Raw genomic sequence first — 50,464 nt, forward strand, 5'->3', positions numbered from 1 at the left:
TATCCATGTAGTTGTTCATATATGAGACCAGGCGACGTGCAGAAGTGTAATAGCACAATAATAACAAATATGGCAGGCCTAATAATAAACCAATTCGATATTTCACACTGTGGTTGACCTTCAACTGACATTCCATTTAACACTGGTTCTGCACAGTTACCTGATGATGGCATTACAGTCAAAAGGTGCAGAACAGTTATGCCCCTCATATAACTTGTTATGACACATTAATTCCCCAAGTGAAAAGGGAATTCTTCAAGAACCAGTCAAAGGCACCTCTAATGTCTGTCTCTCATTCATATTCTATCTCATTCATTGAACGTATTTATGTCTGCATCACAGGTACGTCTAATAGGAAACTACAAGTTTTCATTCTTACTCGTGAGTATGGGGCTCATTCGAGAGGGAATTTTTCTCATAAAAGCCCGGTCTATGAGTTTCCCTAGTTGTGTCGAGATAACTCAACGTGGAAATCCCCCATTCTTTGTCTCCTCCCCGCTAGAATATTTAAGCCACTGGCGCCTCCCTTCAACACGCACTCCATTCCAGACTTGAGAGGGAACAGAGTAGTGAGTGGACTTGTCAGTCAGTCAGTCAGTCTATTCAATATGGATGTTTATAGAGTTTCAAACGACAACCAAATGGATTATAACGTCGATGAACGGGTATCGAAACTTGGCAAAATGATACCTAGCCAAGAAGACCGTTTTGATAGCGGTCTGGATTCGCTAAAAGATGATGAATATGGTAACCTTGTGAAGGAGCTGGAGGACTTGAGAGTGGCCCCCGTCGAAGTCAAGTCAAACTCCTGCAGTAATGAACCCTGGAGGAAAACAGTGACCGAGGACAGAGACACGTAAGTTCACTTTTATCTTTGGGTAATGTTGCATCGGTATGTTTTATGAATGCATATGATTTTGCATAAAGTGCTGTATTATTTTGGATTATAATTATACTATTTCAATGAGCTTATCTTCATTTGCATTGTAGGCCTAAATCACTTTTAAAACGCACAGATATGCGCCTGTTATCAAGTTGTGTCAAATTAATCAGCTGACAGTCTGCATTTGCAAGTAAACAAAAGGACTTTTGGACTCCGCTGTCCGCTGAGTGTGTACTTTGGCTCAGAGCTACCCCTGGGCGGCGCTAAAATCAGCTATGCGCAGTTAGGAAAGTCCCTGGCGAGTTGCCAGGAACTGATAATGTATCAGATGTGTCAAGCCGCAACTGGTGGAAATAACCCCCCAAAAAATCCATTCTTGCGCAATGCTCCAGTGCTCGCGCTTTGTTCTTTTTTTTTCAACCACTTCCTCTCAGACGTGCGTATTTGAAGCAAAGCCGTTTTTAACTCTTTCTTTTACCCCTCCTCCACATAGGTTTCTCCACCTGGCCATTATTCATGAAGCCACAGAACATGCTGAGCAGATGATCAAACTGTCACACAATGATGATCTATTCCTGGATGCACAGAACAATCAGAGACAGGTAATTAAAGATAACCAATTCATTTTTGTATAATTGACTAATTGAAGATGACAAAAATAGAACAATTAAAACACCAACTTAACAGGTTAATTAAAACAAAATGAATTGGTTGATAAAACACAGTCTTATTGAAACAGGTGTGTAAAACATCACTACACTTACATAGTTATAAACAAGCCATCTAAATGGTTGTATTTACACCTGAAATCAATAGCTTACCACCTTTGTATTCTTCTTTCAGACGGCGCTCCACCTGGCAGTGATCACAGAACAGCCCCATCTGGTAGAGAGGCTACTAAAGGCTGGGTGTGACCCGCGGATAGCAGACGACAGTGGGAACACCGCTCTCCACATCGCCTGTAAGAAGGGCTCTCTCATCTCCTTCAGTGTGATCACCCAGAACTGCCCCCGCCACCTCCGCTCCATCCTCACCTTCCCCAACTACAGCGGACACAACTGCCTCCACCTCGCCTCCATTAACGGATACCTCTCCATGGTGGAGAGTCTGGTTCAGCTTGGTGCCGACATCAATGCACAGGTAAGGTTTCATCACACAGGTGCTCTTATGCCAAGAATCAATAATCCCCATTGATGAATTTAAACCTAAATGTATTCACAGACCAAAGGAACTAATGTTTGGTGTATTGTTGTTTCCCCCAGGAACATTGTAGCGGTCGTACAGCGCTTCACCTGGCTGTGGACCTCCAGAACCCATCCCTGGTCCATCGGCTCCTCTCCATGGGGGCAGACGTCAACAGTGTGACGTACGGGGGCTACACGCCTTTCCACCTGACCTACGGGCGTCAGAACGCTGAGATCCGCCACCAGCTGTACGAGAAGACGGCCCAGGAACTCAGAGAGCTGCCTGAGAGCGAATCAGAGGAGAGTGAGGAGGAGTGCCTGTCTGGTGATGAACAGGTGAGATACTAAAAGTCACACTGGTCTCTCTTGTAAAAGAGATTTGATCTTTGTATAAATAAAGGTTAAATAAAAAAAAGCTGCATTACTAGGGGGATTGGGAAACGGCTCTATCTGGACTAATGGATTGGCTATAGTACTAAAGGAATATTGTCTTCTATTTAAATTACAGTTGCGATTACAGATTCCTAATGTTGTTACTTTCGTTCTCCACAGATGTACGATGACATTACATTTGGGCAGAATTGAAGCAGTCGCATCACGTGGTGGTGTGAAGTCAAGTCGATGAAGCTGCTACTGGCCTGTCCAGTCCAATCAAAGCACAGTGGGAACTCCAGGTCCCAGAAGCCTTTAGGGGGAGAGCCACATAGAGCTGGCCTAAAGACAAGACATCAGAGAGACAAGGCTGAAGATGGCATTTGTTTGGGGTGGAAGCCTTGTGGTCGGTGAAAATAAAACGCACCGGAAAGCATAATATGAGCCCTGACCTCTGAGAGAATTATCCTATTTTCATGTATATATCAGACATCATATATTGTAAATACAGAGATATAATTTTTTATACTTGTGAATGTTTTTATTAAATGTGAGTGAAACACTATTGAAAAGAATCATTAAAATATGCATCTATAATATAAAATGGATTTTGACTGTTGTTTTCTACTCTTACGCCCTCTGGTTGTAGTTAATTTTCTGTCACACTAGTAATTCTTCATGGCCATTTTTACACAGCAATATACAGACTTGAACCCTTAAGTTAACTGGCTCACTTAGCCAACGCTACTCACTCATTGACATGGAAATCCCACACAAGAGTCATGTTCATTTTTCATAGACTTGCAAGACAACTGAAGTCCCCTTCCCCCACTCAACACAAAGGGAAGATCTCAATTGCATACTCTCTCTCAAAACCCATTGGATGAGAAAGCCTGGAGTATGCAATTGAGATCTTCCCTTATGCCGCGTCCATGTGCTAGTCGGAACTAGGAAACTCTGAAATTTCCAACATGCTAACTGGTTGTAGTTATATACAGGCCTCGTTAAACAAATCAGCAGGTTGGAAATTTCTGAGTATCCGAGTTCCGACGAGCATGTGAATGCGGCATCAGTACAGTCTGGGGTTTCCTGGTTGGGGCGAGGTCACTATCTGTGAGTCACATTGTTAAAAGTCCCCTCGAATTGGATGTGTAAGAGGAACTACTGTTCCGTATAAAACATTCCACCTTGGAAGTGCTGCTGAATAAGTGTGTGTGGGAATGGGAATTGATGACTCCTGTAGAAGAACATACTGTTCACCAATATAAGAATTCTTTAAATGTACTGCACTACCCATGCCTATTATTAGTATTACCAGTCATAAGGAGAGTTAGACAGCACAACATGACACAACTTACCTTCAGCTGAATGGATTTACCCAAGTTGTCAGAGGGAAATTGCAAAAGCTTTTATTGCTCAAACTAAACAATTTATCTTCCTGGACAGACTGACTCATGTATCTTCTACAACCCTTTCTCCCATTAGCACACTATTATAATCAGTGATAGAGAAAGATATGGTCCTTGGCTACTGTTATAATGGGAGTGTAAAATGGACCCTCTAATTGCAGCCTATTTGCTGTGAGCCAAATGTCAGTTGGCCTATTAACCTCTGGATTCTCAGGGGATTTCCTAAGGAATCTAACTCAGCCTCACCCAGACACAACAGTTCCAATATCTTTGCATGTGATCTATTCATATCCTCTGGACATAGAACTAACACGATGGGCCAGTAAAACAAATGCTGAGACTTCAGATTAAGCTTTTAGCCTCTATTATATAAACCCAATTTGATGTGATATTTCTCAATTCCCTCATCACATAGAAATATTGCACACTTCTCTCAAGTCAGTTTGCCTTTTGATTGTCACCAGAGGTGCATTTTATTTCTGACTCGAAGGAAATGGAAAATGCAAAAAAAAAAATCATGATACAAGGAGGCAAACAGGTCACAACCAGTTTTGACTGATTGTAGTAAAGAACCTTCACCACAGCTCTTCAATAGTATGTCATGTGATTAAATGAGCAGAACCACAACAGGAAGTCAATGTTTTACTCTGCAGCAATGTTCAAAAAGTCTCAGTCAGGTTACCCAATTTAGGTACAAACATTTTCAAGTTTGTACTAGGTCATATAACCAAGGGCATGGTGCACATAATTCAGTCAAATCTATGATCACACATTGAGAATACATTTTTTTTTGTATTACAAAAATGAAAATGGCATAAGCCTACATTAGAAAAGGGTTTAAACTTCAAAAATACAAGGTGGAATAATACACACAGAAAATATTGTGCAGTCTGTTAACCTAGTGCCGGAGTGAAAACCCGTCCTGGCATTGAGCGATCAACCTGAAAACAAATTAATCAAAACTGGATATTTTACTTGAAAATGTTGAAAAATGTTTTTAATGGAAGAGGGGGCAAATATACAGTAAACAAGGATTAACACCATTCTTCAACTTGGGGACTACAAATCCCACAATTATCTGACTGGGCCTTAAACTACAGAGGCCCAGAGAGATGTGTTTCTGGGCTCAATCTCTTTCCGCTAGGGACACCAGGTGGGTGTCCACCTCAGACTCTGTCAGAATCCTGCAAGCAGAAAATACAGATTAATAGAACAGAATATACCTTTGTCCATCCAGGATCAACAGTTTTCTTAGGCATTACCTTACAGAAAGGATTACTAAAATTCTACATTTCTCACTAGTTTTGTGTTGTTGCAACAGTATTCTGGTGGTCCATTAGTGGGAGAGCCCAATATAGCACCACCACATCTAAACTAACTTTTGTACACACTTTCTAAACAACAAAGGTCTTCCTGTATTTTATATGGGGACTAATGATCTGTTCAGAGCAGAGATTCACCTGAATTTAGGGTCTTCTGTTGCGATGACTCCTATCTCCAGCTCAGAGGGTTTGAAATCAATGGACAGGACTGTAGACAGACAGGTGATGGCGGTCTGAAAAAAGAAAGAGACAACACAATCTCATCCACTGTTTTTGCAGAGGAGAGACTATTTTATACATTGTAGAATAACAGTGAAGACAAAACTATGAAATAACACATTTGGAATCATGTAGTAACCAAAAAAAGTGTTAATCAAAATATATTTTAGATTCTTCAAGGTAGCCACCCCTTGCCTTGATGAGAGCTTTGCACACTCTTGGCATCACTAAACCTTGTACTGTATGTACTGTTAGCGGAGTAGAAGGGTATATCTACCTCGACAGTTTCTTTAAAGGTCAGGTCAAGTTTTTTTTTAACCTTCTTCTCCAGGAAGCTGGTTGCCTCTGTCTGTTTGACCCCTGCAGCGGTGGCCTTGAAGCCACAGTAGTATCCAGCAGGATCACACTTATACACCTGGGGACCACACTCATCATCCACACCTATCACTATCATGCCTGAGGAGAGACATGCTATTAGTCAAACAGGAAGTACAGTACGCACAGAATTATTTGACAGTTGTAAATCATATTGGGAAAGAGATGCATTGTCTTCTATAATGTCTGAAGGAAAATTAAGAGTACAACACGGATCATCACTTTTGCGTTTCTTTGACCATAGAACTTATATCCAGTGATGGTGAACATGAATAAACATGCACTTACAGCATCCCAGTGGCCTCATCTCAGCATTTTGTGTGTACACCTGAGAGATGTCAGCGATCCTCTTACATAGCATGTCCACTGGGATCTCATAACCATACTTGTAATTCCAGTTTGCTGCCTCGTAGCGTGCTCTCTGGACCTGGGACTTGCCGTCCGCTGGGGGTGGGAGAAGACAAGAGACAAGCAGTTAGAAACAGCATTGGGACTTGTTCAGGACAAGGTAAAAGGTCATGCATATGCTAGTATGTGTTTTGAGATACACATGGAGTTGAGTTGTTGTGAGTAACAACCAGAGTAGTCTGTCTGCTATGAAGCCTGGATGGTCCATCACTCTGCTGAAGACTGTTGTGCTGGGTATTGTAGCCTACCTGTCATCCCTGACATCACACAGCCAATGTTCTCCGTTATCCTGAACAGGTGAGTGACTGTGGAGGAATCCAGTAGCTTGTCCTTGTGGAGACAAAACGAGGTGATGTAACTTCTAAGAAATACAATTGATGTACTAAATTAGTCCTCCACTGGTGAGAAGCCTAGAATAATGAGGTAAACAGCAATGAGTTTTACAGCTGAACTTACTGGTACTTTCTTCTGTGTGACGACTACTGCACAGTCTTTACCTCTGACTGCTACTGACGTGAGACCACCTTGGTTTATGGCCTTGAAAGCATACTCTGTCAAAAACAACACATAAAACAGGGTTATTCAGGACATCACATAATTTTTATGCATACAATTTTTAAAAAATCACTTCAACAGATAAAAGCAGTCCCACTATATGAGACTGTCAGAGAAAAAACGGTATACCATGATGATAAACTGCGAGACTAGCTTGCTAACAACATAATTTCTTAGTTAGCTATCCTCACAACATGTTTTCAATAGCTATCTTGTAAAAAATTACAACCAACTTCATGTTGACTAGTTAGCTAACGTTGTGTTCATTGTGTTTCTTGAGTTTACATGTACCGGGTGTTAGCCTAGCTAGCATTCTGTTTAAATATGTGGATATTGAACTGGTGTAGCTTGCTAGAATATTAGCTAATTCAAAATACCTTTCAAATGAAAAGTAGGCTTATTGCTAACTTGCAGCTTGTAGTTAGTTACAGCAAAGATAGGTTTCCCCTTTGTCTGTGGTTACAGTTAGCGCTAACTTAGCTAGGAACCATGACTGAGCATTTAGCTAGCCGGCATACGAATGAAAATACACTGTACTAACCAACTTGGTAGAGTCTACCCTCTGGAGAGAAGATGGTGATGTGACGATCGAAACCTGCACTTGAGCCCCGCGACATTTTGGTTTGAATTTAGTTAGCTAAAAAGCTAGCTAGTCCCAAATATTTAGCATGCACAAATCTCACGTCATGCAAACAAAAAAATTATGTTCACCCGGAAGAAGTAACAAATAAATTGTAACTACATCCGAGGTCAAATAAGCAGTGATCCAGGGTTGTCATGGTAACGTACACTTTGTAAAATTTTATTATTGTGAATTCAAAATAAACAACATAGAAAAAAACTAAGAGTATACAACGGATTATGCAAACATTACAAAAGTCAGGGGAATACAGACCTTGTAAAAAGCGCCAACATAACTTTTCCTTTATTTTCTTCACCTCAACATTGGCCACTTGCTCATTCATAGCCCCTATTGTTCATAATTTTTATATTGAGGAATATTATATAATATAATAGAGTATTATAAAATAGAAGTTAAAGTTATTTCATTTCCTATTCTATACACAATTCTATTTATTTATTTAACCTTTATTTAACTAGGCAAGTCAATTAAGAACACATTTGTATTTCTTATTCGAGGCATTAATGCCCAAATCTGGTCATTAATTGGACACAATAAATGTCACCTTTTCCAACAGGTAAAGGTGAGACCACATTTTTCTGCGATGATGAGCAGCCCATTTTCTCTGTATTGATAGGCCTACTCACACTCTTCGTCATTCATCAGGTATTTACGGTATCTGGCCCTACTGACAGACTACTATTCAGAGGGGAGTGTCATCATGATCCTCCATGTGCTTGTCTCTTGCCACGTTCACAACAACTGGGAACTCAGAAATCTCCTACTTCTGACTTCAGTGCGTTGAAGACAACTGGAAAATCTAAATAAAACAAGCTCCGACTGGGAAAAATCATTTTGAACGGTCATCTAACTCGGAAGTCGGGAACTCGGGCCTCTTTCTAGAGTTCCCACTTTCCAACCTGAAGATCATTTACGTCATGATATGACCTCTTATTTTTTCTGACTTCCCAGTTGCCTTGAAAGCACTATTCCTTCTTTGGCCTCTGTGTGCTCCTCTAGAGAGAAAAGGGAGTTCCTGCCAGGAATTTTATCAGGCAAAGAATAAGGAAACAGCTTTGTCTTAAATGAGATAGCACATCGATTCAGCCTGCATCGATCGGTTTAGAGAGCAGTGAAGCCATGATGTAAGACAATGATAAACAGTTTATTTGAAGGAAGCAAAGCACTCGATAGCTGAAGGGAAACATTTTTCAAATGAGATGTTTATGCGTAATCATCAATAAACAAGTTTACTCCCTGTGCCAGAACATGCAGTACTTTCCTTTTCCCTGTTCCTGGTCGGCTTGACTGAGTGTTTTAGAACAGGGATTATAATGGGTTAATAATTTGACTATTTGCAGATGTAGGATCTTCATTTTATCACTCTTTTGTTTCAGAGAATGTACCTGCACAGCAGGAAATGTAAACTTGAGTGTATTCAAGGTTGAAAAAGGCTTCTAAAGATTGTAATTTCCATTTAAAATGTCAGACTTGATTTGCCCTAATGGAAAATCTATCAACCCCTACAAAAATATCAATTCATTATAATCCACATCATAATTCACATGTTCTGTTGCTGCAGGATTATTATTATCTGTAGCCAGATCCTACATCTGTACTGTACTTGGCATGCAGGTTATTTCCCTTTTGTCCCACTTAACTGTTAGGCTCTTGGCTGGATTGAATTGCTTCCTTATCATGTATTACTAGTCTGGTACATTCAGATCAAATGACTCAGGTGACTAGCTACAGTATAGTTTGACAACCAGTAAAACTATTAGGATTAAATATTTTGGATGCTTTTGATATGTTCTCAATGAATCAAATCCGTAAATCAATGACTAAAAGGAAATATATATATATATATATATATATAAAAAGAAGAGTCATTTTATTGAGATGTGTGTCGACATCACGTGCCACTTGCTCACTCTTTCGCACGCACGCACGCACGCACGCACGCACGCACGCACGCACACACACACACACACACACACACACACACACACACACACACACACACCACAGCCTTATCTTCTTCCGATAATACACAGTAGCAAAAAATCCCAAAGTGTCTTCCATTTGGTGTTGTAAGGCTGGTAATACACCATTCAATAGCTCGCACGCAAAGCTCACCACATAGGCCTATAGCCATAGTCACACCTTGTAACTAAATGGTGCCTTGGGTTGAATAATGTTGAGAGATAGGGCTTTATAGGGAAATACTGAAATGCCCAAAAAGGATTTCACAACTCCAGACTCCTTATTGTGATTAATATCAGAGCATACAGTAGGTATAAACTTGTCAGACACAACTTTTCAGAAACAACAAAGAGGGTATGATGGCAATAGGTCCTGTTAAAAAAAAAATATTTGGAAAATACAAAATGACTGTTGAAAAGCACCACCTGCCACCTTATTTTAATATTTCACAGTGTATACAGACAGTTCCCCCCACCCCCCACCAAACAGACCTGGTATCTCTCATTTAGTCTTCCCCTCTTCCTGTATTCTGTCCTTCTCACTTCTGTTCTTTCAGTATCAAAGGAAGCAGTATTTTCATTCATTGGAGGATATAGTCTACCTACCCTTTTTGAGAGGAAAGAACCCCACCCCCATTTCTCATGTAGTGATGTGTGGGACAGAAAGTCACCGAGATATCCATGGGTTGCTGGGGGATCTCCACTTGCAGTGAGTATATACAGTATGTTTATACAGAACCACCATACAGTAGTTTGCCTCATATTTCCCACTAAAGGCGAAGCAACAAGTAACATACATTGTGAGAGATTCTTAATGACAGGGCCTTCCTTTGAAATCAGTGGGATCTGAGTCCATTAATGTAAAATGTATGCATTTGACACATTACTATACCAGACATGTGTGAATTTATCTTTACACATAAGGATTACATTTTTTTTAAATCTATAGAATACAGAGTTCTAGGAAACTCATAATTCTGTGTAGTGACATGACATTTAAAATAATAATTTAGAAAAAGTGTTTGACTTTATACCATCAAATGTGAATAGTTCTCCATAAATTCCTCTTGTTCATTACAGTGTGAGCAGAAATTAAGATTATTGAAGAAATCTCAAAATACTGAAATGATTTCTTGAGATAAGAATCTAATCTTGTCTGTTTGTGCAGTACACTTACCACACATTTTCTTAGAAACTGATCGCTGAACGAGTTTCTGAGAATGTCTTGAACAGAGATTCAAAATAAATATATAAGATTGTAATTTCAACTCACTTATTAACCAATGTAGTTTTTATTTTGATTAACGGGGACTTCATTTTTTTCCTTCGGCCTGCATCGCAGGGCGTCACTACAGATCCGGGTTTGAGCCCGGATTGTGTGCCGCACGAGGCGGCACACAATTGGCCCAGCATCATCCGAGTTACGGGACGGTTTTGGCCCAGCTTCCTCCGGGTTAGGGGAGGGTTTGGTCCAGCGTCATCCGGGTTAGTGGAGGGTTTGGCCGGCCAGGATGTCCTCGTCCCATCATGCTCTAGCAACTCCTGTGGCGGGCTGGGCGTATGCACGTTGACACGGTTGCCAGTTGGACGCGGTTTCCTCCGACACATTTGTGCGGCTGGCTTCCGGCTTAAGCGAGCAGTGTGCCAAGAAGCAGTGTGGCTTGGCAGGGTCGTGTTTCGGAGGACACATGGCTCTCGATCTTCACCTCTCCCGAGTCCATACGGCAATTGCAGCAATGGAACAAGACTAACTACCAATTGGATATCACGAAAATTGGGTAGATATAAAACACACACAAAATAAAAAAAATACTTCAAAATGTACGTCCATCCCTTCACAACAGCAGCTGGTGGTTTGTTATGAGCAAGTTGTAATGAACACGATGGGAGATAGAGCTGGTTTCAAGCACAGGGCGCAGCAAGTGTTTATTGTAATGGACCACAGGAGGAGGCAGGTAGCTGGGTCCAGGGGCAGGCAGAAGTTCAAACACAGGGGGTCCAAAAAGGCAACAGTACTGGCAGGGAAAAGGATAGTAACGACGTCCGGGAGATCAGGCAATAGGTTGATAACAGGAAATCCAATAGGCTAAAGTACAGGCAGGGAATAGGCAAAAGGCGTCGTTAGTGAGGCAGGCAAAAACTATCATACACGGGAATAGTAAATTACAGGGAACCCCAAGCGCTCCAAATTAAAGTGTGTCACAAAACAAACAATACCTCACAATGATGCAGTGCAAAGAAATTAACTAAATAGTGTGTGATAGTGACATACAGGTGTGTGAACAGGTGATCAGAATTCAGGTGATTGGGATCTGGAAAGTGAGCTGCGTTCAGGGGATCTGGAAAGTGAGCTGCGTTCAGGGGATCTACGTGTTTGAGAGTGTGAGTTGGAAGCAGACGTTACACAAGTCACATCTTTATACAACAGATTGACACTCAATACAAGCATTTATTCAGAAAATAAACTTTCTGAGAGGTATTTGATTGGTGGGGCATGGAGGAATGGTTGCAAAATACTAAAACAGGTCCTTTTCATCAAAATTTCATCCTCACAAAAAGGTGTGAGAAAAGGTTGGCGTTTTGATGGCTTACCTCAGTCATTCTCAACCAGGTGGCCTTTTTTTAAAAGCGTTTCAGTGGGCCTATGAACTGAAAGCATTGATAACCCCTGGTTCACCCTGATTGAAACCCCTTGTTTGCCGGCCTCTGCCACAGAGTGTTGCGTTGTGGGCGTCTGAAGACAAAGCACCTATCCAGTGGTGGAAAAAGTACCCCAATTGTCATACTTGAGTAAAAGTAAAGATACCTTATTAGAAAATGACTCTAGTAAAAGTGAAAGTCACATAGGAAAATACAACTTGAGTAAAAGTCTAAAAGTATTTGGTTTTAAATGTACTTAAGTATCAAAAGTAAATGTAGTTGCTAAAATATACTTAATATAAAAAGTATAAGTAAAAGTAGGAATAATTTAAAATGTCTAAAATTAAGCAAACAAGACTGCACAATTTTCTTGTTTTTTAAATTTAGCTAGGGTCACACTCCAACACATAATTTACAAACAAAGCATTTTTGTTTAGTGTGTCTGCCAGATCAGAGGCAGTAGGGATGACCAGGGATGTTCTCTTGATAAGTGTGTGAATTGGACCATTTTCTGTCCTGCTAAGCATTCAAAATGTAACAAGTAGTTTTGGGTGTCAGGGAAAATGTATGCAGTAAAAATGGCATAATTTAATTTAGGAATGCAGTAAAGTAAAAGTAAAAGTAAAAAATATATAAATAGTAAAGTACAGATAACTCAAAAAACTTAAGTACTTACTTAAGTACTTTACACCACTGCACCTATCTCTGTGGGATGGTGTGGTGTGGTGCGGCTGTTGGGGCTGTGAATTCACCCGGCAGGGACTTCACAATGCCTGCTGCTAAGAATAATGTGTACAGCCACCTGCATGTATTCAGGCATACAAATATTTGTTAGGTCTTCACTTTATAATGCATTCATTTTGATATCCAATATTAACTTATCCAAGATACTTGTAAACAAACAGAGGCTGGCATATTTGTCGACAGTCCAGCCAGAGTCAGGTAAACAGTACATTGTGACCTGGAGGATCTGTAGTGCAGTAAATCTCAGGGTTTTGTCTGTACTGTACTTGGTAAACCCAGCAAGGGTTTTGGCCTCCTTGACCTGGGCTAGTGCCAGCTGGGTCAGTGTACTCTGTTACGTCCATCCCATCCTCTAGTGTTTCAAGGGAGTTTCGCTTCTGTATTCACAGAAAATATTTAGAAGATTCTCACACAGGTGTCTGGTATCTTTCCTGTTAGGGCTGAATTTCAGCAGAAATAAGGAATGTGCTTGGGCTGGTACAGTCAATAGCCTCTTGGCAAATGTGAGATGCTGTATCAACAAAGACAGAAGATCATTTATGCTTAGGAACACAAATTGACAAAGGGCAAGTCCTATCTGGGGTTTTAGGCAGTTTGCTCATGTGGCCCCATTATCAAAAAAGGACATGGCATTGAGCTGAACTTTTGGCATTCTGTAAAATCTATCTATTACTCCCTCCCACCTCATCTTTGCTTTTTCCAATAGAAAACTGATCTAAAATACAGTAGGTTTCTCTGAGAAATTAGTGTGTAAACCATGAATCATCTCTGAGCAGGGTTTCTGTTTGCATGCGAGTTAAAGATGCACCATTTACCATGCATGAATGAATGAGCAAATGTTGTGTATCATCTACCAGGTGTTGGCAGTAACAATAGTCCAGACATAGACAGGGATATATGTGGTTTACCCCACATATCCTACCATGAATGTCACAGTAAAACCTCTAAATAACTCCCATGAAAACCCCTCAGAAAGACATTGACACAACCCTTCAGGGAAGCTATCTACTGTATATCCACTATGGACTGATGGGCTCAGCATCATTGTAAGGTCCCAATTAAGAGAGCCTGTAATAAAATATCCAACACAAATGAGCAAAGCTACAGGAACACTAGACCTCAGTGTGGTGGGCGAGTTTAGTAGGCCATAGGGCCTGATCCAAATGGCACTATATTCCCTATGTAGTGCACTACTTTTGACCAGGGCCCATAGGGTGCACTATGTATGGAATAGTGCGCCATTTGGGATGCAGATATATTGCCTGCCAATGCATTTCACTGTGTTAAATAATTGCAGGCCTGTACAGTGGGTTATACTGTATATATATATATATATATATACACACACACACACTAAAACGTTTTAGAACACCTACTCATTCAAGGGTTTTTCTTTATTTTTACTATTTTCTACACAGAAAGTGTCACCAGCAAAGCACCCCCACACCATAACACCTCCTCCTCCATGCTTTACGGTGGGAAATACACATGCAGAGATTATCCGTTCACCCACCACGAGTCTCACAAAGACACAGAGGTTGGAACCAAAAATCTCAAATTTGGACTCCAGACCAAAGTACACATTTATATTGTCCATTGCTCGTATTTCTTGGCCCAAGCAACTCTTCTTCTTAATGGTGTCCTTTAGTAGTAGTTTATTTGCAGCAATTCGACCATGAAGGACTGATTCACACAACTGTTGAACGGTTGATGTTGAGATGTATATGTTACTTGAACTCTGTGAAGCATTTATTTGGGCTGCAATTTCTGAGGCTGGTAATTCTAATGAACTTATCCTCTGCAGCAGAGGTAACTCTGGTCTTCCTTTCCTGTGATGGTCCTCATGAGAGCCAGTTTTATCATAGAGCTTGATGGTTTTTGCGACTGCACTTGAAGAAACTTTCAAAGTTCTTGAAATTTTCCATATTGACTGACCTTCATGTCTTAAAGTAATGATGGACTGTCGTTTCTCTTTGCTTATTTGAGCTGTTCTTGCCATACTGTGGACTTGGTATTTTACCAAATAGGGCTATCTTCTGTATACCAATCCCACCTTGTCACAACACAATTGATTGGCTCAAACGCATTAATTCACTTTTAACAAGGCACACCTGTTAATTGAAATGCATTCCAGGTGACTACCTCATGAAGCTGGTTGAGAGAATGCCAAGAGTGTGTAAAGCTGTCAGCAAGGCAAAGGGTGGCTATTTGAAGAATTTCAAATACATTTAGATTTGTTTAACACTTTTCTGGTTACTACACGATTCCATATGTGTTATTTCATAGTTTTGATGTCTTCACTGTTATTGTACAATGTAGAAAATTGTAAAAATAAAGAAAAACCCTTGAATGAGTAGGTGTTCTAAAACTTTTGACCGGTGGTGTGTATATATATATATATACTGATATATATATACTATTATATATATATATATATATATATACTATTATACAGTGTGTATATGTGTGTGTAATATATGATAGAACTAATTATTTTCAAAATGTCAACAAAATGCCTCTCTCACTGACAGATTTACATCAAGTGTCAAACTGCTTGAGGAAGTAAACAACACTGGCGCTGCTGTGCCAAAGGGCAGCAGGAAACCTAAAACCCTCTCCTCCTTCCACCCTCTCTCTCTCTCTCTCTCTCTCTCTCTCTCTCTCTCTCTCTCATGCTCTCCACCCCTCCTCTCACTTGTTTTTTTGCAGGATGAGAAACAACTTGTCAGAGTAGCAACAGAGCCTCTGATCCCCAGAGGGAGCATTGGATCTCAGGCGTATTCAGACAGGCCATAGTCCTGACAATCAGGCTCCACAGGTACCTTTACTGTACCTCCTCTCCCGCCCTTCTGCTCACTGTGCTGCATTAAATGTATCATATCCCTCATAATTTGATAGCCGTCTGTAACACATTAAGTCACCATCCTACAGCAGATGCTGCAAGTATAAGTCACCCTCTCTCTCTCTCTGACTGTTAGATGACTTCACTACCTGAGGGCGGTGTGATCACAATGAGCCCAGCCGTCCTCCCATTCTTCCTTCCACCAGCTTCTACTGCTTGAGGGTCTCTGATACTGAAGTCATTGCATTGCTCATCCAGTCCTGTGCTGAAACCAGAGAACAAAACCACATCAAACAATCCCATAGGGGAAGAGTAATACTCATGTTCAGTGTGTTAATCTAATACATTTTGAGACTAATCATAGGTCCCAAATGGCACCCTATTCCCTATATAGTGCACTGGTCAAAAGTAGCTCTGGTCAAAATTAGTGCACTATATAGGGAACAGGGTACCATTTGGCATTTGGGACTAACCATTCTCAGCGTCTTGCGCGCCATTTTGTATTGAATCTAATAAGTTAGTGAATCTGACCTCTCTGGAATGAAAATGGATGGCCCTCCTTATAACCAAAATAATAATTAAAACATTAAGTGGATAGCAGACAAGCCTACCGTGTACCCTCCCTTCTCGGACAGATCAGAGCCTTTTAGAATCCGTTCTTCATCCTGTAAGCATTACATGGCAACGCAGGAATTTTGATTCATACAGGGCTGTGGGCCAGAAGGTTGTGGGTTCACAGAACACTGTGGACAAGAGTAGGGGTGGAATTATCTCCTTTATAGTAAAAGCATTGCATGAATGTATTTGCAGGACCGAGAAAAAATTGCCTGTCATAAACATTTCATGCAATTTAATGTTATTTTACATATTACATATTTTAAAGAATGGACAGAGATAGGTCTATGTGTTCATCTGATCATATTTCTCCAATGCCAAATCAGTGTGTCTTGTTTGCAACGAAACTGTCCCTGTTTGAAAATAATTAAATCTGACTTGTCATTAGGAATGTGAGTATGGTACTTTCAAAAGTTAGGCCTACCTTTCCACTCCAGTCAGAGTAGGCCTACTGAAGCAGAAAAATGTCCAATTTAACTGCTGGCCACTTCTTCCGTGGTTTAACCTAACAAGAGAAGGTCACAAGTGTTTCTCTAAAAGCTGTCTGGGTTTAAACATCTTCTATTGTACAGAAAGTGAATAGCTTAATCAATTGGTAGTGACAGAATTAGTTTACTTCCCAAGCAAAGACATTTTTTGTCCCCTTGGCTAAAGAAGGTTGTAGCTCAGCATGTCAAAGAAATGTCAAAGAAAGTAAACAATGATATCCCCATATGGATTGAAGTCAAGTCTTTCCCAGGTATTTCAAAGGTTGTTTTCTAGCGTAAAGCATTGCAGTCCAAAGTGCTGTTATAGATCACTTTATATAATCAAAACAGTTTTATTTTCTTCAAAATCATAAGCTAGCAAGGGGTAGGCCTGTGTTTTTTTTCTTCCATTTTCTTTAATAAAAGGTAGGCCTATGGCATACCCTCTCATACCCCCTCAATTTGAGTTCTGGTTTTAACTGAACATCCCTTTACTGGTAGGCTATATAAAGAGTGCATGGTGGGTGGTGGAATTGCCTGACAAATCTATGGAAATAGCAGCCTATAACCTAATTTTGTCTGTCAAACAGGTAGTCCGACCTCTTATTTCTTAAATATGAATAAATGAGCTCCAACGCAAAGCCATCTTGTTGTTAGTTAAGTCTAATTAACTGAAATGAATTATGCCTACTTGAATTTGCCTACGAGCTGTCTATTTCCGAGGTCAATAACTCTGATAACTACATCATAGACATACTTATATATATACTGTATATAATATGTCTGTCACGACTTCCACCGAAGGTGGCTCCTCTCCCTGTTCGGGCGGTGCTCGGCGGTCGTCGTCGCCGGCCTACTAGAAGGTGGCTCCTCTCCCTGTTCGGGCGGTGCTCGGCGGCCTACTAGAAGGTGGCTCCTCTCCCTGTTCGGGCGGTGCTCGGCGGTCGTTGTCGCCGGCCTACTAGCTGCCACCGATCCATTTTTCCTTTTCGTTTGTGTCTGTTTTGTTTACACCTGTGTCCATTTAGTTGATTTCGGTGGGCTTATTAGCCTCCACTGTCTGCTAGTCTTTGTGCGGGATTGTTTGCTGTGGTTACTTTGTTAGGGGTGCGTGTCTGCACCACTGGGTTTTCTTTCTCACGGTAGTTGTACCGTTTTGGTATGTGTTTAGGAGTAGAGGTTTCTCCTCCGTGTGTAGTGTTTATTTCCCTGTGTGTGGCGACCTCGTTTGGGCGTGCCCCCCCCCATGTTGTTGTTTAGTTTTATATATATATATATATATAACAGTTATAGTAGTAGAAGCTATCAAATTTGACCTCTGGTCCTCCTTATTTTCATGTTCTCCTCAAACTGAAAAGAACATAGGCTACAGGCTTGTCCGTGTTCAACTATGCCTCATAATAAAACATCAAGAAGAAGCCTGTGAAAGGATCGAAGCAGGAGATGAGAAGCAGGTACAGGGAGTGAAGGTTTAAAAACTGATGGACATGAAACAGAACAGGAACACATAACAACAATTAACGCGGACACAGGGAGCAGAAAGATATACAGGGGTAATCAACCATGAGAAGGAGTCCAGGTGAGTCCAATGAGCACTGCTGCATGTAATGATGGTGACAGGTGCAAGTAGAGACAGGTAGCCTGGCAAGAGCAGAGCAGGCCTAGGTAAATGCAGCCTAGTTGTATTTACACCCTCCCAGCAGTTATCTAAGAAATATAACTTTGCTCTCCGAGTATGCACTTCATTGACTATAAACTATGTATAATTTGATCGAGACCACACTAAATAGCCTACAGGCACACTTGCTATTGCGTGCCCAGCGGAGAATCAGAGATGAGGGGCGGCATCGGGCACACATCAATATATAGCCTAATAAGCAACTCATTCTAAAACTCAGAAATATAGACATTTCATCAATTACAAATTACATGACACTCCCCTGGATTAGATTTAAGAAAAATACTAAATCCTTCCCATGACTGAAATTGAAAAAACTATAAGAGCCCAGTAGCAGTGGCTGGTGGCTGCAGTAATAATATAATGAAAGGAGATAAAATAGCCCAGAGGCTCCTGTGGGATTCATTTAGGGGGAACCTTACCCTACTGCGTCAATGTGTCACGCACTGATCTGTTTCACCTGTCCTTATGATTGTCTCCACCCCCTCCATGTGTCGCTTATTTCCCTGTATTTATCCCTGTGTTTCCTGTCTCTCTGTGCCAGTTCGTCTGTGCCAGCGTGTATTTCCGTGTGCCTGCCTTTTCTATTCTCTCTTTTGCTAGTCCTCCTGGTTTTGACCCTTGCCTGTCCTGACTCTGAACCTGCCTAACTGACCATACTGCCTGCCCTGACCTTCAGCCTGCCTGCCACTCTGTACCTCCCGGACTCTGAACTTGTTATGATCTTTTTGCCTGTCCACGACCATTTTCTTGCCTGCCCCTTGGATACTAATAAATATCAGAGACTCAAACCATCTGCCTCCCGTGTCTGCATCTGGGTCTCGCCCTGTGCCCTTGTACAATGCTCTGTGGTAATACAATCCAATAGTTCCCAAACCGTTTCTGTCTGCCGTGCTCATGACCCACCTAAACAAAAACTTGTCTTATGACCGAACAGTGTTTCTGGCCCACCTAAATCCTCAGGCAAAATTTGCATTTTGGCTAAACAACATTTCTCTACCCACAAATGAATCTCACATCACAGGTAGCCCAAGGAGGATCAAGTCATGAGCCTTCCCACTGGACACACACTGGATTAATCAACATGGTTTCCAACGTAGAATAGACGTTGCATTGACATCTGTGCACAGTGAGTTTAGTCTAGTTTGTAGATACAAAATACCCACCATTTGAGGAACATTGGTGTTATGCCTAGGGTTACAAAGGGAGGATATATTACTTGCAAACTTTCAAAGTTTACCAGTAAACCACCAGAATTGTGGAATATTTCAAGGATTTTATGTAATCTATCACAAGATATCGAGTGTCCCTTTGAGGTACTATAGATTATCACAGGTGTCTGTCATTATCTCTGGCCCTCTCTCTGGCTTTCTCACATGCAAAGTATGAGCCATTGGTTGGCAGTTTGTGGGTGCAGAAGGCTGGGATGCAGAGGCACAGTGAGAGAGTAAGAAGGAAACACAGTGGGAAACATGATGAGTCACATATCGGCACACAGTGGAGAACATGATGAGTCACATATCGGCACACAGTGGAGAACATGATGAGTCACATATCGGTGAAGAACATGATGAGTCACATATCGTGGAGAACATGATGAGTCACATATCGGTACACAGTGGAGAACGTGAGTCGTGTGCATACTGAACTTTACACTCCCCAAATCCCCCCTAGCATACAGTAACGTTTTCATTTAATTCAATAATTAAACCGGCAACAGTATGAAAGGAAAGTTTCCCTCAAGCACCACATTTGGGTATGCACTGAGATAATCTTCCAGGAATAGAATCCGATGTACACTTGGCAGCAGTGGGCAGTGGGTTGCTTTAGCCTGGTTAAGGTCATGACTACTACATGGGAATACAAGGGGAATTTGGAGGGAGAGATCCTCCCGTCCACTCCCACAGTAAGGACAACAGAGTGTGTTGGTGATGACGAAGACCGCACTTCATGTGCCAGTAGTCAAACTGTGCCAGTCATCTCTTCTAGTCATTGTTGCTAGACTAGGCCTATAAATTAACTATAAATAGGTATTTGGAGTGTAATCCAGTCGATTAATAGAGTTTTGATGACAAAGTAAACATTGAATTCTTTATAGATTAGCATAATGGTGCAAACAGTTTTTTGGGAGGATAAAACTAGAACCAACTGAAGGTTTTCTTTATCTTAATCCTCACGATGAACTCATCCTCCTTCTCCTTCTCTTCTTCTACCTACACCACAGTGCAAAAGTTTGGAGTCACTTAGAAATGTCCTTGTTTAAAAAAAAAATAATCTGATAATGGGACTCTGTATGTCTCTGTAGATATTCCATTAAAAATCAGCTGTATCCAGCTACAATAGTGATTTACAACATCAACAATGTCTACACTGTATTTCTGATCAATTTTATGTTATTTTAATGGACAAAAAAATGTGTTTTTCTTTCAAAAACAAGGACATTTCTAAGTGACCCCAAACTTTTGAATGGTAGTGTATATATTTTCTTTGCTTTTCCTGCTCCCACACTTTCCTACTAAAGGGAAGGAGCTGTAGACATTGGCATCTATGTAAATAACATATTTAAACAGGGAAAATTTACAGTTTCTTGTCTGGATCTTCCAAAAACTTATCCTTAACTGCACATTCAACGTTCTTTTTGGATGATGTTTTAAAAAACACAGGCATGAGCACGGTCTCGCAAAGAGGAGCTCCGGAATTTCGTCGGGGAATTTCCCACAGTGTTCACGGGTATGGCACATCTCCTTCTTGGAATTAATCGGGAGGGAAAGATGTTTATCTGGTAAACACTGTTTCTGAGAAAGAGGAACTTCTGTGGAGGTGCTCAGGTGTTCTTACTGTATAATGACCAAAAGCAAAGCAGATGTTCTTTCTATGGTCACATGGCTAACAACTACTAGTTAGGTAATGCCGTTGCACAATGCCGACACATATAGTTGTATGTATCATAAAAGCTTTGCCAGAATTCCTCTTTCCCACAGAATTATAGCAGTCTCTGGCTGCGTTTACACAATTCCTAACTTTTTCCACTAATTGGTCTTTTGGCCAATCAGATCAGCTCTTTCGCCAATAATTGGCCAAAATATCAGAATTGGGCTGCATGTGTAAACGCAGGCTGTTCTGACGCAGCAAAAGTGGATGCGCTGAACGCATAAGCCACCTCGCGTTTTGTCCCCATTGACCAAATGTTCCTGTGGTTGTTCAGCACATTGGTAGCCAACGTTTTGAGCGTCAAACAGATCAAGGATAAATTAGTTAAATGTAACTGAACTACCTGCATCAGACGTGTTTTTGCAGAAGAAATATCAGCAAGAGTCAGCATTGCAGATTTCTACTGACTGATAAATATACAGGTGACAACATGTCTGTTATCTAGGCTCTGAACGATAGATGTCACTACTAGATATAAATGTGTCGGCTCCAAAAGAATACAGCATTTTATTCTTATCTCCACTTAATACCTCCTTGTTGGCTACCTCACTTTTATGTACATTTGGACTGGATCCTATTGGACTATCTATTTAAAAAAAATGGATTTACAGTCACCTTTCTTCTAATCTCAGCACCCAGAACCTGTCACAAGAGACTATATTCTGTCTATGAGGGACTGCACAGGAATTCAGAGTTAAGAAGCATAGGCCTACACGAATAGTTCCACTAACTACTCACTAGCTACTTCATACTTGAGTAAAAGTAAAGATACCCTAATAGAAAGTGAAAGTCACCCTGTAAAATACTTGAGTAAAATACTATAAGTATTTGGTTTTAAATATACTTAAGTATAAAAAGTAAATGGAATTGATCAAATGTACATAAGTATCAAAAGTAAAAGTAAAATCTTTTCAACTTCCTTATATTAAGCAAACCAGACTGGCTTTTAATTTTATGTACGGAGAACCAGGGGCACACTCCAACACCTAGACAATTTACAAACAAAGCATATGTGTTTAGTGAATCCGCCAGATCAGAGGCAGTAGGGATGATAAGTGAATTAGACCATTTTCCTGTTAAAATATAATGAGTACATTTGGGTGTCAGGGAGTAAAAAGTACATTATTTTCTTTAGGAATGTAGTGAAGTAAAAGTAGCCATAAATAGTAAATGACAGATACCCCCCAAAACAACTTAAGTAGTACTTTACATCAGTGGTTAGGCCTACATGAATAGTCCCACTAGCTAGGCCTACACAGCTAAACTAAATAGTACAGAGTGTCTGTAAATTGTGTTATACACACACACACACACACACACACACACACACACACACACACACACACACACACACACACACACACACACACACACACACACACACACACACACTATAAGGGCACAAGGCGAGACCCAGATGCATACACGGGAGGCAGATGGTTTGAGTCTTGATATTTATTAAACAATCCAAAATGGGAAGGCAAGAGAATGGTCGTGGACAGGCAAAAGGTCAAAAACCAGTTCAGAGTCTAGGAGGTACAGAGCTGCAGGCAGGCTCGAGGTCAGGGCAGGCAGAATGGTCAAGCAGGCGGGTACAGAGTCCAGAAAACAGGCAAGGGTCAAAAACCAGGAGGACTAGCCAAAGAATAGAAGCAGGCGTACTGGAAAACCGCTGGTTGACTTGAAAAGCATACAAGAAAAACTGGCATAGAGAGACAGGAAACACAGGGATATATACACCAGGGATAATAAGTGACACCTGGAGGGGGTGGAGACAATCACAAGACAGGTGAAACAGATCAGGGTGTGACACACACACACACACACACTGTTACGGATACAGGTATCCTGTGTCTGTGTGTATCCTGTGTGTGTTTCTTTTCTCTCCTTCTCCCCTCACAGGTGAAAATCATTACTCCCCAATCAGTCAACAATCAACCCATCAATCAGAAGACACACCTCCTCCTGTTTCCTACCCTATCACAGTTCCTTCCCCATGGTTTAAAAACCCCATCATTTGTTTGTTCAGTAGCTCAATCTTTGTAATGCCATGTTGGTAGATAGCTGTTCTTTGTAGATTTCAGGAGAGCTCAATCTCTTTGTAATGCCATGTTGGTAGATAGCTGTTCTATATAGATTTCAGTAGCTCAATCTTTGTAAATGCCATGTTTGTAGACCTCTGTTTTGCACGCGCTCTCTGTGTATTAATTAACCTCTCTTTTGTTTGAGCACCTCCATAGCACTTTGTCATCACCTGTGAGTATTGTTTTGGTTATGGTGTTTGTTTGTTGCTGGTGGGAAAAGGGGGAAACCAAGACAAGTCGCCCATGGGCATACACTACCCGTAGGTAAACTTTGTTAAAAACACTAGTTAGAACTGGGCGGACCACCCACTGTATTTTGGTTAGTTAGTTAGCTGTTGTTGAAATAGGCTAGTCTAGCTTAGGGGTGTTTTTGCATATTTGTTTCTTTCCTTGGGTCCAGCTCAGCCCCTTTTCCTGCTCCCCCCCATTACCGTGTGTTTTACAATAAACCCTGAGTTTGACGGTATTATTTCAGTTGTCCTGGTTATTTCGTTCACACGTACTTTGTCACAATTATAATTTACATGAGTTATGTTACGCGTCTCATTACCATCCCCCCCTAGACTGTCGGGCCAAAAAGGGATTCGTAACACACACACTGTATACACACACTGTATAACACATACATTGCATTCAGAAATTATTCAGACCCCTTGTTTTTTTCCACATTTTCTTATGTTACAGCCTAATTCTAAAATTTATTAAATTGTTTCCCCCCCCCTCATCAATCAACACACTCATAATGAAAAAGCAACAACAGTTTTTATAATTTTTGCAAATGTATAAAAAAAACTGCAATATCACATTTACATACAGTACCAGTCAAAAGTTTTGACACGTATTGAAGACATCAAAACTATGAAATAACACATATGGTTCATGTAGTAACCAGGAAAGTGTTAAACAAATCAAAATATATTTGATATTTTCAAGTAGCCACCCTATGGCTTGATAACAGCTTTGCACAGGGCAGGGGTCTGAATACTTTCCAAATGCACTGTAGACAAAAATCTAACATTGGGCATATGATTCTGACCCCTGTTAATTTCTACTGTGTTAAATTACCTAAGTTTCCACTTGGGACAAATCAAGGATCTCAATAATTACGTTGGCTTTTACTCGAAAAACAAAATTGCCCATGTGTTTTCTTTTGTTTTAAAGGGAGGGCGTTTGTTCCTTTGTGAACAACTTATGTAATTGCTACAGTAAAACGGTAGTAAAACATCCTCTTGATCGTTCATGGGTGTGGTTGCGATAGTAGAGTAGAGGCCTAGGCCATAGTGTGTGTGTGTGTGTGTGTGTGTGTGCGTGTGTGTGAGTGCTGTGTTTTCTAAATACCCCAAAATAACCCAGTGTTGTTTCCTCCCTCCCTGACCTCACCCATAAGGCCATGTAGTGTGGGACATATAGTGCCTTCAGAAAGTATTCATATCCCTTGACTTATTCTACATTTTGTTGTGTTACAACATGAATTCAAAATGGAATAAAATGTTTTCTCTCTCTCACCCATCTACACACAATACCCCATAATGAGAAAGTGAAAACATGTTTTTAGAAATGTTTGCAAATTTAGTGAAAATTAAATACGGAAATATCTCATTTACATACAGTACCAGTCAAAAGTTTGGACACACCTACTCATTCAAGGGTTTTTCTTTATTTTTTAAAATTATTTTCTACATTGTAAAATAATAGTGAATACATCAAAACTATGAAATAACACATATGGAATCATGTATTAACCAAAAAAGTGTTAAACTTAAAATATATTTTATATTTGAGATTCTTCAAAGTATCCACCCTTTGCCTTGACGACTGCATTGCACACTCTTGGCATTCTGTGAATCAGCTTCACCTGTAATGCTTTTCCAGCAGTCTTAAAATAGTTCCCACATATGCTGAGCACTTGTTGGCTGCTTTTTCTTCACTCTGCGGTCCAACTCATTCCAAACCATCTGAATTAGGCTGAGGTCGGGTGATTGTGGAGGCCAGGTCATCTGAAGCAGCACTCCATCACTCTCCCTCTTGGTAAAATAGCCCTTACACAGCCTGAAGGTGTGTTAGGTCATTGTCGTGTTGAAAATCAAATGATAGTCCCACTAAGGGCAAACCAGATGGGATGGCGTATCACTGCAGAATGCTGTGGTAGCCATGCTGGTTAAGTGTGCCTTGAATTCTAAATAAATAACCGACAGTGTCACCAGCAAAGCACCCCCACACCATCACACCTCCTCCATGCTTCATGGTGGGAACCACACATGCAGAGATCACCTACTTGGCGTCTCAACAAAGACACGGCGGTTGGAACCAAAAATCGCAAATTTTACTAATCAGACCAAAGAACAGATTTCTACCGGTCTAATGTCCATTGCTCATGTTTCTTTGCCCAAGCAAGTCTCTTATTCTTATTGGTGTCTTTCAGTAGTGGTTTCTTTGCAGCTATTTGACCATGAAGACCTGATTCACGCAGTCTCCTCTGAACAGTTGATGTTGAGATGTGTCTGTTACTTGAACTCTGTGAAGCATTTATTTGGGCTGACATTTCTGAGGCTGTTAACTCTAATGAACTTATCCTCTTCAGCAGAGGTAACTCTGTGTCTTCCTTTCTTGTGGCGGTCCTCATGAGAGCCAATTTCATCATAGTGCTTGATTATTTTTGTGACTGCACTTGAAGAAACTTTCAAAGTACTTGAAAGATTCCAGATTGACTGACCTTCATGTCTTAAAGTAATGATGGACTGTTGTTTCTCTTTGCTTTCCATAATATGGACTTGCTCTTTTACCAAATAGGGCTATCTTCTGTATACCACCCCTACCTTGTCACAAAATAATCGAATGGCTCAAAAGCATTAAGAAGGAAAGAAATTCCACTAATTAACAAGGCACACCTGTTAATTTAAATGCATTCCAGGTGACTACCTCATGAAGGTGGTTGAGAGAATGCCAAGAGTATGCAAAGCTGTCATCAAGGCAAAGGGTGGCTATTTGAAGAATCTCAAATATAAAATATATTTTGATTTGTTTAACACTTTTCTGGTTACTACATGATTCCATATGTGTTATTTCATAGTGTTGATGTCTTCACTATTATTCTACGATGTAGAAAATAGTAAAAAAATAAAGAAAAACCCTTGAATTAGTAGGTGTGTCCAAACCTTTGACTGGTACTGTAAGTATTCACATGTCGAGTCGATACATGTTAGAATCACCTTTGGCAGCGATTACAGCTGTGAGTCTTTCTGGATAGGTTTCTAACATTGGGGCGGCAGGTAGCCTAGTGGTTAGAGTGTTGGACTAGTAACTGAAAGGTTGCAAGATTAAATCCCTGAGCTGACAAGGTAAAAATCTGTCATTCTGTTCCTGAACAAGGCAATTAACCCACTGTTCCTAGGCAGTCATTAAAAATAAGAATTTGTTCTTAACTGACTTGCCTAGTTAAATAAAGGTCAAATGAGAATGTTGTAGATTTGGCCTTTTGTTTTAGGTTATTTTCCTGCTGAAAGGTGAATTCATCTCCCAGTGTCTGGTTGAAAGCAGACTGAACTAGGTTTTCCTTTCGAATCTTTCCTGTGCTAAGCTCCATTCTGTTTATTATTTGTATCCTGAAAAACTCCCCAGTCCTTAACAATTACAAGCATACACATAACATGATGCAGCCACCACTATACATATACTTGGAAAGTGGTACTCAGTAATGTGTTGTATTGGATTTGCCTCAAACATAAGACGTTGTATTCAGGACAAAAAGTTAATTGCTTAGATTTTCTATTTTTTTTATTACTTTACTGCCTCATTGCAAACAGGATGCATGTTTTGGAATACTTTTATTCTGCACAGGCTTTCTTCTTTTCACTATGTCAGTTAGGTTAGTATTGTGGGGTTACTGCAATGTTGTTAATCCATCCTCAGTTTTCTCCTATCACAGCCATCATTCATTCCCCTCCTCTCCCCTGTAACTATTCCTCAGGTCGTTGCTGCAAATGAGAACGTGTTCTCAGTCAACTTACCTTGTAAAATAATGGATAAATAAAAAATAAACCTATGTAACTGTTTAAAATTCACCATTGGTCTCATGGTGAAATCTCTGAGTGATTTCCTTCCTCTCTGGCAACTGAGTTAGGAAGAACGCCTGTGTGTTTGTAGTCTCCATGCTCAAAGGCATATTCAATGTCTGCTTTTTTATTTTTTTTACCTGTCTACCAATAGGTGACCTTCTTTGCGAGGCATTTGAAAAGCTCCCTGGTCTTTGTGTTTTAATCTGTGTTTGAAATTCACTGCTCAACTGAGGAACCTTACAGATGTGTGGGGAACAGATGAGGTAGTCATTAAAAACAATGTTAAACACTATTATAGCATACAGAGGGAGTCCATGCAACTTATTATGTGACTTGTTAAGCAAAATCTTTACTCCTTAACTCATGTAGGTTGCCATAACAAAGGGATTTAATACTTATTGACTCATGATATTTCAGCTTTTCATTTTTTATAAAATTTTTGATAAACAGAATTCCACTTTGACATTATGGGGTATTGTGTGTAAGAAGTGACCCCAACACATATAAATTTAATACATTTTTATTCAGAATGTTACTCAACAAAATGTGGAAAAAGTCAAGGTGTGTGAGTACTTTCTGAAGGCACTGTAGCTCTCCCTCCCACCCACAACTCCCTGACCTCACCCATATGACCATGGGGTGGCAGGTAGCCTAGTAGTTAGAGCATTGGGCCAGTAACCGAAAGGTTGCTAGAGCAAATCCCCAAGCTGACAAAATCTGTTGTTCCGCCCCTGAACAAGGCAGGTAGCCCACTGTTCATAGGCCGTCATTGTAAATAATAATTTGTTCTTAACTGACTTTCCTAGTAAAATAAAAAAAAAATGTAGTGAGGGACATACTGTAGCTCTCCCTCCCACCCACAACCACGGCTTGGAGTACTTCCTGGTCCAACATTTTCACAACACCCAAATCTCACCATTCCCTAGCCGCAATCCAAACCACGTGTCTTCACCATGACGGTAGACCTACACTACTATGGTATCACCATGAGCCTGGCAAGGAAGGCTTCATTCACCCTAACTATTTACCTTCAATTTCTTAATTATCTTAGTTTCTTAAGTCTGGTGGCCAGGGTTTTTTCCTCAGTTGATTGGAATTATTGCGGAGATCAACAGAACACAAGACCAACAGATATAGATATAGATATAGAAGAATGTGAGGAGAGGAACACTTTTCTTTGTAGAGCCAGACCGTGTCATTGAAGTGCATTTGAGAGTTGGACAATCGGAACATCTTGTCCAGGGCAAAAGGATGGTGAAAAGGACTACAAACCTCCTGAGTGGGACAGGAGGAAATTCCCTGCTTTTGTTGTGCTTTACAACAACCCACGCAACATGGGGCGGTAAAACCATACATATTTTTAGCGCAGGTGGGTATAATTACCTGCGAGCCACACTCATTAAAGTCTAAACTGTTATTCACATTTTTTGTACTGGATTTTCATGGCGAGTTAAGGCTTTGAGTGGCTGTGTTTGTAGCTGCATGCAGCGAGGCTCTGCGGTGAGATTATTTTCATTCTTCCCTAACCAGAGTGAGGAGAGGACACGTGGTGAGGTGTAAGACCTTAGGGTATTGCACTTTATACTTCTGAGCTGAAGACAGAGCTTGTCTCTCCCTCAGATGCAGTATATTTACCTTGACTGGTGCTTTTATATCTGGCTCTTTCAACCTCCCAACACAAAGGCATTGGTCCCGCGCCTCCGTCTGTCCATCTGTCTCACTGTCTGTCTGTGAGGAAGTGAGGATAGATGCATAGAATTGGGGGAAGGATGGGGAGATGAATGATTAACGGAGGAAAGCGAGCACCTCCCTTTGTTCTGACTTCTTCAGGGAATCATTATACTAAACAACGTGTGGCGGCACAGAGAGGAATTCCCCCTGTTCAACTTCAAACTATCACAGATGTGCATCTGGTCTATTTGTACTACATACAGCTGGCCCAGAACTACCCAGAACCCCCATCCTTCTCCATGGTATAGTAGTGCTATTGGCCTCCGCTCTGCCCTGCTCTGAATCTGGAAAATCACTTTAGCTGGACATAAACAGAGCCAGTACCAGCCCTAGGCCAATCCTACTACACACAGACAGAGGCAGAGCTAGCACCAGCTCAAGCCCTACTTCTAGCCAGGCCACCAATTGCAGACTCAGAGCAATTGGCAGATGCATGGGAGTCAGTCTCAGTCTCAGTCTGTGAAGCACATTATCTGCTGCGAGCTGGTATAAAGGATGAAAGGTGGTGGAGGGAAAGTCTGGGGGATTTCAGAGAGATCTATGGTGGCCAAATCAGGAAGTAAAAGTCCTACTAGAGGTCAATGGTCATTTGGCACCTCGCTCTGTGAATTAGTGAAGTAGTGTTTTTCATTACACACTGCAGAGTGTGCATCCCAAATGGTACCCTATTCATGACACCCATAGGGCTCTGGTCAAAAGTAGTGCACTATATAGGGAATAGGGCACACACTTAGAATTTCTCTGCCATGTCTGATGAGAAACAGTGTTAGCCAGGGCTTTATAATTGGTTTCTGGTTTAATGGACATTTGGCCCATGAATATGTCAGCAGCTGCAGGTCAGTATAGTTTGTGAATGCATGGTTGCATATTATGTGTCAGCTATGGTGGCACCTACTGTATGTTAGCAGCCTTGCTGCTGTGTGTAGGCTGTGCAGAAAGGAGGCCGTGCAGATCAGTGGTGTCTGGGACTTTCCAGACCAGGGTTGTGTGTGTGAAGTGCACTAGTACAGATTGTGCCATTAACGCTACTGAAGAACGCACTTAGCAAGTCTGACCAGACAAGCAACATTGACCTGTTACAAAACAGCCTGCTCACACGACAACAAAAAAACAGCCTATATGGTACTCATTAAGGATCTAAAATTATCCCCATTTCATTTAGCCTTTGATGCCATTAAAAATAGTTTGAAGTTATAAGAACTATTAAAGAAATACCACCATGCTGTTTAGGTTGCTACTTTATGCTGTTTTATGGCATGTGCCTCATGTTACTAAAAGACCAATCTTCTCCTAGCAGTATGCAAAGTATACAATTCAAAGCAATAAACTTCAGATTATGACTAGAATGTAACATGCAAAGTTGAGAAGTTAGACACAATAACACTTTGCATGAAACTGCGCAATACCAACTAACATGCATGCTGTCCCTTTCCTCCATTTGGTCTGTAGGAATGTGTTAAAATGTTCTTGAAGGGTGTTCCTCAGCTCCAAGACTTCCATGCCATGCATTCCAGGTTTGTAGTATTCTTATTCTATGTTGTTTTGCCCCAGGAGAGACAGGGAAGAAGAGGAGACCACAATTTTAGTCAGGCTGTTAGTAACCTTATAAGGAAGCATTCACACACATACACACACACAGACAGACAGACAGACATGCACACACACACACACACACACACACGACTGAGTGGTGTGGAAATCCCCTTCTCCTCTGACTGACAGTAGGGCCTAAATAAGAGGCTTGGCTGACCGCAGCAGAGCCCCACTGTGGAGGAGGCAGAGAGGGGGATGGCTGCTGCTATTCTCATCTCTCAACTCAGTGGGCGTCTGGCTGGGCTGGTTGGCTAAGCAGGTAGCTGTTCAACTCTGCTATGCCCTCCTATTAAAGAGTCTGCTCTAGTGATTACTGTGCCATCTGGAACTAGAGGATGTAGTTATATCAGCTATGAGAGCTAGAACCTGGACGACTGTGTGTTTCCGCTTTAGCAAAGTCGTCAGGCCTTGTCTGACAGACTTAACCAGCCAGGTACCATTCGTCTGGTCCTATACTACTCTATGTGCTGCAGCCAACTCCTTTATACTGGAGTTGTCATGCCATACAGTGGGACCAGGCTAAGGTACAATGGCTGGATGAGGGAAATGAGGAAGATGCACGTGTTGTTCCCAGACTGAGATATATGTAAATATTTGAGATATAAAGTATAAGCAAATATTTGACGCATGCATGCAAACACACACGTACACACACAAGAAATGGTATTGTGGCGTTAATCTGGATTTTCCCTCCTTAATCACACACATTATCACACACACTGTCCCAGATGACTGCGGTGTTTATCAATGTCTGCCAAGCTCAGGCCAGGGAATAAGAGGATCTTCTCTTCTCACACAACTGACAAACCAAACAGACTTCCAACTGCCAAAAGACTTCCAACAGGCTTAGAATATTTTATACGTATTGTTCTATGAGATAATCTTCCTCAGCTATCACTTTTTGTCAATTGTGAAGTATTTGTGTAATCAAAACAAGCACATAAAGGCTTCATAATTCATAGAGGTCATGTTAACTGACTGATATTATCCTAAACCCGTGTGAACCTCAGACCTTAATTCTTGGCATTTATCCCAAAACCCCATTAATTTCCCCCATAGCAATGGCTGAACGAACCAGAGGTAACTCATTTCTGTTTTTTACAACTACAAGATGGAGAGCTGTATTCTTTGTCTCACAGTAACCCCTCAGCCTCCTTTATAATTATACAATACCACCCTCTAGTGGAATATTTGTGTATTGCTAGTCTTTGGTCACTAGATTAGAATTTCTAGAATCTATTGGAATGACAGTGTAGCGTCTCGAGTTGGTCACCCAATAGTTACAGAGCTGTTACTCTAACATATCATCTAAACCCAAAAATACATCATGATCCACTGCCAGTCTCAGTCTGGTGTATGAGTGCCACTCTGTCTGTCTATAGCTTCTTTTGTTGCCGTAGTGAACTGTCGGTGAGTGTCACTGTGTCCGGCCGTGCTGACTGGACAGTGGGATGACTGAGGGTTTGTTTGCAGTATAAGGCTGTCCTTGTGTAGTTTGGCTGGATGCTTTCATGGCTCAGACCCCCATACGCTATGCAACGCTGAGTAACGATGAACTGTCTGTCTCACCATGGTACAACCACCCAGAACTACAGTGCCATAAAGTATGAATAAGCTTAGCCTAAAACGGGTGAATTGCCAATATGGTGTATAAATTAAATATACAGTTACTTTTGGCTATTATGATCCATAGAGAAATCACTCCTATATTCTCCTATGAGACACTATATGTGAATGGAGATCGGCAGGTCACGGTGTATGGGTTTCTAGCTATCTCTTAATGTTGACAGAGAGGTCATAGCTGTAGGTCATTCTGGACTAAAGAGAGAAGCCCACACACTGACCTGACCTGGGATTGGCTGCATTGGGAGGTTAGCCAACAGAATGTCACCACAAGCAGTTCCAGAAAAGGACACAGAAGTCTTTGTTAACCAATAAAGACAATCACGTGTCACTCACTGACACAGTACCACCACATGAGCCAGAGATAATCCACCACAGATCCTAGCTGACTGGCCAACATGACAGACAGATGAGCAAATACTGTAGTTAAAGCATAGTTAAGTATATTTATTAACAGTTTATCAAGGTGTTGTTACATAAAGTACGTTGTAAAAAAGTGCTCAGAAAATACAAAAATAATAATAAATATGTGAATATCAAAATAAAAGTTTAACATAAAGTTCCTTTACAACAAGGGCAACTGTGCATTAGGCCAATGGACTAGTAAAAACAAATATGACAGATTATACTGCCTTTACAAAATCTCAGCTACACCAACAGCCTGAAAAGACGTTCCAAATTACAAGTCACCAAGTGACCACAAGCCAGTAATGCTACACAGGGGAACAACAACACACCATGTTTAGGTCAGTGCTCAACAAAGTATTTCAACAAATGTTGTCTAAATTAAAACAAAGTGAGTGGCATGCTAGTAGTAGTGTATAAAGGAGGAAGGCTTCCTGTGTTCGAGTGCATTAAGGTTTAGGCTACTACTTGGCTCTGTGGTTTAGGTTAAAAAAACACAGCCCTTCAGAGGCACCAGATAGATAGACACGAGGTTGGAATGTTAGGACCAGCCTCCAGTTGGGGGTAAGGCCACTGGAGACACATAGTTAAACAACACAGTACTACTACTGTACCACACTGTGCCTGTACTATAGGACTACAGAAAGGACAGTGGCACTGCCCACTGAAGGCTAGCCCTGGTAGTCGGATCACTGAAGGCTAGCCCTGGTAGTCGGATCACTGAAGGCTAGGCCTGGTAGTCGGATCACTGAAGGCTAGGCCTGGTAGTCGGATCACTGAAGGCTAGGCCTGGTAGTCGGATCACTGAAGGCTAGCCCTGGTAGTCGGATCACTGAAGGCTAGCCCTGGTAGTCGGATCAGCTTCTGCTTCAACCGACTCTAACTTCTTTGTCGCTACTCTGTCATCGTCCTTCACGGTTTGTTGTCATAGTTCTTTGTAGTCTGGTATTAAAGACATGACAGAGACGTGGGCTAAAGCAGTAGCAGGTCTGACTCCCAAGTTTATAGATGGCTCCTTCATATCCACAACCAAATGGGAGCTCAGAGAGTAGTGCTGAGCGATTAGTGTTTTTTGAGGTCGGTTCTGTTTTGGTTCGATCATTAAAAAATAATTATGGTTTTCAATTTCGGTTTCAATAATTTTTGCAAACATTAAATGCAATATGCATTATGTGGGTTGAATGCTGTACCACAGAATACAACTATTAATACAAGTCCCATGATGGTAGTGACGGCCCATCACTTATTAACCATCATTTATGCACATGACTTTAATCAAATATTTCAGTTGTGTATATTACATTTGTTTTATTTGATTCATTTATATTCAATTCCAAGTCATATCTATAGAGCTGCTGCTTGACAAAATCACTATTTAATAATGTAGTTCTTAAAATGTAAATAAGGCATACTTTTGACGGCTGAATACCTAGTGATTCCTACCAATATCAATCACTTAGATCATGTATTTTCAGGTAGATACCCCGGAAAGCAACAGCTGCTCTCTAGATCACCTCACAATCTTGCATTCTTCTCTCTTCCATAGAAGCAGTAAAAGAAACAGACTGGACAAGTAGATGCGCAATGGATTATGGGTATTATAGTTAATTACCACATTTTACACGCTAAACTATGTAGAATATTGGCCTGTTGGAAACTACAACGCCGTACTACATCGCACAGTTCAGTCAGGATCTGATTTATCTCTAGAGAAACTGTGCAATGTGCACACAAAATTTCAGTTAATCGTTCAGCACTATCAGAGAGACAGACCCCAGAGCGCCTCCACCTCCTTGACAAATTAAAACAAAACAAACATGGAAAAAACAATCATCTCTCCAGAAGTTAGTTAGGTTGTTGTCGTGACAATGGCTGGGACCCTGATGGCAGTAGGCGTGGCCTTGGCCTCTTTCTCAACCTGATAGGTGTCCGTGGAATGGGGGGTGGTAGCGGTTCCCTCTGGCTGATCCGTCATTGGTCCATGGATCTCCTCATCCCGATTCTCAACAAAGTATTGCTCCGCCTCCTCTGATAACCGGTTGTCCTCATCTTCCTCCTCCTTCTGCGAAGAAAAGACAAGAAGTTGTTAATGGAACGCACATAAACACAAACATGTGAACCATCAATGCCCTTTAGGCATCCATTTCAAGTGAATGTGGCTCCGTCTTAGTGATCTCATAACCGAAACCCCAGACAGATGTGGTGTGATCAACGTGAGACTAGTAATTTCATACTGATTTAAACAACTGTATAGAGGCCTACCTCTTACCTCATCCTGTAATACTCGCAGAGCAGTGGTATTCAAACTTTTTCAGCGGGGACCCCATTTCTTTTCAAAGGAATTGTCTGTAGAGCACCGAGACAATTGTGTCGAGGAACAGATCTGGGGAAGGTTACCAAAACATGTCTGCAGCATTGAAGGTCCCCAACAACACAGTGGCCTCCTGCATTCTTAAATGGAAGAAGTTTATAACCACCAAGACTCTTCCTATAGCTGGCCACCCGGCCAAACTGAGCAATCGGGGGAGAAGGGCCTTGGTCAGGGAGGTGACCAAGAACCCGATGGTCACTCTGACAGAGCTCCAGAGTTTCTCTGTCGAGATGGGAGAACCTTCCAGAAGGACAACCATATCTGTAGCACTCCACCAATCAGGCCTTTATGGTAGAGTGGCCAGACGGAAGCCACTCCTCAGTAACAGGCACATGACAGCCCGCTTGGAGGTTGCCAAAAGGCACGTAAAGGACTCTCAGACCATGATTCTCTTGTCTGATGAAACCAAGATTGAACTCTTTGGCCTCAATGCCAAGAGGAAATCTGGCACCATCCCTACGGTGAAGCATGGTGGTGGCAGCATCATCATGCAGTGGGGATGTTTTTCAGCAGCAGGTACTGGGAGACTAGTCAGGATCGAGGGAAAGATGAACAGAGCAAATTACAGAAATCCTCGATGAAAACCTGCTCCAGAGCACTCAGGACCTCAGACTGGGGTGAAGGTTCACGACCCTAAGCACCCAGCCAAGACAATGCAGGATTGGCTTTGGGACAAGTCCTTGAATGTCCTTGAGTGGCCCAGCCAGAGCCCGGACTTGAACCCGAGAGAACATCTCCGGTGAGATAGCTGTCAGCGATGCACCACATTCAACGTGATAGAGCTTGAGAGGATCTGCAGAGAAGAATGGGAGAAACTCTCCAAATACAGGTGTGCCAAGCTTGTAGCGTCATACTCAAGAAGACTTGATGTTGTAATCACTGCCAAAGGTGCTTCAACAAAGTACTGAGTAAAGGGGCTGAATACTTACGAAAATTGTATATTTCTGTTTTTTTTTGTCAATATGGGGTATTGTGTGTAGTTTGATAAGGTAAAAAAAACAATTAAATACATGATAGAATAAGGCTATGACCAAATACTTATTTTCCACCATAATTTGCAAATAAATTCATTAAAAATCCTACAATGTGATTTTCTGGATTTTTTTCCCCTCATTTTGTCTGTCATAGTTGAAGTGTACCTATGATGAAAATTACAGGCCTCATCTTTTTAAGTGGGAGAACTTGCACAATTGGTGGCTGACTAAATACTTTTTTGCCCCACTGTATATATATATATTTTTTTAACCCATTGCAATTCCCCCGGGTGGCAACACCAATTTTGAATACCACTGTCGTAGTATACTGGAGTGTTTTTGACCTGACCAAGATCTGTTTCAGTTTGAAACATAGTCAATAAAGCAGTGAATTGGGAGCTTTAACAGTGTGAGGGCCTTCTTGTTCTATACTAGTGTTCTTTATTAGCCCAGCACCTATGTTTTTAAGGATGTGCGTATGACCACAAACTTTTCAATAGAAGTTACTGTAGTGCTCATATAAATAATGAGACTACTGTAATCGCGCCCACCATCTGGCCCTCTCTGTCGAAACGTCTGATTTCCAAGTGCCTTGGAATGGGACTTGACTGGAAGTCTATGGCAGGATTGGAAGACACAACCGCTGGTTTTAATTGACTGAGCTCGCAGTCTATCACCATCCAGCATTACCCTTAAAAACACGCCTCTGGATTTCCAAGTGCAAGCAGTGCAAGTGATTTAGGCTAAACAAGGAAGGGAGTTTGGGAAATAGTATGCATTTTAGAAATAATTTACACATAAACTTTATATGCCTGAACTCAATCAATTTGGCTTCCCAAAAATAATGTGGTCGCTGTGATAACATTTCTTTTCATTGACATTTTTTTCTGCATTTTTCAAAGTTCCATCTAAGCAGGCTCTCTCTCCCACCCTTTCAATTCCCACTTGTTGCACAGTGTTTCCAGGCTCTATATGCAGTAGCAATTGAGCCTGGGGATTAGGTTACTGTTACTACAACACTCTTATGCAAAGCATCTATGCCCTTCTATAATTATACACACTTTAGGCATCCCTTCCAAGACGTAAGCCCTCTTAGTGATGGCCCTCATCTGCTTGTTGTGTACATACCTCTTTCCTCATCCTGTAATACTCGTCGATGGCGTACTGGTATTTGGCCGATGTGATTCCAAAGAGCGAGGCCATCCTCTCCCCGAGGTAGTCACAAGCTGAAATACACATTCTGGAGTTTTACCAACAGCATAGTATTCAAGGCAGTATCAAGGTAGTGTACAGCAGGAGAAGGCCATCAACCATAGAGGTTTATAATACATATTGTCTCATATCAGGCACCCACCTGAAACAGTGGAGGTAGCTGCTCTCCACATATGGAACCAGAAGTACGGGCCCCAGGTCAGCTTGTTCTGACACACAAACGTGGGTTATTACCAGGTTTTAGAACACATATTATAGGAAGTACAGACGTTAATCGCACATTTCAGTAAAATACACAAACTAAAAACACGGCACACTTCTATTTAACACACCCTCACCGCATCGACAGGGGGGGACAGTAGGTCCTTCTTCTCTGGTTCCTTGTCCTCCCCCTCCTCCTCGTCTGTACTGTATTCTTCCATGGTTTCTCCGCTAGAGAAATGGATGATCCTTCTTGGGGCTTTCTCTTCTTTCTGATCCCCCTTCTCCAGGTCCTCCAGCTCGACACTCTCAAAGTCCTTCCCTGTGCTGGGGATCTGGGACACGGACACACACACACACACACACACACACACACACACACACACACACAGCTTGTTGATGACAGGCTGCTGCTTACACACAATTAGATAATCAACCATTTCTATGTTTATCAATGTCCGAATTTTACATAGGCCTACCCGTAGTATGGCCTACGTTTTAAGCGTCAGCATGAGACGATGACAGGCACGAAAACATAGATGCACTGAATTGTAGTAACGTTAACTAGCTAACGCTAGCCAGCTGGTCTGAAAACACCGAAATATAAAGGACCGATAATAAACACTTTTCATAATCTTGACCTGCCGAGCCTACCTTCTCTACGTCCATCGTTTGGCCCAAAGACACATTCACGTTGGTGAGATACAGAGATATTTCGGCCATGATGCCTCTTTCTTTGTATTCTCGGATGTTTAGTCTGCCCTACACACCCATGCTTGTGGGCATTTAAGCCCTGAACGATGCCCGACAGGCAGCCCTGTCTCCTACGCTGCGTGCCGCCCCCAAGAACACAGCAAATCGCATGCAAGTGACACTGTAGCTAACTCAGCTAGTCTTGTAAGCAAACGAGCTAACTAGTTAGCTATGTAGTCTTGTTAGCAAACTAGCTTGTTATCTGTACTGGTTGTTAGCTTGCATAACTGATTTGTGTATAATAATTAAAGACAGTTCAGATGTTGTGGATTACATTTACAGAGTAAGTTAGCTCCATTCCTGATCAGATTCAATTTCAGCCTTAGAAATTGATCAGATTCAATAGCAGCTTCAGAGGCTGATAAGTCAGGATTCTGCCTAGATACCATAGACAGCAAGACCACCTAGTTAACTAGCTAGCTCACAAGATTAGCCAAGTTAGCTGCTATGTTCCTTGAATGCGATTGGCTGTGGTCTTGGGGGCGACGCGCAGCCTGGGAGACAGAGCTGCCTGTCAGGCATTGTTCAGGGCTTAAATGCGCCATCACCTTCTTCTTCAACAATATATTGCTGTTCGCACAATTGAGTGTGCATGTCGCCACCTACTGGCTAGGAACATAACAATGGCAGTGCATTTCTTGCCATCTGTAATCTTGACTTCAATTTGTTAGGTAGCTGTGTGGTCTTAGAGACCACCAGTAAGGTCCTTCTAGTGTTTTGATACTGTGTTAATTTGCAGGTTAAATGTAAGGGTTTGCTAAATGTATATTCATGCTTTGTAGTATTGTGTACACTTTGCTTGTGACTCTTTTTATACTAGTTAATTGTGCTTTCACCTGTGTGCTGTGCCATTGAGATCCATTGAGAATTAAAACTGCTTGTGAAGACTGATTGTACTAGCCTCTTAGTGAAGAGCCATGACAAGACCTGTGGATCTTTGTGGAATCCTGTCAGCCCTGTAACCCGTTTCAACAGGTTAGGCTGTTGATGCAGGGTGATCCTGTAAGAGCATGGACATCTCCAAATGGGATATTTTTGTTGAAACAGAAGTATCCTGGTCAGGGACAGAGGTTGTTTCTCTGTTGAAGCTGAGAAGTGACCATGGGAGGATATGACAGGGCTACGAGTTATGTGATCCCAGGGCACAATCCTGAGATAGAAAAAAATAGATATTCCTGCAGGTAAAAAAAATGATTTTTTTAAAAAGAAAATGTATTAATCAGTGTACTGGTAAGATTTGGAAACCAGCTATAAATGTAAACCTACATGGGACATTTTCATAACTTCCATGTGGGTATAAAATGTAAAATGACATAGAATAATAAAAAATTAAAAAATGATCTCATTTATAGCGTCAAATCACGTTATATCTACAGTAGCTTTGATTGGACTGTAAAATCATTTTTAATCCTTGTCATATGAAGAGAATTAATGATGAGAAATGATAGATAAAATGTATCGGTGCTCATCAGCCATTGGACAATAACATTACACAACAAGTTGGAAATCGCTAATTCAACAATGAGTGGTTTGGAAAGAATCAGTGACAGTGGCTAACTGCAAGCATTGCAAAGCAATCACTAGCCTGCTATTCAGTGGAGTGGCTGTATGGTCCCAAATCTGGGATTGTGTCTCTTTTCCAAGTTTAAAATAATAAACGTTCAACATTGGCCATGCTGTCAATGAAGCATGATATGTGCTTGACTTCAGTGAGTTCAAGACAACTGGGAATTCCGGAAAAAATGAACTCCATCTGGGAAATGTGTGTTGAACAGTCATCCAATTCGGAATTGTAAGTTGGGAACTTGGGCCTCTTGTTAGAACTATGACTTGAAGATCAATGACGTCATCATGATTCAACCATGTTTTTTTTTTTTGAGTTTCCAGTTCTCTTGGAAACACCATAAATCCAGAGATTGCCAGACTTTGATGACAAAATTTGCCCATGAAGGACCGCCTTTTTACTTTCCTGTTCAAGTGAGCACAGCACCACAAGGTCCAAAAAATTCCAAAAATTTATTGTATGCTGCTGAAATGATGTAATATGCCAGGGAGATATACAGTGCCATGCGAAAGTATTCGGCCCCCTTGAACTTTGCTACCTTTTGCCACATTTCAGGCTTCAAAAATAAAGATATAAAACTGTATTTTTTTGTGAAGAATCAACAACAAGTGGGACACAATCATGAAGTGGAACGACATTTATTGGATATTTCAAACTTTTTTAACAAATCAAAAACTGAAAAATTGGGCGTGCAAAATTATTCAGCCCCCTTAAGTTAATACTTTGTAGCGTCACCTTTTGCTGCGATTACAGCTGTAAGTCGCTTGGGGTATGTCTCTATCAGTTTTGCACATCGAGAGACTGACATTTTTTCCCATTCCTCCTTGCAAAACAGCTCGAGCTCAGTGAGGTTGGATGGAGAGCATTTGTGAACAGCAGTTTTCAGTTCTTTCCACAGATTCTCGATTGGATTCAGGTCTGGACTTTGACTTGGCCATTCTAACACCTGGATATGTTTATTTTTGAACCATTCAATTGTAGATTTTGCTTTATGTTTTGGATCATTGTCTTGTTGGAAGACAAATCTCCGTCCCAGTCTCAGGTCTTTTGCAGACTCCATCAGGTTTTCTTCCAGAATGGTCCTGTATTTGGCTCCATCCATCTTCCCATCAATTTTAACCATCTTCCCTGTCCCTGCTGAAGAAAAGCAGGCCCAAACCATGATGCTGCCACCACCATGTTTGACAGTGGGGATGGTGTGTTCAGGGTGATGAGCTGTGTTGCTTTTACGCCAAACATAACGTTTTGCATTGTTGCCAAAAAGTTCCATTTTGGTTTCATCTGACCAGAGCACCTTCTTCCACATGTTTGGTGTGTCTCCCAGGTGGCTTGTGGCAAACTTTAAACGACACTTTTTATGGATATCTTTAAGAAATGGCTTTCTTCTTGCCACTCTTCCATAAAGGCCAGATTTGTGCAATATACAACTGACTGTTGTCCTATGGACAGAGTCTCCCACCTCAGCTGTAGATCTCTGCAGTTCATCCAGAGTGATCATGGGCCTCTTGGCTGCATCTCTGATCAGTCTTCTCCTTGTATGAGCTGAAAGTTTAGAGGGACGGCCAGGTCTTGGTAGATTTGCAGTGGTCTGATACTCCTTCCATTTCAATATTATCGCTTGCACAGTGCTCCTTGGGATGTTTAAAGCTTGGGAAATCTTTTTGAATCCAAATCCGGCTTTAAACTTCTTCACAACAGTATCTCGGACCTACCTGGTGTGTTCCTTGTTCTTCATGATGCTCTCTGCGCTTTTAACGGACCTCTGAGACTATCACATTGCAGGTGCATTTATACGGAGACTTGATTACACACAGGTGGATTGTATGTATCATTAGTCATTTAGGTCAACATTGGATCATTCAGAGATCCTCACTGAACTTCTGGAGAGAGTTTGCTGCACTGAAAGTAAAGGGGCTGAATAATTTTGCACGCCCAATTTTTCAGTTTTTGATTTGTTAAAAAGTTTGAAATATCCAATAAATGTCGTTCCACTTCATGATTGTGTCCCACTTGTTGTTGATTCTTCACAAAAAAATACAGTTTTATATCTTTATGTTTGAAGCCTGAAATGTGGCAAAAGGTCGCAAAGTTCAAGGGGGCCGAATACTTTCGCATGGCACTGTATATACTGTAGCTAAGAAAGTAATACTGTGTATGTTGTGTAGTAAGCTGTTAGTAGCCTATTTGCCTCACCCTAATAATTTGGTCTATTTACCCCTCTTAATTTCGCTTACTGTTGACTTGGTGGTGCACATGTAGCCAATAACCTGTTTTAGAGAAATGTAATCATCAAATTTTGTAAAGCTTTCATTGTCTGCTTATATGCCTCATTTATTTATCCTACGGTTCTGACTTGGTGTTCAGGAAGAACACTGTAAGAACAGCCCATGTTCTGAATTCTGTCACTGTACATTTCAAAGGTGCATAACAAATAGTTACATAGACTACTTCTGTCCTAGCTCGCTCATTGATGTCTTACTTGAAATTACGGATTGCCTCTTATCCTCTTGTTGTCCCATTATGCCATCATTTGTACATCGCAATTGGAAACCACATTTGTTTAAGCAAGTCAGCCATATCAGCTATGTTTTTTGAAAAGGCAGTAAATGAGGCTGAATTAACTGTTTCGCTGCCAGACAAGGCTCCGCCAGATATAGCAGTGGTAAGATGTTGGGACTGCTGTTAGGACAGCTTTATGTAGGCCCTAACAGTTTGTGGGCACCTGTTAAAGTGCAATTCATGTATTGTTTAGTGTTGTGTTGTGCAGTTCTGCTGGCATGCATCACAATTATTATTATTTATTTTCCTTGCCCCACCAAGATTTACATGCTAAAATCTCCACTGGTACCACTCTGGCACAAGGTAGCAGATTCTCCATTTTAAGGCATTGAGTGAAATGTTATTAGCAGAATCTAGAAATAAGTTAGAGAAGGCAAGACATGTCAAATAGAATGGGGTAAGTGTAGAAAGTGGGAAAGGGAAGCCGAAAGACAGCCAGACAGGAAAGTTAAAGGAATATTGGTCAAAGAAAGTAAGAAAAAGAAACAGACGGAGGAAGATAAGAAAAGGAGAAACAGAGGTAATGATGATAATGACTTTCCACCCCCCGATTATACCCTTGTATCCACTGCACCAGCACCAGACTTGGTTGTCCGACAGCAACTTGCTCAGCCTTCTCCCCACCCGCAGCACTACCCCCAACAAGACCTGATACAACTGGGGTACCAGCAGACCCCTAGGAGGCGGCCCATGAGCAGTGGAAATCTGTTCCGTACACCGCCCACATTGACTCTGTTTTTTAAAATCATTGATGGGGCCAGCAGTGGCAGGCTCAGGGAGCTACTCCAAATGATGGACAGAGGGGAAGAGGAAGGGGTAGAGAAGGGGAGGGGGAGCCAGTGCTGACGGATGGGCTGGACGACAACCACTACAGGGTAGGAACTTTGCTTGTTACAATGGCGGAAAGGAGGGATGTTTCGCATGAACATGTCGAAATGAATCTACCAAACAGAGGGCCGCGGGGTGAGTTAGGAAAACCAGACCTCCTCTGAAAACAACTCTCTACAACCCACATATGGACTGACGTGAGGAAGAGACAGTTGACACTCTTGGACAGCAATTAAATATTTTTTTAAACCCCCATGAGGAGCTGATGGTTTGTCTCTTTGTCAATGGGGAGTCAATCGATTTTCTAGTAGAAACTGGCGCTGCAATGTCTGTCATAAATTCTAAATCTATGTCCAAACCTTCCATGTCAAATGAATCAGTCACCGCTGTGGGAGCCTCGGGAGTGACTAAGAAAGAGTTGCTCACGATGCCCCTACCTGTTAAAGTTGATAACACATGCATAAAACGTCAAATTATTTCTTCTGCATGTTGTCCTGTAAATTGGTCAGGAAGAGATCTTCTCTGTAAATTGGGGATTACATGTGATTGGTACTATGCATAGGACGTACAGGATATTGATGGGTCACATTATGACCCTATAGACACATTTTCTCAACTGCTCGCAGTTACAGACTGGCTTACATTGCACCGCAAATGTCTCACCATTGACAAGAGATGTATAATATGAACAGAATTGGCTGACAGGGACCATATCCCAAGAGAGCTTACTGTGCAGTGACACCCCAAAGAGCTTACTGTGCAGCTCCCATGTATAGTGGGCCTCAATTTTGTGCTCTGAGTGTGAAATTGACTAAAGAACAGGCTTTGTTGTATTTATTTAGTTGAGGGTGCCACGTGTTTCGGTAGCTAAGACAGATATAGAAAGAGAAGCTATTGTGCCTTGTCCAGACTCTCGTTTTGTTAAAGATCTCAGACCTGTTAACGATGCAGTTTATGCAAGGACTGCTGTTGTGCCGAACCCCATTACGATTCTATGTGCTGTGCCGACATCAGCTAAATGATTTTCAGTTGTTGATTTGGCTAATGTTCTTTAGCATTCCGCTGGCATTTATGATTCTATGTGCTGTGCCGACATCAGCTAAATGATTTTCAGTTGTTGATTTGGCTAATGTTCTTTAGCATTCCGTTGGCATTTATGATTCTATGTGCTGTGCCGACATCAGCTAAATGATTTTCAGTTGTTGATTTGGCTAATGTTCTTTAGCATTCCGCTGGCATTTTTGGTTCTATGTGCTGTGCCGACATCAGCTAAATGATTTTCAGTTGTTGATTTGGCTAATGTTCTTTAGCATTCCGCTGGCATTTATGATTCTATGTGCTGTGCCGACATCAGCTAAATGATTTTCAGTTGTTGATTTGGCTAATGTTCTTTAGCATTCCGCTGGCATTTATGGTCTGCCAAAATCCATCTCGTTCCATCTTCTCCCACTACCCGCCAGTGGGCTTCCACTCACTACATTCTGCAAATGTTCTCACCAATTTAAGATTTGATTTGAGTTTTCTGTTCCCAAAACTAGAATCAGTGATAAATAGAGTGGATAAAGTTTTGTAGACTTTCCCCTTTGGAAAAGTTAAAAAAAATAGTGACTTTTCAAATAAATTACAGTACGTTATACATTACAATTTGTACTGACAATTTGTTAGTTAAGCTATCCCTATGAACCATTTAGTATATCATTACAGCAGTATGTACTGGTAATATATGTTAGCTAGCTATCTAACGTTAGTTGGCTACTAATACATTGAACTTGCCAGTATATTAACTATATGCTATCTAACTACCCAACGGTTATTGACTTGATTATTCACATCATTCTTAGCTTAGCTAAATGGTATAGTCGTTGTGCATTCTCAATGGACATTGTTAAATCGACTGCTTTGTAAATTCGCAGAATAACTGATGAATTTAGGAACGCTCAACACCCGTTGAATATGGCCGGTATGTATGGGTATTCCAACACAGCGTGGGTATGTGAGTATGTTGATAAAATGTGTAGGTATGCTTTGATGGCAGGTTTGAAACCTGTTATCAAAATGGGTATTGTCCCTGACCTTAGAGATCCTTTTTATGTCTCTATTTTGGTTTGGTCAGGGTGTGAGTTGGGGTGGGCATTCTATGTTTTGTGTTCTATTTTTTTATATTTCTGTGTGTTTGGCCCGGGTGTGGTTCTCAATCGTTGTCTCTGATTGAGAACCATACTTAGGTAGCCTTTTCCCACGTGTCTTTTGTGGGTAGTTGTTTTCTGTTTTTGTGTCTGCACCAGACAGAACTGTTTCGGTTTCGTTCGTTCTCTTTGTTATTTTTGTTATTTCAGTGTTCAGTTTAAATAAAATCATGAACAGGTACCACGCTGCATCTTGGTCCTCTCCTTCGAACAGCCGTTACAGAACCACCCACCACCAAAGGACCAAGCAGCGTGGAAGAGAAGACTGGATATGGGAGGACATCCTGGACGGCAAGGGATCCTACACATGGGAGGAGATCCTGGCTGGAAGAAATCGCCTCCCATGGGAACAGGTGAAGGCAGCCAGGAGAGCGGAGGCAGCAGGAAAAGGGAACCAGCGTTTTGAGGGAACACGGCTGGCAAGGAAGCCAGAGAGGCAGCCCACGGGGAGTGTGTCAGAGTCAGGTTGGAGACCTGAGCCAACTCCCCGTGCTTACCGTGGTGGGCGTCGTACTGGTCAGGCACCGTGTTATGTGGTGGAGCGCACGGTGTCTCCAGTACGCATTCTTAGCCCGGTGTGCTACATCCCAGCACCCCGCATCTACCGGGCTAGGGTGAGGATCCAGCCAGGATGGATTGTGCCAGCCCTGCTCTCCAGACCTCCAGTGTGTCTCCTCGGGCCAGGATATCCTGCGCCGGCTCTAAGCACGGTTTCCCCAGTTCGCCAGGAGAACCCAGTGCGGCCTGTTCCAGCTCCCCGCACGTGCCGGGCTAGACTGGGCATTCAGCCTGGAAGAGTGGTGCCAAGGCTACGCACCAGATCTCCAGTACTCCCCCACAGCCCGGTCTATCCCGTTTCTCCTCCACGGACCAGGCCTCCAGCAGGTCTCCCCAGCCTGGTGAGTCATGTGCCTGCTCCCAGAGCCAGGTTTCCTGTGTGTCTCCCCAGCCTGGTGAGTCCTGTGCCCCCGGCCTGTCCGGAGCTGCCAGAGTCGCCCTCCTGTCCGGAGCTGCCAGAGTCGCCCTCCTGTCCGGGGCCCGCTGCGAGGGTCCCCAGTCCGGGGTCGGCGGTGAGGGTCCCCGCTTCAGAGGAGCCACCTAAGTGGGCCAAGCCTAAGGTGGAGCGGGGTCCACGTTTCGCACCAGAGCCGCCACCGCAGATAGATGCCCACCCAGACCCTCCCCTATAGGTTTAGGTTTTGCGGCCGGAGTCCGCACCTTTGGGGGGGGGCGTACTGTCACGCCCTGACCTTAGATATCCTTTTTATGTCTCTATTTTGGTTTGGTCAGGGCGTGAGTTGGGGTGGGCATTCTATGTTTTGTATTTCTGTGTGTTTGGCCGGGTGTGGTTCTCAATCAGAGGCAGCTGTCTATCGTTGTCTCTGATTGAGAACCATACTTAGGTAGCCTTTTCCCACCTGTGTTTGTGAGTAGTTGTTTTCTGTTTTTGTGTCTGCACCAGACAGAACTGTTTCGTTTGTTCTCTTTGTTATTTTTGTTATTTCAGTGTTCGGTTTAAATAAAATCATCAACATGTACCACGCTGCATCTTTGTCCTCTCCTTCCAACAGCCGTTACAGTTATTGCGGGGGTAGTGGACCAACATTTTTCAATGGGATGAAATTGTAAAGGAGGTTTTGAGAGTGGAATCCAATTCCACTGCCTTTGCAGCCGTGCGTGTGATTAATACGGTCACAGTGAAAGCCACCCTGTTTTAGGTGTGGGGCCGTTGGTCATTGGTCATTGGAAAAGTGAGTGTAGGGGTAATAGAGCTCGAAATTGGCTAAATGTATTACTCAGTTCCATAGTTTGGGTAGCACCAGGGATTTAAGTAAGAAGGTAATGTCATCAAAAACAATAATCTGTTTCCATTACGTGGAACTGTGTAAAGAATTGAAGTAGATCCAAGTAAATTTTTTCGGTACCGAATATTGAACTGATAAGCCAGCACCAATTTTTTGATGGTCCTAGCAGATTTGTTCAACAATCGGTTTAATATTTTGACTAGTTTACGTCCCAGGAACAGTTTGATTACAAGAGGGGCTCTGGGATTGTTTACTTTAGAAGGTGCCTATTCAGCTTGATGGGACTGTTTCATCTTATGTGTCTGAAGTATATTTCTATATAGGACTGATGGAATGTCCTCTAACACATTTTTTTTAAACATGTTTAACAATGATTCTGGATCTCACTCTTTGAAATGTTTCATGAGACTGTTGTCTTAGTGAAATTCTGCAGTTTTATAAAGTATAAAAGTATCCAGATTCTGCCGTAAAGGGAGCTCCCAAATAAGTAAGGCCTGGCCATTGTTTTTTTTGTTTTTGCCCTACATTTTAACACACACACCAGCACAACTCAACTGTTATGAATACCGTGTTCAATTTATTGTGTAGTCTTTTTTAATTTGGTTGTAAACTGGGTACGCAGAATGATGGAAATGTTTGAAATGTTTTAAAATGGTTTCTGAGGTACAGGGAAAGAAAAGAGAAAAACACTTAATGGATTTGAATGACCTTTGTTCTGAAATACTGGAGACATTGGGTGAGATTTAAATGGACTATGTAAACACTAATAATTAGGAAGAAGTTTATAATTTAGGGATTTGGAACACAAGAAGGCAAGAGAGGGAGACCTGTCTCTAGTCTATTTTACCATTACTATATTTTTTATTTATTTAACCAGGCAAGTCAGTTAAGAACAAATTCTTATTTTCAATGACGGCCTAGGAACAGTGGGTTAACTGCCTTGTTCAGGGGCAGAACGACAGGGCTCGGGGGTTTGAACTTGCAACCTTACGGTTACTAGTCCAACGCTCTAACCACTAGGCTACCCTGCCGCCCCAGGATATATTTATTTCCTTTTGGTTTCATCTGACCATATGACATTCTCCCAATCTTCTTCTGGATCATCCAAATGCTCTCTAGCAAACTTCAGACGGGCCTGGACATGTACTGGCTTAAGCAGGTGGACACGTCTGGCACTGCAGGATTTGAGTCCCTGACGGCGTAGTGTGTTACTGATGGTAAGCTTTGTTACTTTGGTCCCAGCTCTCTGCAGGTCATTCACTAGGTCCCCCCGTGTGGTTCTGGGATTTTTGCTCACCGTTCTTGTGATCATTTTGACCCCACGGTGTGAGATCTTGCGTGTAGCCCCAGACCGAGGGAGATTATCAATGGTCTTGTATGTCTTCCATTTCCTAATAATTGCTCCCACAGTTAATTTCTACAAACCAAGTTGCTTACCGATTGCAGATTCAGTCTTCCCAGCCTGGTACAGGTCTACAATTTTGTTTCTGGTGTCCTTTGACAGCTCTTTGGTCTTGGCCATAGTGGAGTTTGGAGTGTGACTGTTTGAGGTTGTGGACAGGTGTCTTTTATACTGATAACAAGTTCAAACAGGTGCCATTAATACAGGTAACGAGTGGAGGACAGAGGAGCCTCTTAAAGAAGAAGTTACAGGTCTGTGAGAGCCAGAAATCTTGCTTGTTTATAGGTGACCAAATACTTATTTTCCACTATAATTTGCAAATAAATTCATTAAAAATCCTACAATGTGATTTTCTGGATTTTTTTTCTCATTTTGTCTGTCATAGTTGAAGTGTACCTACGATGAAAATTACAGGCCTCTCTCATCTTTTTAAGTGGGAGTACTTGCACAATTAGTGGCTGACTAACTACTTTTTTGCCCCACTGTATGTTCAGTAGACCAAGACCCCAAAATTATTTTCAAAGGAAACCATTTACTGCAAATGCAAACATTTACTGCAAACGAGAGTTTCTATTGGACAAATTCAGGTAGGTTGGTCCCCTTTTCAGTCCGTTTGCTTTTGTTGCCTTCCATTTGGTTCGTAGTAAATACACCCCCAGCGCAATAGAGACAAACCATTTCAAATAGAGTAGTTAGGACACACACACACCATCCCTGGTGCCCTCTTTTCACTCACACTGAACCACTGTAGTCAAATACTAGATTTTGAGTAGTCTGCCAAGTTACAATGTTACAGGCATTGGTTACATGTTATTATAATGTAACAGGTTAGGTTACACAAGCTATCACAATGGAAACATCCACAGGTCGTGGTAAACACATTGGCCCACTGTACATACGGTCTACTGAGATGTAAGTCATCCCACCAGACAGAGCTTGTGTTACTCTAACTGTATCATGATGTCAACATGATGAAGGAAACTTCCCAGACTCCTGTAAGATCGAAGCATGCTATTTGACCCGTGAGGAGTGGCATCATGTGCCTGCGACCGAAATGGCACCCTATTCCCAATATAGTGCACTACTTTTGACCAGAGCCCTATAGTCAGTAAGCCCTATGGGCTATGCTCAAAAGTAGTGCATAATTTAGGGAATAGGGTGCCATTTGGAACACAGACATGTGAGTTGCAGGTGGAGCAGCAACCATGGACACAAGTGGCAGGGGCTCCTGCCCCCACAGAAAGTATGTCAACCATTTCCTTAACATTCACTCCATTTGATTCAATGCATGGACATTTTCCTCTGGAAAGTATGTAATTATAAAGTCAACATCTTAATGAATTGAGTATTTAAATATCCATATTCCAGACAGATGGAGAGAAATGCAATTGTGTGTTTAAAAGCTTATTAGTTAATTAAACAATATTCAATGTGTATGTACTGTATAATGAATAAATCAGGTCTTGGCAAATGTAAGGAAGATAGATAGATATCTGTTTTATTTGATAGGTGTTGTGCTTGACAATTATTCTCTCTCTAATGAATTGCAGCCAAGTTTCTGTGAAGTGAAATGTCTGCCAAGTTGGTCCGACAAGTCGGACATTTTACCCTCCATGCACCAGTATATTCTGCCTCAGGACTAAAACGACTATTAAAACCAGTGATGATATACAGTAAAGGTATATCAGCCAATCTTAGTCTTTCGATCTGTCTTCTCTCTCTGTCTCTTTCTCTCTCCCTCTTTCATATTGTCTCTCTATAACAAACTATAACACATCAATTGTATGTATTTCCTTTCAGTTCTAGTTTTAGGCCCATCACATGCACTTCTAGGGGTTCGGGCGATTCGCTGGTGCTGACCGGACCTGTA

The 50,464-nt window shown here is 41.6% G+C and overlaps 3 protein-coding genes across 4 annotated transcripts; 1 reads left to right on the plus strand and 2 right to left on the minus strand.

Annotated features, from left to right (window-relative positions):
• Window positions 1-539: 539 nt before the first annotated feature.
• LOC139414996 (NF-kappa-B inhibitor alpha-like) lies at window positions 540-3,043 on the plus strand. Its single transcript, XM_071162691.1, has 5 exons — window positions 540-856; window positions 1,377-1,485; window positions 1,727-2,023; window positions 2,146-2,403; window positions 2,620-3,043. The coding sequence occupies exons 1-5, from the start codon at window positions 609-611 to the stop codon at window positions 2,650-2,652; spliced, it is 945 nt and encodes a 314-aa protein (XP_071018792.1). The 5' UTR covers window positions 540-608; the 3' UTR covers window positions 2,653-3,043.
• Window positions 3,044-4,477: 1,434 nt separating this feature from the next.
• On the minus strand, window positions 4,478-7,467 carry LOC139414997 (proteasome subunit alpha type-6-like). Its single transcript, XM_071162692.1, has 7 exons — window positions 7,269-7,467; window positions 6,629-6,723; window positions 6,421-6,502; window positions 6,053-6,208; window positions 5,667-5,845; window positions 5,309-5,403; window positions 4,478-5,032 (listed from the first exon to the last, which is right to left on the minus strand). The coding sequence occupies exons 1-7, from the start codon at window positions 7,342-7,344 to the stop codon at window positions 4,975-4,977; spliced, it is 741 nt and encodes a 246-aa protein (XP_071018793.1). The 5' UTR covers window positions 7,345-7,467; the 3' UTR covers window positions 4,478-4,974.
• Window positions 7,468-32,760: 25,293 nt separating this feature from the next.
• Window positions 32,761-38,363, minus strand: LOC139414998 (protein FAM177A1-like). 2 transcript variants are annotated; one of them, XM_071162694.1, is made up of 5 exons: window positions 38,152-38,363; window positions 37,635-37,832; window positions 37,439-37,505; window positions 37,213-37,310; window positions 32,761-34,801 (listed from the first exon to the last, which is right to left on the minus strand). In XM_071162694.1, exons 1-5 carry the CDS (start codon window positions 38,218-38,220, stop codon window positions 34,589-34,591), a joined length of 645 nt encoding a protein of 214 aa, XP_071018795.1. In that variant the 5' UTR covers window positions 38,221-38,363; the 3' UTR covers window positions 32,761-34,588. The 2 variants fall into 2 exon arrangements, with proteins under 2 accessions (XP_071018795.1, XP_071018794.1); XM_071162693.1 differs by having other exon boundaries at window positions 37,629-37,832; window positions 38,152-38,292.
• Between the last annotated feature and the right edge of the window lie 12,101 nt (window positions 38,364-50,464).

This window comes from Oncorhynchus clarkii, chromosome 8 (genome assembly GCF_045791955.1).
Source record: "Oncorhynchus clarkii lewisi isolate Uvic-CL-2024 chromosome 8, UVic_Ocla_1.0, whole genome shotgun sequence".
Lineage (NCBI taxonomy): Eukaryota > Metazoa > Chordata > Actinopteri > Salmoniformes > Salmonidae > Oncorhynchus > Oncorhynchus clarkii.

Bases quoted from the DNA above. Each gene is read 5' to 3' on its own strand.
- LOC139414996 (XM_071162691.1), top strand. From the start codon at position 609: ATGGATGTTTATAGAGTTTCAAACGACAACCAAATGGATTATAACGTC. The intron at 857-1,376 runs GTAAGTTCACTT...TCCTCCACATAG, and splicing joins GTGACCGAGGACAGAGACAC to GTTTCTCCACCTGGCCATTA. The intron at 2,024-2,145 runs GTAAGGTTTCAT...TGTTTCCCCCAG, and splicing joins GTGCCGACATCAATGCACAG to GAACATTGTAGCGGTCGTAC.
- LOC139414997 (XM_071162692.1), bottom strand. From the start codon at position 7,344: ATGTCGCGGGGCTCAAGTGCAGGTTTCGATCGTCACATCACCATCTTC. The intron at 6,209-6,420 runs GTAGGCTACAAT...TCCCACCCCCAG, and splicing joins TGTGATGTCAGGGATGACAG to CGGACGGCAAGTCCCAGGTC. The intron at 5,846-6,052 runs GTAAGTGCATGT...GTCTCTCCTCAG, and splicing joins GATGAGGCCACTGGGATGCT to GCATGATAGTGATAGGTGTG.
- LOC139414998 (XM_071162693.1), bottom strand. From the start codon at position 38,220: ATGGCCGAAATATCTCTGTATCTCACCAACGTGAATGTGTCTTTGGGC. The intron at 37,506-37,628 runs GTGTGTTAAATA...TTTGTGTGTCAG, and splicing joins CCCCTGTCGATGCGGTGAGG to AACAAGCTGACCTGGGGCCC. The intron at 37,311-37,438 runs GTGGGTGCCTGA...TGTGTATTTCAG, and splicing joins AGCTACCTCCACTGTTTCAG to CTTGTGACTACCTCGGGGAG.